Below are 72,089 nucleotides of genomic sequence, written 5' to 3'. Positions count from 1 at the left end.
ATTCCTTCCAAACCTCAAGCTTGATCTCAATTTCCTTCTCACTCACTCTCTCTCCCATGGTTGTTTGTGTAAGAGGAAGTTCAAAGTATGCTGACAATTTAAGAAAAAGATGAGTGGAACATGTAGGGAGTGTTTAAGAGCTCACTTGGTGTCAATTAATCAAAATAAATTAAATGTGCATTAAATAAATCTAATTTAATCGTTCCAAATCGAATTTTGATTAACCCTACCATAAAATTCTATAAATCCCGCATAACACATATATCAAATCAATTTCAGAATTAGATGCCGATAAGGCCTTCAATTCACAAATCGAAACTAAAATATGAACAAATCTTTCCATACTAAACAGATATAAACACTATAATGCAAGGTACACATGCAAATTAATTCAGAATTCCCCCTTAATTACTGATTAGGTACAATTAATCATGGATTGATATTAATCATGGGTCGGGGTTGTTACAGGCTCGTAATCCAAACCGGCTAAAACCGGCTTGTGATCATCTCTAATCACAATGCTTCTCAGACTCACTTGGCCATGTCCCAAAACTACTGAGGCCTTTGTTGAGAGCATATTTTTTTAGCTAAAAAAATCACTACAAATTATTAAATTACTATCTCTATTTTTTTTGGTACATCTTTTGTAAAAAATTTAAAAAATTACTAAAATAGTCCATTTTAAATAAAGGTTTTTTTTTTTTAAGGTCCCTAATATTACAATTTTAGGAGATAAATGACATCCCAACTCTCATACTACCTCAAGTCCCTTAAAAACACGCGCATCTTCTCTTCAAAATTATTGAACCAAAATATCCTTGCGTTTTACATTCAGTCTAACGTCTTTCACTTTTTGAAATTTTTGAAAGCTTAAAAATTCAATAACTTTTGATTTAGATGCCCATTTTCAACAAAAATTATATTTTGGAACTCTTGTCGAGATCTATCAAATAAGATTCTTGATGAATATGAAATTTGGGGAAAAAAATTGACAAAATTTCACTGAGTTAGAAATTAACATGAAAGTAAATTTCTCTGACTACATGTGCAAATAAATTTTAGAGATAGCCAAATGTGTTAGAGAAAATCAACATGTAAGTAAATTATCTGACTACATTTGCAAAGAAATTTAACAAAAAATCAAATGTGTTTGAGAAAATCAACATGCAAATAAATTTCTTTGACTACATTTATAGAGAAATTTCAGAGAAAATCATATGTTAAAGAAAATCAATATGCAAGCAAATTGCTCTTATTACATTTGCAAAGAAATTTCAGAGAAAGTTAAATGTGTTAGAAAAAATCAACATGCAAGTAAATTTCTTTCGCTACATTTGCAAAGAAATTTTATATGCAAGTCAGATTGCAAGTGTATGATGGCCAAAGATGTGATGACCCCAAAATGTTAATCGTAATTATAAGTGATTAATTATGTATTGAATTTTAATTATGACATGTGCCAAGTGATTAATTCTGAATTATTTAATTTGGTTCGTTGTAAATATCTGTTTAAATTGAGAAACTATTTGTTGTGAGATGAGCTTTGAAACTGAAATTGATGACATAAATGGGTTCATAAATCAAAAATGAGTATAAGGATATGTTAATTAGAATTTTAGAGCCATTTGGGAAGTTTAATTGAAAATTAATTCAGTTTACTAAAATTGTCTATGATTAAATTGAGCGAACTATAAATTATGTTCCTATATGTTAATTATGTAATTAAGTATTATTGATTGTTATGAGATTTATTGACTTGTATTGTTTGAACAGATAGATTAGAATAAAAATTAAACCTGTTTGATTCGCTAATTTTAACAAATTAGAATTAAATAATTGAATAGGAATTAGAGCTTAATACACATTAGTATAATTTAATTTAATATAATTGAGATTTTATTGTGATGAGGATTAATTTAATTTAATTTAATTAGAAATAATTTATTAATTTTGGATGAATTAAGTTTAATATTAAATGGTAATTATATGAAACTTCTACTCATCTTTTTATTTCCCTAATAAATAATGAACGAGAGAGAGAGAGTACTTGGTTTGGTGGAGTTATTACACAATCCATGCCTAGAGAAAGGGAAGAAAAGAGCGAGTTCTTGGGTAGTTTTTGGGTTGAACTCAAAGAAGGAGAATTGAAGAAGAACTTAGGAAGAATTAGAAGATAGCTCATTAATCATCAAATTAAGGTGAGTTTTCATTCCAAATTCTTGAAATTAAGGTAAATCTACTCCTCATCTTCTAAAATATAGGTTGAATTGAGATGACTTCATGCATAAGATAGAAGTTTTGGCTATAAGATTTAGAGTTTAACATGAATATGTCTCAAATTGCAGGAATAAGATAAATTAGTCTTTAAACTTGTCATGCATGGATGATTTCATGAAGATTTATTTATATACTTTGAAATTCATGTATGGGTTTTCAAGATTGAAGGAAAATGTCATGGATTTTGAGGATTTACATTTTAATCAAGAAGAAATTTTGCATGTTTAGAGTTGTTGTTGAGTAATTAAGGAAGAAATTGTAGACTTTGAGCTTATCTCTCCACATGCATGGCATTGATTCATGAAAATATGTTCATAAAATTGTTTTTCTTGCATGGTTCTTGAAATTGGAAGAATAAACTCTATGAATTTCAAAGATTGGAACTCTAAGGTGCATGGATTATGCTTTTGCCTTGAAATTCAAGGGTTTGATCTTTTTCCATGGAATTAAGCTTCAATTTGAAGTTATGATTTTATTTTAAGTTAGACATGTATCGTGTTATGTGCATTATAATTGTAGGTCACAAGTCGAAAACCGCATAATCGTTACTGAAAGCCCATTATGAGTAACATTTCTGTAAAGATCTATTTGTATGGTATATGTTTAAACTGTTATCTGATAAGCTATGGTTTCTTAAATGTTATTTTGATATGTGAACGAATGTCCTATTTTGCTCTATTATGGCATCTATAGATAGTCCCAAGTCATGGGAGACGGCATGTAAATGCGGGTCCATAACATATAGGTGCTACGATATCTCGTTAGCCACATCATTGTGGTGATATGTGTTTAATCAGTATCCGGAACTGATTACTCTAGTCGGAAGACGATATGTGATATGTTCTATTGGATGTACCGTTATTATGTTTTGATCTAAGACTGATATGATTGATATGTATGGTATGGTTTTCTGTATACGTTATGATGTGGAATTCGTTCACTTTCCTCTTTACTTTAATGTTATTCACTAGGTTTTAACTCATAGTTTATATATATATGTATAAGTGAGCGTTCTGGAGGACAAGTCTAGAAAGAGTCTTTAGCCGAGCCACCATTTTGAATTCTACCAGGTGGTTTTGAGTGCCTCAGAGTTGAGGCTAAGCCTAGAAGGCTGTTGTCAAGCTTTTGATCATGAAGTACACTTTTGTTATGTGCATATGTTATATATAAGATGTTAAGTTATAAGTTATGTATTGAATGTAAGTAAATTAACGTTTTTATATGTAAATATTTGTTCATATAGATGCACAACTCATTGGACTATTAGTGTTTTTTAATATTTTTTGATTTGTACAGGAAGGCCTTTGGTAATCACAGATTACTAGCCGATTACGACGCTCAACCATAGGGGCTGGTTTGGGTCCTAACAAAAGAAGATTAATATGGTAGAGAAATTTCAAAGCAAATCAAATGTGCTAGAGAAATAAATATGCAAGTGTGTAATGTGTCCATTGAAAATCAAATGCACAAGAGAGTAAATTTCTCTGACTATATTTGTAGAGAAATTTTATATGCAAGTCAGAGAAATTTCATATACATAAGAAAGTATCAAGTGTGTAAAGCGTAAAGTGGCTAGAGAAACATCTCAAAGAAAGTCCACACACAACTAGAGAAATAGTAAGTATGTGTGTGATGGCTAGAGAAAATCAACATACTAGAGAAATAGTAAGTGTGTGATAATTAGAGAAATTCCACACATAACATACACACACACATGAATACACAAATACACTCAGATAAATTTCAAGGAATATAGAAAAACAAAGACACAAAGAAATTTCGCTCAGACGCAAAGACACATAAATTTTTATGTGTCAAATCACACACACACACACAAAACCAAAGTCAGAGAAATTTCTCTCAGAAACACAAAGAGAAACAAAAACACGGAGAAATTTCGCTCAGTACATAGAGACATATAAAATTTTATGCTTCAAAAAACACACACACACACACACACACACAAAAAAAAAAAAAGACAATGAAATTTTGATTTTCAACATAGAGACATGAAGAAAATAATAGAAAGAGAGAGAAAAAAAAAAGAGATAAGATGAGAGAAAAGAGATATAAAACTCTTATATTAGATTTTTGACAATTTCTTACTATTCTTCATCATCTTTGCTTACTCTGCTTTCTCTTGCTAGATCGTTGTTCTTCGGTGACCATAAATTCAGCTTTTGGTTATTGTTTTCTTCAATTATTTTTAGAGCCGCATTCTAGTGTCAGAAAATAAGGAGATGGTGGATTTGGATTCTCGGGTTTAGGGAGAGAGAGAGAGAGAAGAGAGACCCAAATCTAAATAAAACTGAAGCAAAGGATGTGAGAAACCGTATCTAATATAATTTTTTTTGTAAATCTCTCATGCTGCCCAAAGTTAGAGATGGATGTTAAACTAGTTTTCTGCTAAATAAACTCTAAGGCCACGTTTGTTTGGCTTATTATGTTGGATGAGATTGTTAGTGAGAGGATTGTTAGTTAAGAGATTATTAGTGAGAGGATTATTAGTTAAAAGATTGTTAATGTGGGGATTGTTAATGAGAAAATTAAGTAAAAGTGTGTTTGTTCATATGTAATATATTATGGTATGAGATTAATATATAAAATTACATAAATGTCCCCAAACTAACAAATGTTAAAACAATTACAATATATATAATAAAAAAAATGAAAATGGGGAGACAACTCACGTGGGTGTGTCTTGCCCCTTACATTAATGCCCCCAAACTATTTATTTTTTATTTGTTATTTTTTGCCATTTCTTGTTGGAAATGGTTTGGCATAATGTTGAAGTGGAAGGGCAAAACAATAATAGCACCAACAACCCCTGGACTAAAATTTGAATCCCACACTCTCTCCAGCTTTACTAATCTGACTATGTGGTGGGATTGACAATTAGATTGGACAAATAATTCAGCCACAAGCTACTTAAACCAAACATGTTCTAAGAGATCCCATCTTCTCACTCCAATCTGTTGGCCTTACAGAAAATTAATTGCCAACCAATTATCAGACGACTGTGTTTTAGTTCTTTCAGCCTCAATGAAGAGGACTTTTACTGGTGGCTTGACTTTGGAGAATTAAACAGATAACAATGAATTGAAGAACAGTCAAAGTATTTCATTAAGATGAAAAGACTTACAATGATCCAAACTCAGCCTCGTAGAGGTTTACAACAACTCTATTTGAAACTACTCCTATGAAACGAAGTGCAGTGCAAGAATTTTAAAGTACAGCAATGTAAAGAACTGTAAATGTAAAAAACTGTAAATGTAAAGCTGAAAAGAAAAATAAGTAATAAAGACTGGTTTTTTGGATCTGAGTCCGGGGTTTTTCTGGGGCCTTCTCTACTATTTATATTGCTCCAGGATGACCATCGAATTACATTTCCAACCGTCGAACTGCTCCTTCATGATCATCGATCATTTTGCCCTAATATTAGCTCCACTACGCCATTACTTGCAATTAAGCTTCCCTTATAAATTTGAATCTGAAATGCAAGTAACTGTTGAGGCCACGTCACTTTGTATCTCCTTGTTGATCCGTTGCTACTCAGATTTCTTAATAACCAATACTAACTGCCACATGTACGATCAGGATCGAGGACCTGAATAGTCTTCCTATATTACCCTTATTTCGTCACGCGTCGAATTGTAATTGGCTTGTCCAAAATATGTAGCCAACATTACCCCCCGCACTAATATACCCAATACTTGGTGATATTAGTGGATCAAAGTTTTTTTCCACGTCTTAGAACGTGCATGGTTTCCAGAAATGCAACTGTCATTTGTCATCTGCATTAAACTCCCCTTCAATCTTTTGAACACCTCCACCACTTTAGTATTCGAACAGACTGGTACACTTTTTATGGCCGAATCAATTACCTCCTTCATTGATCGAGCACATGAAGAGTCATATGATGATGTTGTTTCTCCTCGAAAGAACCTTCACGCATTAATTGGCCACCTTTACCCACCCTTCTATATTCAAGTCATGGATGCCTTTGCAGATTACCAACCCTTGGACTTCGAACATATTGCCCTTAATCCTTCGATTCAGAAACTTACAAATATGGACATGGGAAGGTCCTTTTCTGACTCATCCTCAGACTATGAACAAACTGCTCTCAATCCTTTGATTCAGAAAGTTGCAAATATGGACATGGGAAGTTTTCCTTCACAGCCCTCTGCATGGAATAAGGCTGCAACTTCTTCCTCTTCTGGGGCTTCTGGCTAGACAAACTGGTCAAAACCCGAGGCCTGTGATTTAAGGGAGCGAATCAACCATTACTTTGTTGAGTTTACTGATCCTTTAGAATTCCCTTCCTATACGCAAAGCTCGGTGGTCTATCCTTACGTGCCCATTGACCACCGACGCAGTTTGGAGGAGAATTTGCTTGTGGTATGGTATACATCTTCCATGCCTACAAAGACAGTGCATGTCGCCCGATGCCTAGAAGAGGCACAAGGGTACAATCCATTATTCTTAGCCCAGAAGGCAAAGATTTGTTCTTCTGACTGGCTCGATTATATCAATGCCTTTATTCCTTCTGCCCTTGCTTCACCTCCTGAGATAGAAGCATCCACACCTTCTCTTCCGCCAAGTCCTTGCTGGATAGAGAAACTGAGGCTTGCCCTCTCCTCGGATAAGGTCTTTCCACCTTACAAACCTCCACCTTCCCCTATTCCGGCTGAGCGGAAGCAAGCTCAATTTTTGCTCGCGGCTTTCTCCCACTTGCCCTTCAATGTTCTTGAGGACGAAGTCCCTCTTAAGAACCTTCGATGGGCTTGTGATATTCTGACTCGGGGTCATGTCCTCAACCCCCTCGCCCAAGCAGAGCTTCACATGTTTTTGGACCAACTTCCATTGTTTCTCCACTGGCATCGGACCTCTATGACCACCACACAATCTTTAGACCAACTTTCGTCCCTTCAATTCATGCCTTGTACGAAGCAGAAAACTTTATTGAAGAATTCGATGATTTTAAGAATAAAGATTCTGCATACTAGGATGACTTGGATATGGACGAATTGAAACAAGGATTGAGAGAAACAACTTTTGAAATAAAGGCTGAAGAGCTCTTTTAATGAAGTGAGAGCACATCAACTCATGCAGCTAATGTTAGAAGAAATAGAGGACAGAATAAAGAAAGAACAGAAATTCATTGATCATAGTTGGACTAAATTTCATGATCTTGTTATTTATTCCATTCCCTATTTTTATGAGCTCGAGTTTGTACCCAAGTAGGGCCATTCGATGTAACTGCTTTTGCTTTAATACTACTGAGACTTCTCTTTGTTTGATATGTTTGATCTTGTCTCTATTTGTCTTTAAAAGCAATTTCAGAGCTTCGAACTAAACAATCTTTTCCTTCGAACCTGGATTCAATCGTTTTAAATGAATATTAATAAAACGACTATGAACTTTTCCAATTTATGGAATGTAGTAGATAGTTTTTTTTTTTTGTTGTTGTTTTTCCATTTGGGATCCATGCTTCGAATCTAACAATCTTACTCTTCAAAACTTGTTTCAATCACAACCAGCATATGATCAATGATTTAGTATGATCAATCAGTTTTAAATTGATCTTTTTGTCCTGAACCACAGTCCATACTTTCAAAAATATGGAAGCTCCTTTTGAGGGCTGCACTTTTTTTGTTTAAAAAAAAAAAAGACAACTTTTCTGACTATATATAAATTAACTATTGGTTTCGATGTTTTGAATGCCAATTTCCATTCCTAAAGGATTCCCAGTTTTACTTCGAAGAACATCACTTTCATTGAGAAACCTAAAACAGGCCTTTAATTCCCTTCGAAGTAAATGAATACTTGAATATTCTTACACCCTTAAGCATGGAATGTGCTTCGAAGCTGGCTTCTTAGTTTCGAAGCCGTTGTTATTTGACTTTTGGCGCCAAAGTCTGGCTTTGAAGCCAACATTACTTCGAAGCTGGTATCAATATCTGGGATGTATTTTTCCCTCCAAGAGTATCAATATTGAAGGAAATTCTTCGTATTCGTACTTTTAGTACTTAACGAATTTACGCGATGTGCCTTTCAGATACAAAGGCTTTTGAAACCCTTTTAATCCGCATTCTGAAATCACTTGCTCGCTCAACATACAAACCCTTTACCTCTATTCGTCTCCCACTTCTTTCTACTCCCTTTTCCAGCTTCGTCCTTTGAGAAAGTGTTCTATCAATGGCCTTCTCCTCATTGAAAGTGCCAGAGCGTGTGAGCCCATCTGTAGCCCTGAAAAGGCTCATTGATGCAGAATGTGAAAAATACAAAGCTGGGGAGAAAAGTGCCATTGACGGACGCATCTTCATTCCTCGTCGTCATGTGCAACAAGAGTATGTGCTTGGCCCTATATTCAAGGAGATTCCTATTGAGCTTCCAGCTCTATACCCTTGTCTGGAAGACCATTGTCTCCTTTACGAAGGTGGCCTAGATTGGAGGAACTGGAAGACGAACCGCCCCCACAGATGCTGGCCCACGGTGAGACCGAAGTGGCAAGAATGGTATGATCGAGTTGTCCCTAGTAAGACCTTGGACCTTCAAGAACTCTGCCTCCTCGACGCCCTCCGATTATCCAGGTTAACCATTTCAGAAGACCCTTTTTTAGTTCCTGCTGCTCTGTGCTTTTGGAATTTTGTTTTTAATTTCTTCCAATTCAGATGTGGAATAATGGCCCCTACTGTTCTTGACATTTGCCATCTTTTAGGATTATCTCCCATCGAAACTCCCATTGGACCAGATTATCCTGACCTAGCAGTCCCCTTTTCCCTCCCCTCTCTTAACTCATTCTATAGTGATTTTGTCAAGGCTGAGAATAGAAGGGAAGGTCTTGTAACCGATAGGGAATTCTTCTCTTTCTTATTATATTGGCTTTGCAAGTTCCTTTTCTGCACCTTCTCTCAAAGAATTATGCCTGAATTTGCCCCTCTTACCAAAGCGCTTGTTTTACAGAAGAGGGTGGCTTTAGCTCCATACGTTCTAGGTCACGTATATAGAGCCTGCTCTCTTTTCTGTGAGAAACCCTTAGATGTCAATCAAGGCGGGCCGATTTGGATTCTTCAGCTTTGGCTTTTTGCTTATTTCCCTGAGTTACAATCCAAATGCCTTAAATTTTTTGAACCAGACCCTCCTACTCATGGCATGAGGCTAGCCAATGCTTCTCTTTATCCTTCTACTTTTGCTTTTTACTTCTCTTTCTTCTACCAACTTCCAGGTTCTCCTCTTTCCTACTACTTTTGTCCCTTCGAACCCACTACTATTGGCCCACTTTGGTTGAAGAATTTTCTAAGTGATAGGCTCTGTGCTTCACCTGCTCACAAAGATATATGGGCCTCCATTTTAATCCCCAGAGAATTATTCATTGAAACTATGAACCCCAGAGCTTACAAATGCATTGTTAAAGCCCTATTGTCCTGCACAATTTGCTAGACAATTTGGCTTCACTCAGGGGGTCCCAATACCTCTCTGTAGTAACACCAATCTAAGTCTTACCACAAGGGATGTGAAAGTTCGAAGGTCCAGACTGGAAGAGGTAACTTCCAAATTTATACAGGACTTGGTCGATTTTGAGTATATCCCCTTCCTTCCCCAAGGTAACTTTTTGAAGAGATACCAAAATTAGTGGGTGACCAATATGGAAGTGCACCTGGCCATTTCCCCTCAAGACCTACTGACGGTGTTGGATGTGCCTAAGCCTAAAGGAGCTGGAGTTGCTACTTTTCCCACTGTTCTGACCACCCCAGCTCCTGTGCCTACTTCCACACAATCTGCTCCTGCTGCTTTAACTCCTCCTAGAGTTACTCGGGTCACCTCGAAGAAAGGTATATACCCTCATCTTTTCTCTTTTTACCTTCTTTATAATGCTTTCAGTTTTATCTTTAGTTCTTCTTTTTGTAAAGGTGGTGTAGGTGCCTCACAGGAGGACTCTCCTCAAAAGATTCAAGCTCTAAATCTCCTCAAAAGCAAATGGCGACAAAAGAAAAGGAGACTTTTACTTGAGCCTGAAAAGGAAGTTTTTGAGGTGCAAGCAGAAGAAGAAGAAGAAGAGTTTACTCAAGAGCAAGAGTCTCCCCTGAAAAGAAGGAAAATAGTGACCATCCCTTCTTCTAACTTGGTTCAAGATCCCACACATGAGACAATTGTCAGAGTGGAAGAACTCACTTCTGAAGAATCTGAATCCCAAATTGGAGAGAAAGAAATTGAGGAAGAACATTCAATGCCTGTACAAAGAACAAAGAGAATGAAGATGATTGTCTCTCCTTCTGATTTTGTTGTAGACCCTATACATGAGGCAGCTGCTAAGGTAGTGGAATAAGAGCACTCCAAGGCCATAATCGTCTTTGAGAGAGCTGAGAAGAGACGGCAGCAACAATTCTTAAGAGATGAAGCTACTGCTGCTGATGCATTTCAAAGGGATGCTGCAAGAAGACAACACATTGCTGAGCACTACTCTCTTCGAAGCTCTCCTACTACTACTGTCAGTTCTGAAACAAGTAACTTCTTTAAAGTCTCTACTGTTTTTCCTTGTTAATCTTTTGGGTATTGAGCCTTGATATTACTTTGTCCTTCTCTTCTTTTGCAGCAACAACTCCTGAGCTTATTCTCCCAATGAGAACTCTCTTAGTTTCAATTGAGGTTGATCAGATGCAAAATGTGAAGACCATTCAGATAATACTCCCACTTCCTAGGCCTATATTTCATGTACCCCCTTTGAGGCCAAACATTCCTGCATCTTTTCCCTTTGGATTGAATCCATATCTCCCTTTCTTATCTTTCGATCTACCTCTATTCGATTATTTTCCGAGCCTTGCTCTTTCCTCTCCCCCTAAGGAAATTCCAACTGTTACTCTATCTCAGATGATAGTTGATTCCCCAGAAGAGGGTGCTGATGGCTCTCCAACCCATAGTTTATTACCTTTATCTACTTCTAGCCCTTCTTCCCTTGACATATTGGTGGCTAGGACCATAGAGATTGCCGAGGATGTTCCATCCATTTCTCTTATCCCTATGCAGTCCTTTGTGTCTTCTACCACTACTCTTTCTGCACCCTTCATGTCCATGGACAAAGTAGATGTCTTCGAAGCAAGACTAGCTAGTCTCTTCGACATATCCCCTACCTCTCCAATAACTAATGATGAGGCCGAGCCGTTGGTTCTAGCTGACTCCTTGTTAGAAATTCTTGAGAGCTCCTCATCCTCCAGTAGGAAGCCTTCTGCACCTTTGATGGATTTAGACAGCTGTCTGGAATTACTGATATCTTTTTCAAGGATTCCTTTCGAGGCTTTACAAAGGCCTAAAATAAGAAATGGCTTCCCGCAGTGCTGCAAAGTTGTTGAGCAATCCAGCATGACTGTCTCAAGTCATCTATCTCAGGCAGCAACTACTATCGACTTCTATATCAATATATGTCATACTGCCAAGGCTACAGAGGAGAAAGTAGCGAGGGATCAAAGCTTTGTTTCCACAGTACATTCTAAAGTCTCAGTGCTGAAGGAACAACATTCCTCTGTCTCCCATTTTCAAACTCAACTACTGGAGAAGAAAGCTCAACTTGAGGAGGAGCTGTCTGTAGTGAATCAAGCCTTAATTCGAACTGACACCAAACTGCAGATCACCAACCAAGGATTGGCCGATCGAAAGCAAGAAATGACCACAGCCATTCAGTTGGTTTTCTCATTTAAGAATAGGAAGTCTGTTGTAAAAGAACAATTAAAGCATTGTAATGATTTCTGGGCCAATTTGTGGCAGAACATATTTAACTCTTTATGAAGAAAAACAAATTCTGATTTATCATTTGAGTACTCTTGTGTTCTTTTGCTTGACATTTATTCTACTCCTTGTGATTCCCAAATAGTTGGAAAATAAGGCTTCAAATATCTGCCATTGATCTTTTTGGGATGTATGTATCCATTCAAATTTCTCAAATGGTATGCCCCAAAAGGCAAGACTCTATGAATTTGATATGGTCCTTCCCAGTTAGGTGACCATTTACCAAACTTATGGCTTTTAATTCCTATTGAGAGTATTGTCTTCCATACCAAATCACCTTCATCAAAGCTAATGTATTTGACTTTCTTATTGTAATTTTTAGCTGCTTTCTTCTTTTGCAAGAGAATACTGTTTAATGCCAGAATTCTGGCTTCATCTATGCCTTCTAATTCCAAACACATACTCTGATGGTATTGCTCAGGATTTAGCTGGTCTTGGCAACTTACCCTCAAAGATTTAACATTAATTTCCACAGGTAACACTGCATCATGCCCATACACCAAGGCATAAGGAGTAACTCCTGTGCTTGACCTTGGGGAAGTTCTACAAGCCCACAATACATCCAACAATAAGTTATGCCAATCCCTAGGATTGTCTTCACAATCTTTTGTATTCCTTTCTTCAAGGACTTATTGGATGACTCAGCTTGACCATTGGCTTGTGCATAATAGGGGGTAGAGTTAACAAGGCTAATTCCAAACTCTGCTACAAAGGACTTCACCATTTTCCCATCGAACACAGTCCCATTATCAACAGTTATAGTTTGTGGGATGCCAAATCTATGGATTAAATCCTTGATGAATCCAATGACCTCAGTCTGGTCTACAGCCTTGTATGGCTTAGCTTCGACCCACTTAGTAAAATAATCAGTGGCTGCTAAAAAGAAACAATGATGCTTCGAAGAGGGTAGGTATATTTTTCCCATCATATCCATGGCTCATCCTCTGAATGGCCAAGGCTTCACCACTGCATGTAAGTCAGTTATGGGCACATGCCTTATTATGCATGCTTTTGACATGCCTAGCAACCTTATGCAATCTTTAAGGATAGTTGGCCAATAGTAGGAATGCCTTCGAAGCAACCACCTCATCTTCACACCAGGCTGATGAACACCACAGATGCCTTCGTGAACCTCAACCATAGCTGTTAATGCTTCTTTTTGGGCCAAAACATTCCAACAATAAACCATCTCCCCCCCTTTTGTAGAGAGCATTGCCGTATATGATGTATTACATGGATCGCAATTTAATTTTCTTGCTGGCCTTTGAAGATGGACCGGCCAAGTACTACATTATTGGATGCCTCCAATCTTGTTCCTGTAAGTCATTATGATTGACTTCCAGGACCACATTCCTTTTATTTAAGGGTGGTATAGATTTCTGGTATGTTGTTTGGTTTATGTCCCTTCAAGTATTATCCCTCTTCTTGAAATTCGATGCTTTATGAGCCTCATCATTAGCTCTATTATTCAAGAATCTTGGGACATAAGTTACATTTGCTATTTGAAATTGAGAAAGCAGATGTAATGCAACAACATAGTATGGCAACATGCTTATACTTTGACATTTGAAAATCCCTTTCACTTGATTAACCACCAATTGAGAATCTCCAAATATGTCAACTGCATGTACTTGTAATCCAATAAGAATTTCTAATCCCACTATCAAGGCTTCATATTCAGCTTGATTATTAGAACAAGTAGTTTCATCCACTCTGAAACCATGGGTGGTTTCTATTCCTTGTGGTGACTTAATCACTATACCAATTCCAGTTAGGCCATTGGCTTTCGATCCATCGAACCACATTTGCCATGGCTCAACACTAGCCATACCAAGTTCCATTATCTCTTGGCTCTCTATTTGAGATGGATGGTCTGCCAAAAAATTGGCTAAAACTTGTCTTTTCACTGCCTTTTAGGGAACATATTCTAAATGAAATTCTGACAAGGCTAATACCCATTTGCCAATTCTTCCTCTCAACATAGGTCTAGATAACATATATTTAACCAAATCTGTGGTTGCAATTACCAAGACAGTTGTAGGCAAAAGATAATATCTTAATTTCATCGTAGCAAAATACAGTGCAAGGCAAAGCTTTTCTACAGCTGAATATTTACATTCACAAGAATTTAAAACCTACTAAGGTAATAAACAGCTTGCTCCTTGCCTTCTTCATTGCCTTGGGCTAAGAAAGCTCCCAACGAATCTTCTGCTGCAGCTATGTACAACTTCAAGGGCTTGTCACCCTTTGGTGGCATCAGCACTGGAGGGTTGGCTAAGTAGGCTTTGATATCTTCGAAAGCAGTTTGATGCTCTGCTGTCCACACAAATTCCTCTTCATCTTTCAGCCTTAATAAGGAAGAAAATACTTTAGTTTTCCCTGCAGTGTTAGAAATGAATCTTCGAAGAAAATTAACCTGTCCAAGGAACTTTTGTAATTCTTTCTTCTTGATGGAGGTCTGGCTTCAATGATGGCTTTGGCTTTATTCTGGTCAATCTGTATTCCTTTCTTGTGTACTACATAGCCTAAGAAGTTTCCAGATGATACGCCAAAAGCACACTTAAGAGGATTGAGCTTCAATTTGAACTTTCTCATTCTTTCAAAGGCTGCTTCTAAGTGAAACAGATGTTCCTTCATGGATTGGGATTTAACTACAATGTCATCAATATAACACTCTAAATACCCTCCAATAAGGTCATGAAAGATAGTGTTCATAGCCCTCTGATATGTGGCCTCAGCATTTTTTAGGCCAAATGGTATTTTAACCCATTCGAAGGTCCCAATATTCCCAGGATATCTGAATGTTGTCTTGTGAACATCTTCCTCTGCAATGCATATTTGGTTATAACTAGAGTGCCCATCCATCGTTGATAAAATTTGATGCCCTGCTGAACTGTCCACCAGCAAATCTACTATAGGCATAGGATATTCATCTTTCGGAGTTGCTAGATTTAGGTTTCTAAAATCAATGCATACCCTCATTTTGTCATTCTTCTTAACTACAGGCACAATATTAGATAGCCATTCAACATACCTGGCTGTCCTAATAAAGCTTGCCTTAAGTAGTCTAAGAATTTTTTTCTTAACTTTCTGAATCACTTATGGACCCATTCTTCTTGGTTTTTGTTTGTATGGCTTGAAGTTAGGCTTCATAGGGAGCCTATGTTCCACTAATGACCTATCCAATCCTGGTAGTTCATTATAAGACCATGCGAAAAAATCTTTATATCTCCTCAGAATAGCCAACAACTGGTTCCTGTCAAGTGTATTCAACCAAGCACTTATATAAATGGGTTGTTGTACAGAATCTTCCTCTAAATTTATTTCTTCTAAGGGGTCTTGTATTTGAGCACTTACTGGAGCTCCTTCTTTGACTCCTTCAGGCTTCGAAGCAATCTCATTGCCGTGTTCTATTTCCAGACTCTTTGATTCAACCTCTTTACCCTCCTCCTCATAGACGAAGTCTATCCACAAGGCTTCTTCTTCCTGTATTTCTTGGACTTTTGTTTCTATGTCCAATGCACAGTATTTATCAAGGGCCAAAACTCTGGCTTGTTGCTGCTCCTGCTTGTAGCCAATTATCATGGCTTCTTTCTCTTGCTCCTGCACTTTCTGGATTATTGACTTTATATCCAATATTGAAAACTTAACTAAAGCCAAAGACTTGGCTTCTGGTGCTTTTTCTTGCTGCCTACAACCAGGCATCATTGTCATCTTTAACGACCACCTCATCATCAGCACTCTCCTGGACTAATTGCTTCAGGTGTGTCACTTCCTCATCAGCCGTTACTTCGGCTGAGCCATCATATTTCATCAGTATACTGAGTGGTGTCACTCCCTCAATATACAACTTAGCTTCTGCGAAGGCTATGAAAGGTTTGCATCAATTTCCTCTGTCTCCCCATTACCTAGAGCCATCATTATTTTCTGATGCAAAGAGGAAGGCACACATTTGTTAGTGTGGATCTAATCTCTACCAAGTAAAGCATTGTACTTAACATTACTGTCGATGACGAAGAACGCTGTCATGCAGTCCTTAGTTTCCACACTCTGGTTGATGGGTAGAATTCCCTGGGCCATCTATTTGTCCCCAGCAAAATCAGCAATGGTTGTACTGGTTGGGATTAACCTGGGATTCCCCTTTCCTAGTTTCTTCAAGGAAGATTTCGGTAGTAAGTTCACTGCTGCCCTATTGTCCACTAAGACTCGGTTCAACTGTATCCCACCAAAGAAGGCCTTAATATACAAAGGCTTAACATGTTGTGTCATAGAATCTGAGGGATACTCAAAAGGATACGAGAGGTTAATACTTACCACTTCCTCACTCTCATATTCGGTTTCCATTGGGGTGACCATTCCGAAATTATCTTGTACCACACTCACTTGTGAGTCTTCATTAGAGATTGGAATTGGGTCAATTTCTTGCCCCTCTTGATTTTCATCTTCAGCTTGGAATTCATGCGGTAGTATGTGTACCATGTTCACTGGCACTGAGCCAAATTGGATAACTGGCTGTGTCTGCTTCTCCTTTTGGCCACCTTGTTCAGTCACTCCAGAAGCATCCTCCATGCTGTTCTCTGGTACTTTATCCTTTGAATAGTCTGTCACGACTGGTTTTTCAACCAGAAATGTTTGTTCAACCATGAAGGCTTCGAACATTTCTTCCTCAACCATTTCTTTCTTTTGGCCTAAGCCGACTTCCGTCTCTGCCTCGCTGTTACTTTCCATCAATGCCTTCTCCAATCCCGCTAAACTAGACTTCTCTCCGGCTTTTAGTTCAAAGTGAACTTTGGCCAACTGTTCTCTGCTGCGACCCATTTTGCCTTGTAGTGTGGTTTTGGAGTAAGGTCTGACTTTGGATTCTTCTTTCCTTCTGTCTGTACCAATGAAGAACTCTCACCATTGTCTTTCAGGTCTCGCTGGTACTGAGTGTACCTACGCTGAATTTTTCTCCTTTGTGATCTGGAAATCACGGGAACTATATCTGGTTCCTTTGGTTTTTGGTGCTTAAGCAAGACCCAATTGTTTGGAGCTACCACAGGAGGTTTGACCATCTTACCTTGGTTTCCAGCAACCTCTCTCTGAGTAAACACCTCCCTAGGTTTGTTACTGACCCAACTGTTGAACTGCTTCTTTCCTCCTTCGAAGCTACCTTCGAAGCTGTCTGTGAAGGCCACTTCTTAGCCTTAAGTTCGTGCTTTGGGCCTAACTCAGGCCTTCAATGAAGGTATTCACTTTCTGTCCTGCGTGAAATTGATCTATGGGGCCAATCCCTAGCTTTGATCCCATAAACTGAGCCCTTCTCCAGTCTCTTTTCAGAATGACTGCTCTCCATCCTGTAATAATTAGGTGATCTGGATTCATACAAAGGCCTCTTGCCTTTAAAATGCATTTTATCGGCCGTTGGTTCAACCATTAATGGCTGCTGCCTAACACTAGATGGATATGCCCTTTTATTGTAAGCATTGGTTGGTTTAGGACGTCATTGCACATCATTGTAGTACTGTTTCTCATCAACTGGAAGCCCCTTCAACCACTTGTAACTTAGTCTGCACCTAGGACACATCCTCTGCATTACAGCTGCTTCTAAGGAATCGTCATCCAGTGCTTCTTCCTCAGAGTCTTCCCTCTGGTGTGAGAAACCTTGTCCAATGGCTGGCAAATTTCCAGTGTCTTTCTTGATAGCTGTCTGGTTGGCCACATGCATCTGCACATTGACTTCTTCCAATTCTTTCAAAGACAGGTTCTGAAAATCTGGCATAATGACATTGGCTGCCACCTCTCCAATTTCTGAAAATGGATTACTGTCGATTCCCATGGCCTTTTCAGCTTTGGCTGGGAATTTCAAACTCCCTTTCCGAATTTTTCTTGGATCATGTCTCGAAAAATAACACAGTTTTTAGTCGAATGAGACCAAGAATTATGCCATTTACAATATACTTTCCCTTCAAGTTCATCAAGAGATGGAATTTTAACCCCTTTTGGTAACTTAAGGAAATTGGCCACAAGCAAATGATCAAAGATGTCATCTGCCTTAGTTAAATCGAAAGAGTATTTCCTGTAAAGGTCTTTCTTTTTAAACTGCTGGTCAATTGTTGTATCTTTATGAATCAATGTTTCACAGATCACAGGTTCTTTCCCCACAATCTCTGCTGCATCAATCTTATAGTTAGGATCTTTGTAGTATGTCTTGTATGATGCATTATTTCGATCTTGCTTCTCCTCTAGTAATGCTTTATATCTAGATACTTTGTAAGTCAGTTCCATTAAGTCCCTGAACTCTGTTCAGTCAAACTTCTTTCGAAGCTTAAACTCTAAACCATTTTGAGCCAATCTTACGAATTCTGGCTCTGGTAAAATGACCCTACATTTATTTCGAGCCCTTTTAAATCTGGCAATAAACTGAGTAGCCTTCTCTTCAGGCTTTTGACTCAACCTTGCCAGGTCTGCCATGGAAACCTCTGGCTCCGATTGGAAGAATTGGGCATGAAATGCCTCTTCCATTTGTTGCCAAGTTTGGATTGAGCCAAGTGTAAGGTTAATGTACCATACAAATGCTCCCCCAGTTAGAGAGTTTGGGAACAGTTTTAGCTTCATATAATCATTATTAGTGAATTCACCGCATTGAGCAGCGAACCTAGCGATGTGCTCTACCGTTGACTGGTTTCCGTTCCCATAAAAAAGGGCAAAATCTGGTATCCTAAAACCTCTTGGGTATTCATGTATCCTATCTACCCATTTTGGGTATGGTTTTCTATATACGGGAGTCTGAACCCCCCGAGCCATTGGTCCACACATCTCCCTAACGATGTCAACAATTTGGTCCCTAGGAACCATATTTTGTGCCTGCTGAACCACCGCCAGAGGAACAAACACAGGATTTGGTGGACAAACTTGTGCTTGTAGTCCTCTTGGTCCATAAGGTGGCATGTTTGGGACTGGTTGTCCCTGTGGTGCAGGTTGCTGTTAGGGGTGTGGGTAACCCTTTTGAATTTGTCCTACGAAAGGACCTGCGAAAGGTGCTAGAACTGGTGTTGTGTCTCTTCCATTTGTAGGAAAAACTTCCAACCCCCTCGGGTATAAATTCGAATAAGGGATTAGTAAATCCCCTTGTGCCAGGTATGGCTTCGAACATGGGATTTGGAACTATTCTTATGCCATTTTCTTGTGCTAGACCAGTTCCACCAAATTGCATGGCTTCACTGTTAAGTACTGAGACATTTTGACCTACTACAGGCCTTGGCACAGGTTCGTACCAAGACTGAGGCGATGGTCTTTCATGGTTCTGATTACTAGTTTGACCATTAGAATGTCCATTAACTTGCATAGGCTGTTTATCTCTAGCCAATCTTTGTTGAGGGACATTCGAAATTTCCTCTATGTGTCTTACGTTTGTTAGTTGATGGTTATTCATTCGATCCAAAAAGGATGTTGCCCACCTTTCCATTGTATTCATTAATTGCTGTCCTATTGCATCTATTAAGCCTCCACATGGATTCATAGACTGAGTAGATGGGACAGTGGATGGTCCAATTCCTTGGTCTCGTCCAATATTACAAACATGTGGTATTCGTTCTGAAGTACTCCTCTGTTCGACCATAGGTTCTGATAAAATGAGAGTTTCTACAGGATGTGTTATCACATTATCTTCTGGATTAGGTATCTCTACCTATCCTTCCACGCCTTCTTCCAAGCGTTCATTTTCTCCTTATCTCCTACGTCTAGCCATGTTAAATGATGTCCCACCGGACATGCCAAAAATATGTGTTGGCCTTTTGGCTTTCGAAGGTTGTTGTGGTAATTGCGAGCGTACCAGCAAAGATCAATTAATCCTTACAAAAAATTAATTGCCAACCAATTATCAGACGACTGTGTTTTAGTTCTTTCAACCTCAATAAAGAGGACTTTTACTGGTGGCTTGACTTTGGAGAATTAAACAGATAACAATGAATTGAAGAACAGTCAAAGTATTTCATTAAGATGAAAAGACTTACAATGATCCAAACTCAGCCTCGTAGAGGTTTACAGCAACTCTACTTGAAACTACTCCTATGAAATGAAGTGCAGTGCAAGAATTTTAAAGTACAGTAATGTAAAGAACTGTAAATGTAAAAAACTGTAAATGTAAAGCTGAAAAGAAAAATAAGTAATAAAGACTGGTTTTTTAGATTTGAGTCCGGGATTTTTTCTGGGGCCTTCTCTACTATTTATATTGCTCCAGGATGACCATCGAATTACATTTCCAACCGTCGAACTACTCCTCCATGATCATCGATCATTTTGCCTCAATATTAGCTCCACTACGCCATTACTTGCAATTAAGTTTCCCTCCTAAATTTGAATCTAAAATGCAAGTAACTGTTGAGGCCATGTCACTTTGTATCTCCTTGTTGATCCGCTGCTACTCAAATTTCTTAATAACTAATACTAACTGTCACGTGTACAATCAGGATCGAGGACCTGAATAGTCTTCTTATATTACCCTTATTTCGCCATGCGTCGAATTGTAATTGACTTGTACAAAATATGTAGTTAATACAATCCCACTATTCATGCGAGATAACAAACGTGCCCTATATAACTTCCCAATAAAAAAAGTTTATAATAATAAAAAAATATACTAATATAAATAGATGTTTCCAATATTAAAGGAAAATGACTCGTAGCTCAAATTTTGTGGCTCAAAAGTGGCTCAAATGGCCAAAACGACGTCGTTTAAAACGACGTCGTTTTGGCCATTTGAGCCACTTTTGAGCCACAAAATTTGAGTTAAAACGACGTCATTTTGGCCATTTGAGCCACTTTTGAGCCACAAAATTTGAGCTACGTAGCATTGTCGAATATTAAAATAGCAAATTTGATGATAAATATTAGTTTGTCAATTTTGAAAAAAATTTTAAAAAAAAGTTTATGAAAGTGAATCAACCAGATGCCCTATTGATGGACACTAGACCGAACAGGTGTGGCCCGCAATAAAATCTCGTTGATTTACTATACTAACTAACGTACGCATGCGTGACAACGACACCCGACAACCACACCTTCTTCACCCCAAACGACGACGTCCCACGCTGACCCTAAACGTCCCCACCACCGCCGCGTACATTAGCCCACTCCCCACCTGTCTGCTCCTTTATAAACTAATTTAGCTTTCGTTTGGCAGGTTAAAATAAAGTTTTTTATTAAAATAATCAAAATTAAATAAATAAAATTAAAATTTTAATATTATATTTAAATTATAATTATAATTATTTTATTTTTTATTTCACAAAAATTAAAAAATTCAAAAAAATCTATCCCAAACAAAACTTTTTAACCCCAAACTAAAATAGATAAAAAGCTAAAAAATTAACCCACGTCCCAAAACCCTTAGCTAAAATTTGATGATGAAAGAGGAAGTATAAAAAAAAAGCAAATTACAAATATACTTTTAAAATTTATTTAAAGTACAATTTATATTTTATAATTTTAAAAATTAAATCTCATTAAAATTTATAATTTTATAATAAATGAATTATTTTATTAATAAATTATTAAATTAATTAATAATTTTTAATAATGTCAAAATTTTATTTCAATTAATAATTTAAATGATTTTATAGAGAACAATTACGAATTTTATTTTATAAATTAATACTGTTGAATAAAAAATTCTGATAAACGATATTTATAATTTTTAAAACTATAAAAGATAATTTATATTTTAAATAAATCTTAGAAAAAATAGAAAAATTTACCCATAAATCATATATGGGGGGCATATTGATCTATTTAATTCTAAGAATTTTTTTATGAACCAATTAGTTTTTTTTTTTTTTTGTTTTAAAAAGTTGTATTTATTTAATTTGGTGTCATTTGAGTTTAACTGAATGTCCTTGGATTCATTTTTCTAATTTTCTGATTTGTTTTTGGGATGGAAATGGAAAGGTGAGGTGTGGAAGAGTCTAGGTGAGGTGTGGAAGATTTTTTATGAGGAGATTGATGGCTGAAGTGTTAGTTGTTGAGCATGAAAATCTATATTTCTGTTAATGTGATTTTCTGGTGTTACATTGGAGAGTTACATTAGAGTTCTATGTTTGAAAAAAGTATACTAAGAAAATTTTGCATATTATATTGATTAGAGTATTAAGTTTGGACACAAAAAATTAAGAATTTTTTTTTAAATGTTATATTGTTATGTTTGAAAAAAGAATATGAAGGAATTTTCTAATTACGTTAGAGCATTACGTTTAAGAAAAGTACACGAAGAAGTTTTTTTATGTTACATTGAGTTTTTGTTTGGGAATGAGGTTAACTTTTTGACTTTTTAGTTTAGGTTAAAAAGCCTATTTTGTGATGGACTTTTTAGTTTTTTTAACTTTTGTAAGAGAAAAAATGAAATAACTATTATTTGAATGTAACATTTTGTTTTATTAGTTTTTTAGTTTATTTTATCTTTTTGTAATTAAAATAGGCCTAACTAGTTTGATTGGAGTGTTACATTTGGAAAAAAAAAATACACTAAGAAGTTTTTTCAATATGTTATGTTAATCATATTATTTAATTTTGATGATGTCTAAAATATATTAGTTAATATACATATTATTTGACACAAATTATTATCTTTTTAAAATATATATATTTGTTAAATATTATTTAAATAAAATAATATTATCTTTTTAAAATATATATGTTAAATATTATTTTAAATATTTTCAAAAACTTTACTATTCACTTTTTGAAAAATAGGGTTAATTACTATTCATCTTTTGACAAATCGATTAATTATATTATTTTGACAAAAATGATTATTTTAAATATTTTCAAAAACTATATTATTCACTTTTTGAAAAATAGGGTTAATTACTATTCATCTTTTGACAAATCGATTAATTATATTATTTTGACAAAAATGATTGATTGGTTGTATTATTTTGACAAATTTGATATTTATGGGTTGTCTTATTTTGACAAAATTAATATGGAGTGGTAAAATATATTTTAGTTTAAAATCTCTACAACATATACAATATTTTAAAGAGGACATATATTTTCAGATCCATCATAAATATTATTTATAGAGATTTTTCTGTATGCAAAATTTTGATCAGAACTTATATAACATTATATGCAGAATACATCACGTGCGCTATTAAATTTTTTACATTACATTGATTATATCATATTATAATTAAACAAAGAAGAAAAAGATGGAGTTATATATATATATGTGTATATATATATATATATATATATATTATAAGCTAGATGGAGAAAATTATTTGTTTGTTTGAAAGTTGTGAACTTTGTATTAAAATTGTCTACAAAAATGGTGGCTCCATGTTTGAAATAACAAAAAGAAAAAATCAGTTTTATTTTTTATCTTTTGCTGACTATTCAAAATCAAGGAAGTGTGCTTATGTAAGCGATGACATCAAGAGCGTGCTTATGTAAGCGATGACGTCAGGAGCGTGCTTATGTAAGCGATGACGTCAGGAGCGTGCTTATGTAAGCGATGACGTCAGGAGCGTGCTTATGTAAGCCATGACGTCAGCAAGGAGTGTCCAACGGGTATATTTTTGTGTATAAATAGAGGTGTTGGATGTGGAGAAGAAATCAAGAACTTGAAGAGAAAATATTTCTGTGAGCTCCAAAATTCTGAGTATTCTGCTCTTTCACTTTCAGATCTAAGTCTAGTTTTTGTTCTTACACTTTCATATCTACTCTTTGTGAGAGAATTATTGTAAAAGTGGGTTCAATTACCACTTATTCTTATTCCTTATTTTTGTGAGAGATTTTGTAAGGGTAAGGCATTTATTGTTGAGTGAGGCTCAATAGATAAGAGTAAGCCATGTGCCAAATCCACAAGCTTGGTGGTGTATTTATTCAATTGATAGTAAAGAAATTCTCAAGGAGGTTCCTTGGGGAGTGGACGTAGGCCTGGCGTGCCGAACCACTATAAATCGCAGTGTTTGATTTTCTCTCTCTATCTCTTCTACTTTTATATTGATAATTATTATTCTGTTTGTTTTAATTTATTCAAATTCTGAATATTGTGTTATATTTAATATTGTGAAATTTTTAATAACCCAATTCACCCCCCCTCTTGGGTTGCCTAACTGGGATAACAATTGGTATCAGAGCCTAGACTCTAGTTTTTTTGTGACTTAACCGTCTCAGAGTAGATCATGGCAACCCCTAGTTATTCCTTACCCGAGGGACAAGCATCTAATAGGCCACCTCTATTTAGCGGCACAAATTTCAGTTATTGGAAAACTAGGATGACCATACATATTCAATCTAATGATTATGAATGTTGGAAAATTATTTGTAATGGTCCAAAAATTCCTACCAAAACTATAGATGGACTTAGGGTACCAAAACCTGAAGATGAGTGGGATGAATCAGATACTAGAATGGCCCAAATTAATGTCAAAGCTACAAACATGTTGTACTGTGCTTTAGATGCCAACGAGTTCAATAGAATTTCCACATGTAAAACCGCTAAAGAAATTTGGGACAAGCTTATAGTGACTCATGAGGGAACCGAACAAGTTAAAGAATCTAGAGTCAGTTTGCTAGTCCATAATTATGAACTTTTTAAAATGAAGCCTGAAGAAACTATTCCTCAAATGTTTACTCGTTTTACTGATATTATTAATGGTTTAACTTCTCTTGGCAAAATATATACTAATGCTGAAATTGTAAGAAAAGTGCTTAGGTCATTGCCAAAAAGTTGGGAGACAAAAGTTATTGCCATTACCGAAGCCAAGGATTTATCAAAGCTAAGTCTAGATGAGTTAATGGGATCTCTCTTAACTCATGAGCTCATAATGCAAGAAGGAAAGGAAGAGGAGGACAACAACAAGAAGAAAGGAATAGCTTTCAAATCCACCTCGAAACATCAAGAGGATAAGGAAGATGATTCAGATGAGGATGAGGAAATGGCATTCATCACTAGAAAGTTCCAAAGGTTTGTGAGAAAGAAACAAGGTGTACGAAATTTTTTCAGAAAAGACTTCAACAACAGGGATTTTCAAAGAGGAGAAAATCACAAAAAATCAGAAGTAACCTGCTATGAATGCAACAAACCTGGACACTACAAATCAGAATGTCCAGAACTTAAGAAAAAATTCAAGAAAGACAAAAAGAAAGCTATGATTGCAGCATGGGGAGAAGATAGTGATGAAAGCGACACAGAAACCGAAGTTTGCAAAAACGAGGTTGCTAACCTATGTTTAATGGCACTTGGAAATGAAAATGAGGTAAATGACGAATCCTTTACATTTGATGAATTACAATTAGCTTTTGATGAATTACATGCAGAATTTAAGAAACTTAGTTTGAAAAATAATTGTCAAAAGAAAGTAATTTCAAGTTTATCAAAAGAAAATGAATCATTGACTTCCAAGATAAATGCTTTAGAAAATGAAGCCATGAAAATGAAAAAGGAAAATGAGATTTTAACTCAAAAAGAGTCTTCAATTTCTGAAAAACATTTAGTTGTATTGCAAAAAGAAAACGAGTCTTTAAAAAATGAGCAAATTATTTTAAAAGAAAATATTGAAGACTTGAAAACTACTCTTTCAAAGTTCACTCAAGGTAGAGAGACTTTAGATAAAATTCTTAAAAATCAAAACCGTACTTTTGGTAGAGCCGGAATTGGATATAAACCTTTTTCAAAAGTAAAAACTGCCAAAAATGGTTTTGTATATGCATCTTCTAATCACTCTCATCTCACATGTCATTTTTGTGGAACAAAAGGTCATATTTCACCTTCATGTCCTATTAAAAGAAATCCTTTTGCTAAAATAAAAAAGATGTGGGTTCCTAAGGATATCTCAAGGGTATCAAATTCTAACTTTTATGGACCCAAGAAAAAATGGGTACCAATAGAGAAATCGAATTTTTGTAGGTATGTTTCAAGACAAAATCCAGTAACGATAGATGGTATCTCGACAGTGCATGTTCGAGGCACATGACTGGAAATAAAGCTATGTTCGCCACACTCCAACCAAAGGATGGCGGATATGTGACTTTTGGCGACAATAGCAAGGGTAAAATCATTGGTGTAGGAAGTATTGGTAAAAATCCCTCTCCTATTATTGAAAATGTTTTATTTGTTGAAGGTTTAAAACATAACTTGCTTAGTATTAGTCAATTATGTGATAAAGGTTATAGAGTTATTTTTGAGAAAACTCATTGCACTATTGAAAATACCTTAGAAAACAAAACTTTATTTGTAGGTTATAGACATGAGAATGTATATGTGTTTGATTTACATGATTTATCTTCTCATTTTAACATTAAATGTTTATCTGCTATAAATGATAATGGTTGGCTTTGGCATAGAAGATTAGGACATGCTCATTTTGATTTAATTTCCAAGCTTTCAAAAAATGAGTTAGTCATAGGTTTACCAAAAATTGTTTTTGAAAAAGATAAACTTTGTGATGCATGTCAATTTGGAAAACAAACTAGAATTTCTTTTAAATCCAAAAATATCGTTTCAACTACTAGACCGCTTCAACTCTTGCATATTGATCTATTCGGACCATCTAGAACATTAAGTTTAGGAGGAAAATCTTATGCCCTTGTTTGTGTTGATGATTACACTAGATATACATGGGTATTATTTTTAGCACACAAAAATGAAGCTTTTTATAATTTCTCAAAACTTTGTAAAAGAATTCAAAATGAGAAAAATCTTAATATTTGTAGTATTAGAAGTGACCATGGTAGAGAATTTGAAAATGATGATTTTATTAAGTTTTGTGATGACTTAGGAATAGATCATAATTTCTCAGCCCCTAGGACTCCTCAACAAAACGGTGTGGTTGAAAGAAAAAATAGAACTCTTGAAGAAATGGCTCGTACTATGCTTTGTGAAAATAATTTGCCTAAATATTTTTGGGCGGAAGCTGTAAACACTGCATGCTATGTTATAAACCGTGCCATGATTAGACCTATTCTTAAAAAAACTCCTTACGAACTTTGGAAAGGTAGAAAACCTAATATTAGTCACTTGCGTGCTTTTGGTTGTAAATGCTTTGTATTAAATAACAATAAAGATAACTTAGGAAAATTTGATGCTAAATCGGATGAAGCTATATTTCTTGGTTATTCTATGTCTAGTAAAGCTTATAGAGTATTCAATAAAAGAACTCTACTTGTTGAAGAATCTGTGCATGTTGTTTTTGATGAATCTAACGATATTATTTCCAAGAATCTTGTAAGTAATGATATTGTAGAAAATCAACCAAGCATGGAAAGCATTTACAAAAAGGAAAATGAAGAAAATCCATTACGCAAACATGACGAAGAAATGACAATGGAGAAACTTCAAGAAATATATGCTCTTCCAGAAAATGACTCAAATCTACCTAAAGAATGGAAGTATGCTCATGGCCACCCTAAAGACCTCATCATAGGTGATGCGGCGGAAGGTATAAAAACTCGTTCCTCTGTTAGAAATATTTGTGGTAACTTAGCATTTGTTTCACAAATTGAACCAAAATCATTTTTAGAAGCTGAAAATGATGAAAACTGGATTTTAGCAATGCAAGAAGAATTAAATCAATTTGAAAGAAATGAAGTTTGGTTTTTGACCCCTCGACCTAAGGATCATCCCGTTATTGGTACAAAATGGGTTTTTCGAAATAAAATGGACGAATCTGGAGTTGTTACTAGAAATAAAGCTAGATTAGTAGCTCAAGGCTATAATCAAGAAGAGGGAATTGATTTTGATGAAACTTTTGCACCAGTTGCTAGACTTGAAGCTATTAGAATGTTACTTGCTTTTGCGTGTTTTAAAGATTTTAAATTATATCAAATGGATGTTAAAAGTGCTTTTTTAAATGGGTACATTTCGGAGGAAGTCTATGTTGAACAACCTCCCGGTTTTGAAAATCATAAATACCCGGATCATGTTTTCAAACTTTCAAAAGCCTTATATGGCTTGAAACAAGCTCCTAGAGCATGGTATGAAAGATTGAGTAATTTTCTACTTGACAAAGGTTTTTGTAGAGGAAAAATTGATACAACACTTTTTATAAAAATCAAAAAGGAAGATATGCTAATCGTTCAAATTTATGTTGATGATATCATTTTTGGTGCTACTAATGAAAATTTGTGCAAAGAGTTTGCTAAAGACATGCAGGGTGAGTTTGAAATGAGTATGATGGGGGAATTAAATTACTTCCTTGGTCTACAAATTAAACAAACTAATGATGGAATCCATTTAAATCAAACGAAATATATCAAAGATCTACTCAAAAGGTTTGAAATGGAATCATCAAAGCCTGCAGCAACTCCAATGAGCACATCGATAAAAATCGACAAAGATGAGCAAGGTAAACCCGTAGATGAGAAGAAATATCGAGGTATGATTGGTTCTTTACTTTATCTTACTGCAAGTAGGCCCGACATAATGTTTAGTGTTTGTATGTGTGCACGTTTTCAATCCGCACCGAAAGAGTCACACATCACCGCAGTCAAACGCATTTTTAGATATCTTGTCGGCACTCAAAATTTGGGATTATGGTATCCTAAGGGAACCACCTTTGAACTTTTTGGTTACTCAGATGCCGACTTTGCGGGATGTAGACTTGACCGAAAAAGCACTAGTGGCACTTGTCATTTTCTTGGACACTCACTCACCTCTTGGTTTTGCAAAAAACAAAACTCAGTGGCTTTGTCAACTGCTGAAGCAGAATACATTGCCGCCGCTGGGTGTTGTGCACAATTGCTTTGGATGAAACAACAACTTCAAGATTTTGGACTTCACTATGATCATATTCCTATAAAATGTGACAACACAAGTGCTATTAGCCTTTCAAAAAATCCTATTCAGCACTCACGCACTAAACACATTGAAATAAGGCATCATTTTCTGAGAGATCATGTACTCAAAGGTGACATTGAACTCGAATTTGTGCCTACAAATTGTCAATTAGCTGACATATTTACCAAGCCTCTAAATGAAGAACAATTTTGTTATATTAGAACAGAACTTGGTATGATGAATACTCCAATATAATGTTTGTATTAAAAAATAATTTTTTAATAATTAAATAAAATAAATATTGTAATAATAATTATTATTATAAAAAATAATAACCATAATAATAATATACATATATTTATATATATAATTTTTCTCTCTCTCTCTTCCGTTCCGTCTCTATCTCTCACCCACTCTCTCCCTTAGTCTCTCTTTTTCTCCTTCTCTTGCTGTCTCGCTCTCCCCTTCTTCCTCTACCCTTAGCCGACTCCATCTCCACCCTCACCATAGCCTACAACCAACTCCACCATCCACAAAATCATCGATCACTTTCATCACTATCACCATCCATCCAAATCCCTCACTAATCTTCCAAACTCCATCACTTCTCCACCCGAAATCTGCATCACCATCTTCACCGATTCATCAAGTTCCATCACCGATCCATCAAGATCCGTGACTGATCCATCAAGATCCATTGCCGATCTACAAAAATTCGTCACCGATCTACCCAATCTTCTCAATTTCTTCCGTTCATCAAGGTTATCACCGATCAACATGTTAAAATTTTTGTTGCACTGTGTTGTATTTTTTTACTTGTTATATGTGCTCCAAATTTTCTTGGATTTAATATTGGTTGCTTCTACCTTGATTGAAGTATTTGTTTTTATTTTTATTTTCTCCTTTTTTGCTAGTGCACTTGGTGTAGTTGTCTATGGCCAGATCTTAAGGGCCTTTGGTGTCATAGATTGGTAATTTATTTCTTCAATTTTATGAAATTTCTAGTGCATTAACTCAGGGGGAGACTCATATTTTGAGATTAACAATCCTTATACAAATATATATATATATATATAAAGGGCATGTGTATATTCTGTGCATAATTTTAGGGGGAGTATATATACATTTTTTTTTATCTGCCATACTCTTTATCTGCACCAACAAACAATTTTTTTGTGCAAAGTCAAAATTTAAAAAAATATATATATATATAATAATAATAAATAAATAAAGGAAGAAATGCTCACAATTTTATTTCAGAAAAAGAAAATATTACTCGATTCCAGGTACATTTTCAGAAGGTTTCACAGATTTTTTCTTTTTCACTTCTCTCAACAATTTTTCATGAGCCTCTGTTACATGCCTCTCTCTATTTTCGATTTCTGTGAGTCTTGGCATTATCACCGTTGCATAATACTGCACTGCATTCTCCAACTGTGCATTTTTTCTTTTTAGCTCTTTCTTCTCCTTACCCATTTTCACTACTTGTTGTTTTAACAAGCACATCTCATCTCTCCATTGCTGATTTTCTTGTACTCTTGCTTGTAATCGTCGCGCCATATTGGAAACTGCAGTCATGGCCTGTGTACTAAGAGCCATAGTGTGATTAATAGCATCGAAATCATTTCGATTGCCAATACCACTAGAACCCTCATTTACAGGCATAGCATGTGCCTGCGTCACTGGTATTCTCTCATTTGCCTGCATTACAGGCACCTCATGCAGGTCCGACTCATTGATAGCCAAGGTAAGGAATGACATGATTACAAAAGAAGCTAAAACAAATTTTTCTCTCAAAACACTTGATGATTTTGTATCTTTGCCTCTGATCTGTGTCACTTTTTATACACTCCATTGCTCCATTCCTCGATGCATATCTGCTATCTCTGCTCAAATCTTTTGTTTGTCCATACTTCCTGCGCTCGAGATGCTCCAAAATCCCCACAATGATTCCGACAAGACAGCCGGCCCCTTATTTTATTTTTGGCCACCCAGATTATTGTATCCACTGTGTTTGTTTCTTATCTTCATCTTTATTTTGATGATGTCAAAGGGGGAGAAAAAATATGATTTTGAAAATTATATGTTGCAGGGTTACCATTATCAAAATTATATGTCGCAGGGTTGTCAAATATTTTGTCAAATTTATTTTGTGTCAAATCCATACAAATATTGCCATCATCAAAAAGGGGGAGATTGTTAATCATATTATTTAATTTTGATGATGTCTAAAATATATTAGTTAATATACATATTATTTGACACAAATTATTATCTTTTTAAAATATATATATTTGTTAAATATTATTTAAATAAAATAATATTATCTTTTTAAAATATATATGTTAAATATTATTTTAAATATTTTCAAAAACTTTACTATTCACTTTTTGAAAAATAGGGTTAATTACTATTCATCTTTTGACAAATCGATTAATTATATTATTTTGACAAAAATGATTATTTTAAATATTTTCAAAAACTATATTATTCACTTTTTGAAAAATAGGGTTAATTACTATTCATCTTTTGACAAATCGATTAATTATATTATTTTGACAAAAATGATTGATTGGTTGTATTATTTTGACAAATTTGATATTTATGGGTTGTCTTATTTTGACAAAATTAATATGGAGTGGTAAAATATATTTTAGTTTAAAATCTCTACAACATATACAATATTTTAAAGAGGACATATATTTTCAGATCCATCATAAATATTATTTATAGAGATTTTTCTGTATGCAAAATTTTGATCAGAACTTATATAACATTATATGCAGAATACATCACGTGCGCTATTAAATTTTTTACATTACATTGATTATATCATATTATAATTAAACAAAGAAGAAAAAGATGGAGTTATATATATATATGTGTATATATATATATATATATATATTATAAGCTAGATGGAGAAAATTATTTGTTTGTTTGAAAGTTGTGAACTTTGTATTAAAATTGTCTACAAAAATGGTGGCTCCATGTTTGAAATAACAAAAAGAAAAAATCAGTTTTATTTTTTATCTTTTGCTGACTATTCAAAATCAAGGAAGTGTGCTTATGTAAGCGATGACATCAAGAGCGTGCTTATGTAAGCGATGACGTCAGGAGCGTGCTTATGTAAGCGATGACGTCAGGAGCGTGCTTATGTAAGCGATGACGTCAGGAGCGTGCTTATGTAAGCCATGACGTCAGCAAGGAGTGTCCAACGGGTATATTTTTGTGTATAAATAGAGGTGTTGGATGTGGAGAAGAAATCAAGAACTTGAAGAGAAAATATTTCTGTGAGCTCCAAAATTCTGAGTATTCTGCTCTTTCACTTTCAGATCTAAGTCTAGTTTTTGTTCTTACACTTTCATATCTACTCTTTGTGAGAGAATTATTGTAAAAGTGGGTTCAATTACCACTTATTCTTATTCCTTATTTTTGTGAGAGATTTTGTAAGGGTAAGGCATTTATTGTTGAGTGAGGCTCAATAGATAAGAGTAAGCCCTGTGCCAAATCCACAAGCTTGGTGGTGTATTTATTCAATTGATAGTAAAGAAATTCTCAAGGAGGTTCCTTGGGGAGTGGACGTAGGCCTGGCGTGCCGAACCACTATAAATCGCAGTGTTTGATTTTCTCTCTCTATCTCTTCTACTTTTATATTGATAATTATTATTCTGTTTGTTTTAATTTATTCAAATTCTGAATATTGTGTTATATTTAATATTGTGAAATTTTTAATAACCCAATTCACCCCCCCTCTTGGGTTGCCTAACTGGGATAACATGTTACATTAGAGTGTAACATTTGAAAAAAGTACACTAAGGAGTTTTTTTGAAGTGTTATGTTTAATAATTTTGACATTATAAGAAAATCCACATTTATTCTTCAATACATAACACACGCGAGTTTATGTTTGGCTCTTTACGTCATTTACAATGGAATGAGACTTTTAAGTACATAAAAAAAAAAAGAAGGACCAAACAAGTTATAAAATCATTATTTAAGATTTATTGGTGTTTCAATAAAAATATATATATATATATATATTCATAATTAAAAATTAAAAAAAAAAAAGAAAGAAGAAAAAGCATCAAGTATACTAGTAGGAGTAGTGTTGAGCATTGTTTTCAAACCCGGACCGGACCGGCCGGTCGGACCGGTTGGACCAGGCCTTGTTTCGGTCCGGTCAATCCCCTAAACCCGAAGTGGGGCCAATATCGGGAAAATCCAGCGACCTAGTGGTCGAACTGGTAAAACCGATGACCCGAACCGGGTCGAGATGGTTAGATCGGTTTTTCCAGTTTTTTTTTTTTTTTCTTTCTTATATATTTATATATATATATATATAAATATATTTCAAAATTTTGACTAAAAATTCTTATTTCAAGAGTTTCCTCTCATAAAGAAGAGTTTCATTGAAAGCTTGAGAAGATTATGAAAGTATATTCCTATTTATAGGAAAAGATTTTTCAAAGAGAACCTACAAAATTCTATATGGGATTCAATCAAATTATTTGAAACATATTGATTGGAGAGAGAGTTGAAAATTTCATTTCCCTCCAAAATTAAATCTAGCATTCAATGATTCATCAATTTATTTGGAAGGAATATTTAAAAACATTTCTTTAAAATAAGTGACTTTTTTTTTATCAATTATGACTTTATTAAATATTATTAATAAATACTATGCAACAATTTTTATTTTTATTTGATTATTTATATATATTTTTATTTATTTATAATTTATAATTATATAATATTAATTATGACGTCACGGTTCGGTCGTTTTCACAAACTGGTGACCCGTTCACCTGCTCTCTTTTCCGATTCGCTCACCGATCCGATTTTAAAAACATTCACTTTGCTTGATTCCTATTTTTTAAAAACAGTTTTCAAAAAATTCTACACTCTTATTTTCCGTGTTTTTTTGTTTTTATTGAATTTTTTTAATATTTTATGCAAATTTTTTACTTTTTAGACACACCTAACATAAATATACCTAAAAAGTAAAAAAAATTCTTTTAAAAATTCACTAAATACCAAAAATACAAAAAAAAAAAATATAAGAATTTAGTACATTTTTTTGTATTTTTATGCATTTCTTAATTTTTAAAAATATTTTTTCACAATTTTTTTACTTTTTAGACATATCTAAGTAAGGTGCATCTTAAAAAATTAAAAAAAAAATGTTTAAAATTTTAAAAATATTCACTAAAAACAAAAAAATACAAAAATAAAAAAACTCAATTTTTAAAAGGGAAAATTGGTCTAGGGTTGCTCTCCCACTTTTCATAATGGAAGAGATCCACAAAATTATTTTTTGATGTCTAAGGTCCCTAAACATATATCAGAGAAATTTGACTCTTTGTCTCTACTCTACTCTCTCTCTTTCTCTCTTCTCCTCTCACTCACTGTCTTCCAGATCCAAGGCAACAAACTCTGCTCCTCCACCCTCATCTACGACTTCTTCCTCAACACCTTCTCCTCCGACTCCTTCCTCCGCTTCACCACCGTCGCAGACCTCCGCGCCGCCGGGATCCGCGACCCGGCCTCATAACAGGTCGCTACTATTCTCTAAACCTGAGATTCATGCATATACATATATATATATATATATATACGCATCTAGTTGAGTCTTGAGATTGTAAAATTGAAGCGATAAAATATGCAGATCTGGTATTCTTCTTGGCTTCCAAGTTATTGAAGACAATTCCTCAAGTAGTGTTTATTAATCACTCGCTCAAATTTTTGATGATATACACTTAATTTATATATCTTATTGTAAGTATTTATAGTATGTGCAAGTGTGTTAATGTATTTGAATTTTTGTTCAGGCCGCTGCGACAACTTGCTACGTTGTTACGCATCCAAGGCTTTAAAACGTTTCTGGAAAGTACTTGGCAGACTGCAACGAAACTTCAACATGCAAATTGGGATCCAACTCTACCGAAGTTGCAAGGTAGTGGTCTGTCTTGGAGCTTATACTTCAAGAATTTCTCAAATTTCTCTGGATTCAACCTAGAGAAATTTGAATTTTCTCTGGATTCAACCCCGAGAAAATTCAAAGGATCAGGCCAACATTCATGTTTATCCTGATTGGGCAGCCATACAAGTTTTTCATTTGATGCATGTTCTTATGGAACACAAAAAATCAAGTTATCATGTTCCAATGAATTTTATGTTTAAGTAGTGATTCAAGATAGTTTGTTGCATCTTTAGGCATACTTTGGCGGCAGAGTGACTATATCACCGTATTTCAACTCAGCTATTACATCTGGTCATGCCCAAAGAAATTCTTTGGGTTGAGAGAATTTCTCTGGCTGGGAATTTTCTCTGGGTTGTGGAGTCCAGAGAAATTTTCTGGGTGGGAGAATCTCTAGAAATGTTTGTCTAAGAATTTCTTTGGGTTTGGGGAGTCCAGAGAAATTTTGAAATTTCTCTGGTTCAACCTTTGGACAGCAAAACATGGCTCTATTTCTCCGAAGCCAAGTTTTTTCCATGAGAATTACTGCAAAAAGCACAAAATCTGACTTGCTTGGAGGAGAAACTCCAAATATCAAGAATGAAGTAAGAATATGGTTGATCCAATCTGATAATGATAGGCGGGAGAAATCATCTGTCCTAATACCTAACTTGGCAAACCAAATCATCTTGATGGGTTTGCATAAGAAGAACAGATGGACTGCAGATTCAGGTTCCGCTCCGTAGAAGGGACATTCAGAGGAGTCTATTTGGATTTTTGCTGAGACTAACCTCCACATGAAGATTTTCTGTCTCTCATGAATTGTGGTTTCTAGAACTATACACCTCATTTTGGCTAGAATGAGAGGTAAATTTTAGACAAAATTAAATTTCTCTGAATTGAATTTTCTCTAGATCGAATTTTCTCTGGACTGAAATTTCTCTAGATTGATGTTGAGGGACCTTAGACATCATGAAAATAGTTGATGTCCTTTATACTATAAAATCATAATATCAAGGACCTTAAAAAAAAAAAACCTTTCTAAAAAATTTAAATCAAAAAATTCAAACCAAACACAGTAATAGTGTTAAGCATGAAAGAGCAATAAAAAAATCGAAATTGCATTTTTGAATTCGAATCCGATCTTCGAAATTCCAAGCCCTCTCGAATTGGTCGACCAAAAGATGTTGCACAGATGTTAGACTCAGATTTGACCTTTTTCCTTTACTGATTGATAAAATAGATTGATTGATTTGATACACACTCTCTCACTCATCAAAAGGTACTCTCACTTCTCCTTTTCTCATTTTCCTGATTCCCTTGTCTTCTTCTGCTTCTTCTTCTTCTTCTTCTTTTCTCTCTCTCTCTCTCTCTTCTCAGAATGAAGAAGGTGAGAATTCAGCTCTCTACTACACTCTTTTAACTATGTGAGTGTGTTCTTGTTTTGTCGATCTACATCGTTTATGCACTGAATAGTGATTTTTCGTTGCTGAATTTGTCTTATTTGGTGGTTTAATCGAGTTTAGTTTTTTGGGTTTTTGCCGACATTTGTTTTTCAATCCACATCTTTTTTTCTTTTTTTTTTTGGATACATTGCGGTATACAAGGTTCTGGGTTGACTCCGATGATTTATATTCACATTTCGAGGAACCCATCATTGGCTTGTTTGTAGTTTCCTCGATTGTTTGAATTGAATTGAGTTGGTTGAGCTCATGTCGTACTAGGTTTGAAATCTTGGTGAAGATTACCAGGCAATGTAAGATCATCTCCAGCCCTTACATATATATATATATATATATATACTTTATAAATCTTTGAGTAAAAGCTTCATTTGATATGTACTCCAAATGGCCAAACTCAAATTTGAGTAAAAGTGGCACATTTGTAAATTTAGAAGCTGTTATATCACCACAAAATTTCTTTAGAAATTTGAGTAAAATAAAGGGTCTCCCTTGATTTGGGTCAAAATTTGAGCAAAACTCATTTTGGTATGTATGAATTTGAGTAAAGGAGTGGAGAAAGGTTTTTAACATTTTTACTCAAATTTGAATTTGATATGAGTAAAGAGAGAATTGGAGATGCCCTAAGTGGTTTGAACTTTTAGGATAACTACTGTTAGTAAATGTGTTCACAAATTAGGATTTTTAAGCCATAAATATGCTGGAAGTTTTGAATTTCAAGATCTGTATCTCATGGACCTCATTACATAAGGAAATGTTACTATTGGTTGTATCAAAATTTGTGTCACATACCTGTTTTAGATAAGTTTGTCTCTCATAAATGGTTGGTTAGGAATTGAAACACCTAATCAGGATCGGTGAGACACGAAAACAAATAGGAATAATACAAGAAATGATAAATCAAATGCAGATGAAGAACACAAAGAATTACGGTTCCCCCCAAAACTAGGGTTACATCTATGGCTGCTATGGTTACTATGATAAAAAAAATAAAAATAAATACAAAATACAAGGATAGCTGCCCCTCCCCGCTCAACTATAAATCATAGAAATTAATGCAACAGGACACAAGTGTTGAAATATCAAAATGCTCTCGCTCCAAAATTCAGGGTATTTATCACGATCCACACCACCCCAATAGTGTCCATGGTACCACCTGCCCACATGTTGATTTGTAGGGTCCATGTGGAGTTCTTGACATAGCTTTCTGTCTTCAAGGTCGTTGAAGGGCCATGAGGACTGTAAATACAACAGTTGCAATTTCTTGCCTTTTAACACTTACAAGTTATGTTTGCAGTTCCATGTAGTATGTGCATTTGTGCTGCTTTGTATGCTTTTGCTTCAACCTTTTACCTTCTTGATGAAACCAGATTTAAATTAGGATTTTACAATGTTTGTGACACAGTCTATTTGTTTTAGGGTGAAATTGGAGCGCGAGTATGTAAATATGCAGGTTCTTTGGCAGCTGACTTAACCTAATTCAATCAAGTGCCAACTCTGAAGTGGAGAAAATGTCTTACATCTGAAGCTTATTAATCAGAGGTTAGTGATAGTAATGCCTATATCTATATGGTTTATCACTAGGGTTTCTGTAAGAGCACTGCCAAGTTAAATTCATTGTACCATTGGACTGTTATTAGGCGTTTGATGCTTGATGTTTCCAGTTCATTATTGTATTTGGATTGTGAATTTTTCTTTGGTACATATTGCTTTTCAGTTAATAAACTAATTTTTGTGTAGTTGAGGCCTCGTTTGGCAAGAGGCTGTTTTAGTCAATTAGCCAAAAAGTTATTAAATTAGCCAAAAAGCCAACAACTCATACCAAAAAGTCAAAGATTCTCTTTTCTCTCTACTTTTTGCACATCTTTTCGTAATTAGCCAAAAAGTCATCCCAAACATACAAATTTTTTTTACTTACCTTTTTAGCCAAATAGCCAAAAAGTTACTAAATTAGCCTGTTCCCAAACGAGGCCTGAGTCTCATTTTAGCAACTTAGTTTTCTCAATAGTGCTCTTTTTTTTCTTTTTTTTTTCTTCTTCTCCAAGAGTTGTGCAAATGAGACTATGTCTAGATATGGCAATCGGAACCCGACCCGACGGGGACCCGATTCCCCAACCCCGAATTGAGTGGTTTTTTTTCCGAAAAATACCCCCGACGGGCCGGGGGTGGTATTAAAAATTAAATCCCCGATGGTATTCGGGCCGGGGACGGGGATACATGTTTCAGTCCCGGAGCCGGCCCGACCCCGGCCCCGATCCCCGCCCCGGTTGCCCCCCGATATAAAATTACTATTTTACCCCTGTTTATATATATAATATATGATGCCTGACCCCAGTTTTTGAACATAGTCTCATTCACACACAAACACAAATTTCTCTCATTCTCTCATTTTCTTTCTCTCATTTCTTATCATCATCCAAAATAGATCTGAACAAATCCGTCGAATCGATCCTCCACCACCACCGCCATGGCTTCCTCTTCGACACCCGAACGCCTCCGCCTCCGCCTCCCCAACACCGATCCTCCACCACCACCGCAGCAGATCCGCAGCAGATCACTTCCTCTTCGACATCACTCATCGCCTCCTCCGTCGCAGATCTGCTGATCCTCCACCACCACCGTCCTCTGCCGCAGATCTCGACAATTTTAGATCTCCTTTTTTTTTTTTTGTAAGTTGTTGATGATGATGATGATAGATACATATATATATATATATATATGTGCGTGTGTGTGTTGTAGAACAATTTCAGATCTGTTCTTTTTTTTTTTTTGTTTAAGTTGTTGATGATGATGCGTGTGTGTTGTTGAACAATTTCAGATCTTTTTTTTTTTTTTTTTTTTTTAGTTGTTGATGATGATGATGATAGATACACACACACATACATATATATATATATATATGTGTGTATATGTATGTGTGTATTGAACAATTTCAGATTATTATTATTATTATTTTTAAGTTGATTGTTGTTGATAATGACGATGAAACATTGAAAACAGATTTTTCTTTTTCTTTTTTTTTTCTTTTTTGTGTTTAACAAAATTATATATATATAAAAATTGAGAATTTTTCGGGGTCGAGGAAACCCAATCCCCGTCGGGAATCGGGGGCGGGGGGAGTGATGGTGTCCTCGTCGGGGATCGGGGGCGGGGACGGGGATTTTTTTGCCTTCGGGGATTGGGGACGGGGAGTGTAATCCCCGGCCCCGGCCCGGCCCGGCCCGTTGCCATTCCTAACTATGTCAGAGAAGGACTCTTTAGTTTCTTGTGATGTTGTCTTTGGAGTACCAAGTGACGCTCTTAATGTTGTGCCCAGGGCCCAGAAACAAACACAAACAAGCAACCAAATAATAAACACACAAGATTTATGTGGTTCGGCAAATCGCCTGTCTCCCTGGGCAGCGAAATTTCACTAAAATTGAAGAAATTACAAAGCTAATTTCTCGCTCACTCTCATTCTCACTCTCACTCTCAACCTCACCTCACTCACTCTCTTTCTATCACTCTTGGCTAAGACTTGATGCTCTTCACTTGCTTGCTTTTTGCTCCCTCCTTGCACCCTTATTTACACGCATATTTTTGGGGACAATTTAGGAATTTGGCCAAGCATCCACTAGCCAACTTGCTTGCAAGTTGATGTTGTAGGTTCAGCTTCCAGAATTGCAACTTGCCAACTTGCTCTTCTAGAAGGTGAGCCAACCCAAATGAGTCAATTCAATGAGCTAACACAATTGAGTTAACTAATACAACACGTAATAAATTTATATCAAAGCAATACCATATTTTTGGCTTTAGTTTTCTGAAAGGGATAATGAACATTGTTGTTCTTGTGATAAGTTATTGTAGATGGGAAATACGGTGTTCATCCTTTCAATAATTCAGGTTGTGCGCACGCTAATAAATGTGTGCTAATAGCCGGCTTTTGCATTTACAAAATTACCAATTTGTGCTTTATATTCAGTTATTCTGATAGCCAACCAATATGTGTTGAGGAAGTTGTTTATACTGAACTTTTTCTTGGGTCTTGGCTGGTTTTCCTAGTTAGCTTTGGATATCCATGACTGGCCCAGCCAGAGGTTAGACTAAATACTGCCAGGCCTAAGCACATATTAGATCATATAAGAAAGCTGGATTAGATATGAGTTGATTGTCATCTAGTTGCAAGTCTGTTTTACCTTTTTCTTTCTGATTCATTACTGCTCAGCATTTGGTCATTACCTACTACATGACCAGCACCCTTTGTTGCCTTCGATTGTGCATAAAATTTTGAATGAAGATTGTAACACAAGTAGAATGAATTTGATAGAAAGTGATCTAGGTTAAGATTATGAATGGAAATAGTAGCACACGTTTAGAATATCAAGAAAAATAGAGAAAAAAATGATCTAGTTTGAAGTGAGTTCAATTTAGTGATGCATTTTTACTAAGAGGATAAAAATTTCACTGGTAATTAATGAGAGCTTTGCTTGATATGAAAAGAGAGCAGTACATATCAGCTAATAAGCATGGATACTTATAAGAAGGTGGCGTGTCTGTGTTGCGTATGTGTCGGACACCAATACTCATCAGGCACACATCAAAATGTGTCATTATTTATTTATTTATTTTAATTTTTTTTTAAGCTTTGGACATTTAGGGAGCACACATATCCATCGTTTTGACTTGCGTGAAACACATTACAAGTTTGAACAAAATAACTTGGGATTTAATGATAAAAGAAGGACATTGTAAACTTATGCCTATTAATCCCTCTTGCTTTAAAATTTTAAAAATTAGTGTTATGTTGTATTTTTATTATCTTTGAATGAAATATTCGTATATTGACATATAATAAATATATAAAACTATATAGTTTGTGCATGTCCCTTATGTGTTGTGTCTTGCATTTTCTAACATTACCATGTCGGTGTGTTTGTATTGTGTCCTTGTCATGTTGTATAGTTGTGTCCGTCCTTGGCATGTCATGGATGAGTATATGTTGTGAAAATGGTATTGGAAATTTGGACAAAATAAGGAGGTTATGAAGAACAATGTGATATACATTGACATATTGCAAACGGTTCTTTATCCCAAAGTTGTGTTATTTTCCTTGCATTTCTTCAATAAAACGAACCAATGTCTTGGTAGCCAGTTTGGGTCCTCTGGTTGAAGTGGTCAACTTGGAGCATACCTCTTTGGTAAGCTGGTGTAACCCAAAAAGGGCATGCATTATAACTCAGGTGATCTGGATAGTTAAATGCTACTTCATTATCTAAACTTTTCTTCCTCTCCTCTAGGCTCTAAGAAGCCTGTTCACCACAATTATTCAATGCTATCATGAGCTTAATGATATCTTGTGCTGATCATGTTTGTAAGTTATTTTCTTTGGCTGCTAACTGCTAAGTGGGTTTATGTATGAGCAGCACACATTATGTACTCAGTTTTTGAAGGCTTTGATGTGACAGGTCTGAAGTGGTAGAGCTGAAGGGATATCAATCATGGGTGTCTCTGGGAAGTGGATTAAAGCATTGGTTGGCTTAAAGAAATCAGAAAAATCACAATCATCAAATAAGGATGAATATGTGCGCATCTATTTTTACTATTTTTCTATTTTTCCCATGTTAGACATTGTTAACTCAAGTGTGTTCCATTTCTGAAGTTGGGTTTTGCTGTTACAAGTTCTAAAAAATGGGTTACAATAATTGGATTATATCTGATAGCATCTGCACTAAGATCTCATTATGAGTGAGATATACTCTCCCCTCTCCTGCCGTGCAGGACACCTGCTTGGAAATCTGCTTGCATCTGTCTTCTTTTACTTTATTTGTTTGCTCTATCAGTATGAGGAATTGTACTTAGGCTGTCTTATAACTTTGTTCAGAGGTGCTGCTATTTGAATTTTGAAGGGTATTTTTGTGTTGCTTATGTGCGTTTATCCAAATACAACGTGTCGTGACAAGTATTGTCCCTTTTCCATGGACACTTTCAAGCGTGGACAAAAGGGAGGGGTTACTTTGCTACACAATCAATGTAGAACAATTAGTTCAATATTTATGAACATAAATCCTGGAAATTTGTTGTAGGACTCATGTACCCAACCTCCGGTTATTGGGTGCTTTGTTGAGTTGAGCTGTATGCATTTGCCAACAAACAATTAAGTGGGATTTCTTATGAACATTAGAAAACAGGAGCTATCTACCTATATTTAGTGTAAAATTAAACATTTGATTATGGGAAGCATGGCGTGAAAGAAAAAGAAATTTCACCTCTTTCTACATGGGATACCACCACGGATAGTGGCAGTATATTTGGATGTTGGAAAGTGGAAAATCCATTGTGGGGACAAAAATGTTTTTAAGAATGCTTCCAGTGCTGAGGGCTTAGCCTTTGCCCTATAGGCAACTTTTTAGATGCAAATTTAGTTCCTGATATTGTTGAATGTGAAACATTTTGGTTCAGCATAGACATTTCATCCCATATTTTCTGGATATTGCAGAGAACTCGAAAATTCCAGCACCAGAGAAAGCATTCAGTTGAGATTGATGCTGACGTAATTCAAGATGACTTCAATCACAATGCTGCTCCACCAATTGTAGATGCAAACATCCTTTCAATCCCAGATGCTGCTGGTTCTCCATCAAGCTTGCTGCAAGTGCAGGATGCAGTTCAAGATCAACAGAATATGAGAGAAGAATGGGCGGCCACATGCATCCAAACAACTTTTCGAGGATTTTTGGTACTTAATTTCTTCCCTCCATTTTTTAGCTGCCTCAATTGGCCCTGAATGCCATCAAAAAAAAAAAAAAAAAAAAAAAAAGGGCCCTGAATATATGTTTTGATTTTGTTTTTGAATGGGTTAGTCTTTTTCCTATTTTATATTACGGATATTATCAGTTGATAGGTGCTCGAGAGCTGAGCATCTCTTTAAAACTTTACCCTTTTCTTTAAAACTTTACACTTTTCTAGAGCTGAGATTAGCTATTTACATTCATGGTTTCCCACTCCCTGTGTGTGTGAGGTTGTTTCTTCAGATATTTTGTTAAATTTTTTGGAAGAGTGGAATATGGTGTAGCTTTTCCTCTTTTTGGTTTCACTTCAGTTACTTTGTTTATACGGGTTTTGCTCCCCTTGGGTGCTTTATTGGATTCATTTCCTAACAGATAAGAAAACTTCATTGCTGATGTTATTATTAGGCTTCCTTCTGTTTCTTTATCTTCACCTTTGTCATTCTTTTGTCCATGTTAAGAATAGTGACTTACTACTTATAGATATAGGTGCATGGATTCCTATAATAATCCAACCTGCTATTGTGCAACATGTTGAAATGGAAAACTATTAGATATTCGTGGAGTATTATGTTGCATCGTCTACGTGGTACTCTTGGCTAATACGAAACTGAAACATAAACTAAGTGGGTCATCCTCCTTTGTCTCCTAGCTATCTAACAAAGGTGAGTCAACATGTTTCATCCGTAAAATTTTCCGCTGCGTGATTGGTTTGGAGCACCACGTAAGAAATGCCACATGATGTTCCGAGACTACTGAATAAAATCAAGAACATCCAATTTACTTACCTGAAGAGATTTAAAAAATTTCATATTTCTTTTCACTTTTATTTGAATGCATTTCTGCCCACTTTTTAGTAGCCTGAATTCCTAAACAACATTTTCTCAAGGGCTTGGTACATTATACTACTTAAATGGAGAGACGCTTGGAGTATTGTCCATTTTGATTTGAAGGTTTGGTAAGGGTAAAATTTTATACTATTTATCAAATGCAGAGATGCTGGCAAAGAAATGGAAATATGTGATCTCTGGGACATGTATGTTGTGGAGCACCTGTTTCAATTTTTCTAGTTCTCTCCTCTCTCCAGTTACTTCTTAGCAATGAAATGGGGCATTTTTTGTTTTATGGAATTACACAAGGAGGTTAGACAAATTTTAGGACAGAAAAGAGAAGCAAGCTAGGAAAGAAATTTGTTAGAATTTCCCATCTTTACCTTCACCTACTCCACTACACACTCCACTTCACCTACCTCCACTTCACCACACACTCCACTTCACCTAACCCACTATCACCTCCACTACACCTACTACCACATTTTCTTCTATATATAGATTGTATAGGAATTGTAATTTATCAATCTTGTAATACATCAATCAATAATATACATCAATTTATTTTACAAATATACATCAATTTATTTTACATGGTATCAGAGCTATAAGATTTAGGCCTATATTCCTTTCTTTCCGGCGGGCAGCCGGCCGGCAACCATGCCTTCGCTGCCCGCTGGAGTTTTTCAACACCTCCACAGAGTATGGCTCAATCCCAAGCTTACTTCCATCAAACAGTCTCAAACTTAGAATACCCACAAAAAAAAAAAAAAAAATCTCTCCTTTTTCCTCCTTCAAGATCCTTTATTTTCATTTTATTTGGATATGGATCCATACACACCCAAAAACATCCTCAAGATCCTTTATTTTCATTTTATTTGGATATGGATCCATACACACCCAAAAACATCCTCATACCTGGAGCTGCTGGCTTCATTGCATCCAAAAACATCCTGACTACGCGCACCTTGCCAATCAAGTCCTCCTAGCCCACCGCTGTTCTCTCTGTTCTGCATACCCGATAAATCAACCTGAGCAGTCTGATCCAGAAACCCAAACCCTCTGTTATATAATGCCACTCTGATTTGTAATACAATACATCAATATATTTTACATGGTATCAGAGCAGGTTTAGAACCTGATATTTTCACTTCCCCGGCGGGCGGCAACCTCACCTTAGCTGCCCGCCGGACCTCAACCTAGTCCGCTAAGATTTTTCTTACACATACCTCGCCAAAGCAACCTCCTCCGTTCTCCTCCTACGCCGATTCAGTTTTCCGATCCATCTCCGGCGGCGGTGCCTTCGTCTAGGCGACGACCGGAGACGCCGCTGATATCGCCGGCGGGGTTTGCATCGTTGTTGTTGGGGATTTCGTTGGCTCTGATGCTGTGTGGATCGGTTACTTTTTTCATTGGATTCCTGTTGATGCCTTGGGTTCTTGGATTGGTGATGGTTTTCTATGTGGTTGGGATTGTCTCGAGTCTGTCGATGATTGGACGAGCAATTCTTTGTCACACCACATCACCGGCTTCGCCGAGGAAGGAGGTTCCAGCGTGGACACTCTTGTGAAGGTGGTTCAGCAGTTAAGACTATACATGATGGAGGATTCAGCAGCGCTAACGTACTTCTTGATGGGGCCTCTAGCAATGTACAAGAAAAAAAAATGTACCAGTCTTCTTGCAGAAGTGCTGCAGAATTTGTGGATACAAGTGTTATTAAGAATTACCCAAAAACATCCTCATACCTGGAGCTGCTGGCTTCATTGCATCCAAAAACATCCTGACTACGCGCACCTTGCCAATCAAGTCCTCCTAGCCCACCGCTGTTCTCTCTGTTCTGCATACCCGATAAATCAACCTGAGCAGTCTGATCCAGAAACCCAAACCCTCTCTTATATAATGCCACTCTGATTTGTAATACAATACATCAATATATTTTACATGGTATCAGAGCAGGTTTAGAACCTGATATTTTCACTTCCCCGGCGGGCGGCAACCTCACCTTAGCTGCCCGCCGGACCTCAACCTAGTCCGCTAAGATTTTTCTTACACATACCTCGCCAAAGCAACCTCCTCCGTTCTCCTCCTACGCCGATTCAGTTTTCCGATCCATCTCCGGCGGCGGTGCCTTCGTCTAGGCGACGACCGGAGACGCCGCTGATATCGCCGGCGGGGTTTGCATCGTTGTTGTTGGGGATTTCGTTGGCTCTGATGCTGTGTGGATCGGTTACTTTTTTCATTGGATTCCTGTTGATGCCTTGGGTTCTTGGATTGGTGATGGTTTTCTATGTGGTTGGGATTGTCTCGAGTCTGTCGATGATTGGACGAGCAATTCTTTGTCACACCACATCACCGGCTTCGCCGAGGAAGGAGGTTCCAGCGTGGACACTCTTGTGAAGGTGGTTCAGCAGTTAAGACTATACATGATGGAGGATTCAGCAGCGCTAACGTACTTCTTGATGGGGCCTCTAGCAATGTACAAGAAAAAAAAATGTACCAGTCTTCTTGCAGAAGTGCTGCAGAATTTGTGGATACAAGTGTTATTAAGAATTACTAAAAACATGTGGATACATCTTCTACTGACAGTGAAACGACCAGATACACATGCCCACTCCTTCTCTCTGTGGTCCCTTTTTCTCTCCCCCATGCTTCCTTTAATCATCTCCATCCTTTTTCTTAATTTATTCCAACCCCACACAGCAAAAGCAACAACTTCCCCACATGCACTTTATGATAACATTATTTTTATTTTTTTTTCTTTTTTAATTCCACCCACTTTCATCATTTCTCTGATTCCATTACTTTAACCCCACACCTCTCTCTACTCAGCACCCACGAGAGCCCATGCTTTCCTCCTTAATCTATTCTTCTTATTATTATTATTATTATTATTATTATTATTACACCAAAAAAAAAAAAACAAAAAAAACAAAAAAAAAAAACAAAAAAAAACAAAAAAAAACCACAAACAAAAAAAACCGAAATATCTATATCTATATATATATATCTAATTTTTGCAGAGCACTATCCCCGACCTGCCTTCTCCTTCCCTGACATTTCATCATCATTTTCTTTTATTTTATTTTCTTTTATTTCAACCCCTCTTTATCTCTTTTATATGCTTTCTCCATTAATTTATTCTTTTTATTATTATTATTCAAAAAAAAAAAACAGCAAACACCAAACCATCTTTTATTCATCTCAGGGATCAACCCCGATCACAATTTTACACACAACAAAAAAAACAAAAAAAAAAAAAAAAAAAAAAAACCAAATCACAACAACAACCCAAACACATAGCTTTGTTTTCTTTCCTGCAGGCGGCCACACACCGACATCCCTTCTCTACTCTGCCGCCGGTCTCTTCTTTTTGCCTCCGTCCTGGGCGGTCCTTGACGGTGTTGCCTCCGTGCTTCCTCGACCACCAAACAAGTTGCCTCCTCCCTGCTCCTCCACTGCAGCATATGACGGCCCTCCAAATCGGAACATCACGGTGGCCTTCCGCTTCAGCTCTTTGTTCTCTGCCTTTAGCACGCTTATCTCTGCTCGCGCATCCTTATACATGCGTTGGAGCAGAGCCAGCTGGGAGTTTAAATGCTGCACCTCATTTGTCCTACTCTGCAGCCGGTTCGACAAATTTGTGACCGCCGTCATGCTTTCCACACATGCCTTCAAAGTATACTGATTGGCCTCCACATCCGACTGCACTGCCATTCTTTGCTCCACAGACCGCATCGGAAAGTTCAACGGAGTAAACTCCGGGGCGCTTGGTTGAGTTTCCAGTGCCACCGCACCAGTTCTCTCTCTCGTTGACTCGTTAAGGTCTGGAAAGAGAGTGAGCAGACCACGGGAAGACGAAGCCATTTTCTGGACAACAGAGTGTTACAGAGTGTCTATCTCAGAAATCTCTCTCAGAAAACAGAGTGTTACAGAGTATCTCTCTCAGAAATCTCTCTCAGAAAACAGAGACAACAGAGTATTACAAAGTCTCTCTCAGAAACGAAAGAGTTTTTCAAAGGATTTTCGCAGGATTTTTGTCTCTGCCTCGGCCTCAGCCTCCGTCTTGGTTAAATAGCCGAGGCAACCACGCGCATCGCGCGCCTCTTGCCACTAGCCGACAAAACGGGCACGCAAGCCAAGGCGCCCACGTGCCTCGCCATCATGTCCGGCACACCTTTTGATGAATTGGGCACGCCTTTTGATGGCACGCCTTTTGACAAAATTGGGCACACCTTTTGAGGGTGCAACTTTTACAAGGGTCCGACAAGACTCTGTAAACTGTCCCGACATTGATTCCGGTTAGTTTCTACAAGGGTCCAGCAAGACTCCGTAAACTGTCACCACAACTGTCACAACATTGTCTGCTACAACGGTCCGACATGACCCCATAAACTGTCTTCTACAACGGTCCGACATGACCCCATAAACTGTCTTCTACAACGGTCCGACATGACCCCATAAACTGTCTTCTACATCGGTCTGACACCACCATACAGTGTCCTCTACAACGTTATGACACCCCATACAGTGTCTTCACCAACGGTCTGACACGACCATACAGTGTCTCCTATCCTTTTTATTTTTATGTATTTTCTTGTTTTGTTACTCTCTCCAAACTCAAGTTGGTTAGTTTCTCTCCTCCTTGAGTTTGCGGGGGGCTGTTAGAATTTCCCATCTTTACCTTCACCTACTCCACTACACACTCCACTTCACCTACCTCCACTTCACCACACACTCCACTTCACCTAACCCACTATCACCTCCACTACACCTACTACCACATTTTCTTCTATATATAGATTGTATAGGAATTGTAATTTATCAATCTTGTAATACATCAATCAATAATATACATCAATTTATTTTACAAATATACATCAATTTATTTTACAAAATTTATAAGATATATTTATGAACCAGCTAATGGGATTCGACCATGTTTATCTTATGTTATTTGAAACTTATTGCCTTCTTATAGATTGATATCTAGGCTCTGTTGATAAAAAAAATAATAATAATAATTTTAGACTACATAGGCTGACTACTATACTTGTATAATGCTCTAGTCAATTACTAAAATTTGACTTAGACTTGTTTTTAAGGAAGTATATATTCAAATTTTCTGGAAACATCATGCATTTGATACAAATTGAACACTGGGAATAGAGTGTCATGTAGGCTTTGACTCAGACGACTAGTTACCTACAGTTGTCTTTGTTAAATCACCTACTCCCAAAACCAGACTAGGACCCTACCAAGCTAAATGTGTTTGATAGCCAGTGCCATTATCACTTGACCTCCACCTCAAAAGGGTCTTTATTTTACAAGACTTAGGCCTCGTTTGGGAAGTTGACTTTTTTGCTTTTTTGCTATTTTAGTCTAGCTAAAAAATTTGTGTTTGGGAAGATAGTTGGTTTTTTTTGTGGTTGATTTGATGGTTGTGAGAGAAAGGATGAAATGATTATGGGTTGGATGTGACATTTTGTCTTATTAGCTATTTTAACCTATTTTGTTTTTATTGGCTATTTTAGCCTAGATAGCCCTTCCCAAACAGGGTCTTACTGTTGAATGTTATAGATGCTTAGTGGAAGGTGCTTTTAAATTTTAATCTTAAATGGAAAAATTATCTGAGTTTTCAATGTTAAAAATCCAGTACTTCAATATTGTACCTAATTTCAATTTTATCAGCCAGCAACTCTTAGAAAAATCTTTGTATTTCCTTGAAGACAATGATATGAAAAGAAATGCATTGAAGATGACAGAGTAATGAAATTGTTATGCCTGTTGAATGATCTTACAAATAAAATAAACGTGTTTGTACACAAGGGTAAGTAAATGGCACTTCATGAACCGTTCTATAAAAGTTTGTTATGTAGTAAAATGGAGCTTCATGAGGCATTTGTAAAAGAGTTTCACCAGATGGTGTGATTCTACAGAAATTATCTAGTAGGTCTGGAACACCACGTGTCCGTGTGCCTGCCCAATGATATTCTATAGTTTGTCCACTATTTCCTTGTTTTTAAGGCCATGTATTCATTTATCCTCATGTTATTTGTTGGGCACACAGTCCACGTGAAATTCCAGGTAGATAGGATAATTCCTTGTGATTCTGGGTTGATGACATCACCGTTATGCTGACATCAGCATGATGCCATCACTTCGATGTTGACATCAGCTGCATAAAACTCTTCGGCTCCTTCCTCTTGCAATCTTCATTTGAATTTTCATAAGTTTTAGTGTGTAGGACGTTTGATTGGATTCAATTGAAAGCTCTGCTACCAAGTTAAATGAAGAAGAGATAAATAAATAATTACACATACACTGACCTCCCTCGAGGTTTAGAGAAAATACTGTAAGCCCCATAGTTTTGGCATAATTGCATTGAGTTCCTTTGAGATTTTAATTTGTATAACACATAGTCCCCTTTTCATCAATAATTTGTTGGTTATATGGATGAAAAATTGATGTTGCCATCTCTTTTACACGAAAATATATACTTTATGTTGTTTATTTTTGAGTTTTCGCATTATTTGGATTAGTTTCATTCCATTTAACTTTACTAAAAAGGAAGTTAGTGTAATTATGTCAAAACTGGAGGGTTTACTATATATTTTCCAAACCTCAAGGGAGGTTAGTGTAATTTACCCTAAAAATAAAGAGATGGAGATGAAGTGAAAGAAAAAGAAGAAATAAAACATAATAAAAAATGTAGAAATTTAATGTATAAAGAGAAATAGAGAATTGTATTATTGATTGATATATATTCATTGATTGATATATTGAATGTTACAATGATTCCTATATATAGAAGAGTAGGTGGTAGTAGGTGGTAGGTGGAGTAGGTGAAGTGGAGGTGGTAGTGGTGTAGTGGGTTAGGTTTAGTGGAGTAGGTGAGGTGGTAGTGGTGTAGTGGGTTAGGTTTAGTGGAGTAGGTGAAGTGGAGGTGGTAGTGGTGTAGTGGGTTGATTTTAACAGCCCCCCGCAAACTCAAGGGGGATAGGAACTAGCCAACTTGAGTTTGGAGAGAGTAACAAAACAAGAAAATACATAAAAATAAAAGAGGATAGGAGACACTGTATGGTCGTGTCAGACCATTGGTGAAGACACTGGATGGTGGTGTCATAACGTTGTAGAGGACACTGTATGGGGGTGTCATAACGTTGTAGAGGACACTGTATAGTGGTGTCATAACGGTGTAGAGGACACTGGATGGCGGTGTCAGACCGATGTAGAAGACAGTTTATGGGGTCATGTCGGACCGTTGTAGCAGACAATGTTCTGACAGTTGTTGTGACAGTTTACAGAGTCTTGTTGGACTCATAAAGGAGCTAACCGGAATCAATGTCGGGACAATTTACAGAGTCTTGTCAGACCCATGAAGGAGCTAACCGGAATCAATGTCGGGACAGTTTACAGAGTCTTGTCGGACCCCTGAAAGAGCTAACCGGAATAAATGTCGGGACAGTTTACAGAGTCTTGTCGGACCCATAAAAAGTCGCACCCTCAAAAGGTGTGCCCAATCTTTCAAAAAGGCGTGCCATCAAAAGGCGTGCCAAATCCATAAAAAGGCGTGCCATCAAAAGGCGTGCCCATTCCATAAAAAGGTGTGCCGGACATGATGGCGAGACACGTGAGCGCCTTGGCTTGCGCGCCCGTGTTGTCGTCTGTCGGCAAGTGGCGCGCGATGCGCGGATCGGCCCTGGCTATTTAAACCAAGGGTGAGGCGGAGGCTGTGCATACCAGTCTGAAACCGCTGAAACCAACCCGTCTCTGAAAAACTCTGCCTCTTCGGAGAGAGAAACTTTGGAACACTTTGTAACCCAGAAAATGGCTTCGTCTTCCCGCGGTCTGCTCACCCTCTTTCCCGACCTCAACGAGTCAACAAGAGAGATAACTGGTGCGGTGGCACTGGAACCTCAACCAAGCGCCCCGGAGTTTGCTCCGTTGAACTTTCCGATGCGGTCGGTGGAGCAAAGAATGGCAGTGCAGTCGGATGTGGAGGCCAATCAGTATACATTGAAGTCATGTGTGGAAACCATGACTGCGGTTACAAACTTGTCGAACCGGCTGCAGAGTAGGGCAAATGAGGTGCAGCAGTTAAACTCCCAGCTGGCTCTGCTCCAACGCATGTATAAGGATGCGCGAGCAGAGATAAGTGTGCTAAAGGCGGAAAATAAGGAGCTGAAGCGGAAGGCCACCGTGATGTTCCGTTTTGGAGGTCCGCCATATGCTGCAGTGGAGGAGCAGGGAGTAGTGATCATGCCCAGTGGAGTGGGAAACACGGAGGCAGCACCGTCAAGGGCCGCCCAGGACGGAGGCAAAAAGAAAAGACCGGCGGCAGAGTAGAGAAGAAGTGAGGTCGATGTGTGGCCGCTGCAGAAAAGAAAACAAAGTTGTTGTTGTTGTTGTTGTTTTTTTTTTTTTTTTTTTTTTGTAGAAATGTGATGGGGGTTAATTCCCTGTCATGAATAAAACGATGTGCAGTGTGTTTTGGTTTATGATTTTTTTTTTTTTTTTTTTTTTTTTTAAATAGATATGTGATAAAATAAATGAAATTATAAAATCAATGGGGAACAGGTTGGCAGAAGAAAAGTTTAAATGATGGGAAATATTAAAAGAAATGTGGGAGAAATGATGAGTGTAATGTGATGATGATAAAAGAAAATAAAAAACATGAAGAGACATGCCACGTGAGTTGAAGAATAAAAAATAAATAAAAAAAGAAAAGGTTGAAAGATTAAAAAACCAGAGGTGCATGTGTGAGTGTGTGGGTCTCTTGTTTATATTAAAAAACCAGTGTATGGGAATTTGCCTTCAGCATCAGGTTGCATCTTCTGTATCTGGGTTTTCACATAATCAAATGGTAAACTGCAGGCTGCAGCAAAGAATCCTGAAACACTACTCACCCCTAATATTGTAGCAGCCTCACCAAAACCCACAGAATCCTTGAAGAACTCCACACTCTGGTCATATGAGGCAAGCATTCCCATATTCAGTGCCATTGCTCTCACTACAGTAGGGCCTGCACCTTTCCAGAGTGCCAAAACTCCTTCATCTGCAACAATACGATAAAGGGCATGGAATGCATTCGTGTAGTTCCGGCGCTGTGCGAGAGGTAAGGTAGCATGTGCCTGCATACGAATGAGTGCTAAATCAGTTGGACTACCAACTGATGCTCCAATTGCTCCAGCAGTTAAGCCACACAAAGCCTTCTGATATAAAGATAGGGGCTTCCCATCATTGGCCTCAATTGCTTTATTTGTCAGAATCCTAAATGATCCAAGTCGGGCAGTTGTATATGTAGCTTGTCTAAGCAGCCCAGCAGTCAGCCCCTTGTTAAAGGCACCAATACCCTCATTTTTGAACATGTTCTTTGTCACATCAGTGGCTGATCCCTGACCTAATTGAATTCTGACCTTGATCATGTCGATAGGTTGGATGACACAGGTAGCGAGCATTCCAGAGGCTCCGCCATTGACGAAAGGCTTCACGGTGGGCCAAACACCACTGGCTTTTGGCTTCGTCTCTCCCATTTCTTCTTTCTTTTTGCTAATAGTTAGCCCCCAAAATTGAACAAACAAAAAAGCAGACAGAGAGAAGAGAAAGAGCCTTCGTCAAAAACAAGAGAGAATTTTTGCAGACTAGGTGAAGGTCCGGCGGACGGCTAAGGTGAGGTTGCCGCCCGCCGGTGAAGCGAAAAAATATTAGGTTCTAAACCTGCTCTGATACCATGTAGAAATTTAATGTATAAAGAGAAATAGAGAATTGTATTATTGATTGATATATATTCATTGATTGATATATTGAATGTTACAATGATTCCTATATATAGAAGAGTAGGTGGTAGTAGGTGGTAGGTGGAGTAGGTGAAGTGGAGGTGGTAGTGGTGTAGTGGGTTAGGTTTAGTGGAGTAGGTGAGGTGGTAGTGGTGTAATGGGTTAGGTTTAGTGGAGTAGGTGAAGTGGAGGTGGTAGTGGTGTAGTGGGTTGATTTTAACACTACTAAAAAAAAAAAAGGTTTTTGGTATCACTTGCAAAAAAGAAAATATCATTTGATTTGTCGATCCCTAAAAAAAGAAATAAGCAAAGTTCATTCATTGATTGACAAACTGGGAATTCATGCAAAGTTACAATCCCTCCACAAAACTCTATGTATTGATTGCAATTACAAAGCTACTTCAATCCGTGATGCCAAGTTTACAATGAAACTCTACGTGTTGCTGCATTTGATTTATCTCTATAATGTTACTATATATAATATATGTATATTTTAAAACATACTTGGGACTTCAGTTATACAATTTTGGTCATATGGAATGTGTTGGCAATAATTGTCAGGCTAGGCGAGCTTTACGAGCTTTGAAAGGTTTGGTAAGACTTCAAGCCCTGGTTAGGGGCCATGCTGTGAGGAAGCAAGCAGCAATTACTCTTCGTTGTATGCAAGCGCTAGTGAGAGTTCAGGCTCGTGTTCGAGCTCGGCGTGTTTGTTTGTCTTTGGAAAGTCAAACAGCACAAGAAACACTTCAGCAACAACTTGAACATGAGGCTCGTGTTCGAGAAATTGAGGTAAGCACAGGGTTCACTCTTAGATAGTTTTTCTTTCCCCCTTTAAATAATGCAGCAATATTTCATGTTCATATGGTGCCAACATGTTCCTGAATTTTGAAAATGGTATTAATATAATTCAATATTGTTTTTATTGTTATTGCTTTTTTTTTTTTGGTGAATTGCACCAGCAGAGATTAATCAAAGGTTTAGTTGGTTTCAATTGTATTATAACCAGTAAAACAGATTTTGACTCGAGCAATGAATTGAACTGCTATGGCCATCTAGAGTCAAGATTGACACCATCGTGCTTTATGGTTTACTTACTATATCCCCCACACGAAGACACTTGAGATCCGTGATCCGTTTTTTCTTCTTTTTCTGTTTCTTTTAAAGTTTTGTCCCCATTCCTTTACTCCAATTTGTCATAAGATTTTTCTGTGTTCTTTTACTTTGTGAACCTATCATTTTGGGCCTTATGGTAATCATCTTCAACATGTGAGGCAGCCTTATTTATTCTTGAATGGTGGAATAGTCTAGGCTTAAAAATATGGATCAGTCTCGGTTGAACATGAAAATTTTAAGATAATACTGTTTGTTTCTATAAGAAGCTTGATTGTTTGCTTAAATGGCCCTGGAAGAGAATAAGGAATCATTGTTTCAGCTTTTATATATGAGGAATCTCTTGTGATGTAGTAAAACAGTGTCTATTTGAGGACGAGGCACTTATATGGGACACTAAAGCTGGGAGTTGGGTAAGTTTCATTTGATGTGATTATTAAAAAAAAAAAAAATGCCAAAATGAACCAAGTTCGTGTCGGATGTCATTGATGGTTGGAATAAGGCTAAACTGAACGTAGCTGAAACAGAAGGTTTAGGGTCAGGAAGTACAAATGCTATTTGAAGTGTATGAAGTAACCCAACTATCTGAAGTGTATGAGGTAATGTAGTCCTGTGGACCGGTGCTTGTATAGAAATCCTATTTGTGTTCTGTGGATTGAGCAGGCAACTGAAGTGCTACTATGCAAACAAATATGAGAAGCCTTATGTGCATGAGCTTGGATGTTTTTTTAAATATTTACGTATCACTTTCTTCTTAAAGTCGGCAACTTCCATATTTTGCTTCTGATTTTGGTGCAGGAGGGATGGTGTGACAGTGTAGGATCTGTCAAAGAAATTCAAGCCAAATTGTTAAAGAGACAGGAGGCGGCGGCCAAGCGTGAGAGAGCAATGGCGTATGCTTTGGCTCACCAGGTAAGAAACTGATACCCTCCTGCCAACAACATCAAGTAGAAAATGGGGTCCAGACCAGAACAGAGAGGAAAAATTACAGTTATTAATGCATTGTATATTTCAACTTTATGTATAGCTTTGACTTTTTATAAAATAGGGTATTTTTAAGATATCATGTCATGTTGTGCATGCTATGTTTCTGAATGTTTCACACTTAGTGAATTGTACAATTTTTTATTGTGTGTGTTCTATGTATGCTTAAAGCTTGAAGTGGTATCTCTACATTTGAAATGGATGTGTCCGACATTGCATTATTATTCGAACACAGACATTGTTCATCCACATTGAAAATTTGTTGTTCTAGTCTTCTTGACAATTGATTATTGCTTCTTGATAATGGATTTGGGATTGGTGCTGAATGTAGTCCTGGAGATCCTGAGGATAGCTTGTGTACAAGTTAGTTTTATTAAGGGCCAGGTGATGGGGATCGAGAAGGCATTGGACGACTATAAATTGAAGAAATATGAATAATTAAGAGTATGATTTAGCAGGATTTTATTTCTTTATTAATAGTTTCCAATTCCTTAATTTCCTTTTATTGGATTTCCTAATTAGATGGTGCTTATGTCTATATCTATGGTTTCTTGTAATGGTTTTTAGTTACCTTTGATTGAATGAATATTTGATTGAGAGAATTTTCAGAAGCCCTAGAGTGGTATTTGAGCCGTGTGTCGTCTTTTGGTTCTACACCATCAGGTATTATTAGATTGTGGTCAGGCTGAAGTCATGGTAGCACAATGATTATGTAGTGCCATGGTATTCAGGAGAGGGGTGGATTTTGGCATATCTAAAATTGTTATAGCCAGTCATTAGAGTACATTAATGGTACAGATGTATCAAGTGTAATAGTGGATGGGATATTTGGTTATTCTCCTTGTTGAACCTTTTAACTTGACAAAGGAAGTGTTGGGCCTCAAGGACTAGGATTTCACTCTGACATTTTAGATAATTTCAGTAAAATGAAGTATATAATAATTCACCCTAACCTTCGCAATGATGTGTGGAAAATTTGACTGGATTTGTAGCAAATCAAACTTTTGAGAAGACTTTGGGAGATGTCCTGGCTGTCTTTGGCCAAGAATGATGATGGACAGCAGTAATATGTATCTTTATCACTTATATTTAATCCAAAAACAATTTTGCAATATTGCAAAATATATAATATGAAATCTAGTATGCAATATCATTAATTTGTAGAAGTGTTGGGTTTATAGAACTAATAAATACGTACTGCCCAAATCATACTACTGTAATATTTGTATGATATCTATAGATTAGATAAGCTTATGTTTTTTCGATCAATAGGGGATATATTGCATGAGTTGTTATAAATGCTGATTTTTAAATATATATTTTGTTATGTGATACTATATACTTTAAAGTCTCCAGGACAATTTGCTTCTATAACCTCCTAAGAAGATCGAATGCTTGCCATTGGGATATCTTTATATATCCTTTCAGTGAAAAGTTTACTAAAATAATGTAATTTATGGATTAATGGAGCATTTCTTATTAGTCATTCTTATATTTGTCAAATATTTTTGGCGTTTCTATCTTTTAGCATTATAAGTTGTTAGGACTGATGTCTATTCCTGGAGTTACTCCCATAACACCCCAAAAATCCCGCTCCCAATTTTCTCATTATTCATATCTTAAATGTTATGGATTGACAAAATTGATCACTAAATTTGTGGGGTAGCACTGTTCAATACATGCTTTGTTGGCGTTTTGTTTATTTGTTTATCTACAGCTGACTCAAAAAATATGATCCATGTGCTGTAGTGGCAGGCAGGATCAAGGCAACATCAAGCTCTCTCTGGGTTTGAAGCAGATGAAAGCAACTGGGGCTGGAACTGGTTGGAGAGATGGATGGCTGTTCGTCCATGGGAAAACCGATTTCTCGACATCAATCTCAAGGATGGAGTGAGAGAGAATGGATCAGCTGAAGGAAAGAATGGTATCAGCACCTTGTTAAAATCTGCTGGTAAGAAACCCATTCCTTCAAACCTTCATTCCAACCTGTCAAATCACAAAATGGGTCCCTCTCAATTGGACGGTTGTAACTCTTCACCCAACAAGTCCACAAGCATGCAAGAAGCAACGACCACACTGTTTACCAAGCCAAAGTCTAAGTCACCTCTTGAAGATTTGGTTGAAGAAGCTGGTTCAAGAACTGGTATTGGGTTGAGATCCCACAGCAATCCTAAAGAGAGATCTGTGCTTTTAGATCAGCAAGCAAAGAAGCGATTATCTCTGCCTAATAGCGGTGACTCCCTCTCTCTTTTTCTCTCTTGCATGGTTTATGCTCACTGACATGGACGGACCCAGGATTGTAATATCCTAGTATAGGGGGGAGCAAACATATAAACCAACAAATTTTTTTTTAAAAAAAAAGTTTGAAACTCTTAAAAAAGCTCTCACAGCCCACAATATTGAGGTATGATAGGTGTCAATTTTTGATTTGTCACACACTTATTCATTAGGGTTCCACTACTTTGCCCCTATCATTGTTTGTGGGTGAATTTAAGAGTTTAAATTATGGGTCTCTAGCATTTTTCATTTAAAAAAAATATATAAACTACAACATCAATTTCTACCAACATAAAAGGTGAAAAGTAGCATTAAAAACATATATAAATAAACATGTTTTCTTATATTCATGTTGAGTCATAAAAAATAACAATTGTAAGACAATCTATCGACACTAGTTAGCTGTGAGAAACTATTATTATTATTAGTATATTTTGTCAAAATTAATTTTTTTTTTTTTCACTTTTTAAACTCCATGTCTCAGAGATATAGAAGTGTGGGTTGTGCAACCACTTGAATTTTTTTTTCCTTTTTTTTTTTAATAATTTAAAAAAAAAAAACCTGGGGTGTTCGAATTCGTATAATTTGAAAATAATTAATAGTTGATACTAGTAGATACAGGAGTTTTTGAAAGCATAGCGGAGGTGCTCACTGATATTATTCATTTGAAACCATTGTCAGTGATGGTGACTATTTTGGGTTGGCTTAGGGTTCAATTTTTGGTTGTTATAGTCATGGTACACCTAGTTCATCCCTGGTTGTGCTTGTTAAATGTTGTGGATGTTGATGCTTGATGTTGAGAAGATCCTTTTTGATAATCCAATAGGTTATTCAGGGGTAAATTACACTTTCAGCCCTTTAGTTTGACCCAAATTTCACTTTAGACCCTAGTGTTTCAATTTGAACAATATTAACCCTAGTTTTTAAGTCCACTTTCAATTTGTTATTTCCATTCAAATTGGACTTTTAAATTCATGATTTTTTAATGCGTGTCAGTCGCATTAAGAGAGCACAGACAAAATTGAAATTTAGGTCAAACTATAAGGGTGAAAAGTGTAATTTATCCGCTCTTTCGGTTTCACTCATTGAAGGGAAAACATTTGCAGCCAAGCAACTAAATAGCCAAGTCCTTTTTCTCAGTTGTTTATGTGGAGACTTAATCGTAACTTGGCTACTCAAACTTGGCACATAGCTTAAACCCATTTGTATTTATGATTTCTTTGGCTTTTTCTAACAACGGTCTTTGTTTTGCAACTCTTTTGAGTGTTTGTTGTTTTGTTTGACCAGTACGAAGGCTTGGATCTCAAAGCACCAGGCAACCTAGTAGAACTGCTTTAAAAAGGACACCCCCACCAAAGCCTGTGATGCATAAGCCGAAGTTAAATGGAATTGACAAACCCAATGAAATTTGTTCCACAGGCACTTGATCTTTAGCTTCAAGACTCTCATCAAAGATCTTTCTTCACGAATTTGCTGCCTTTTCAGTTTGTACATATTGGTTGGCAGAGTTGAGGCAGGCTTGTCGGAGAAATAAGATAAGCGGGATTCAATTAGGGCTGTTGTAATCAGTTGTTATTGTCATTATTTTAATCAGGAAGTACTAAAAGTTGAATGTCGGAGTTTCTGACCTGCTGTTGTCCTGTCAAGGCATGTGTTGTCGTGTTGTCTTATCTCATTCTTTGATTGTTGAAAGTTGAAGTATAATCTTGATCGAACCTACCCATGAATGGAGATCAGAGAATGCAATACGCCTGAAAGAGAGAGAATGTTGTAAGTAGGTGTGTATTCCATGAAGGAGGTGTGTAACTAGCATTCATTTGTTGTTTCTTATGAGATGGATGCCTATTGAAAATGTTTTTAGTTTCCACTAATGCTTCATTTGTTTGTTTAGATGGAAAACATTTTGTAATGGCGAACATTTTTTACGGAAATCTTTTTTCAGAAAATGTTGTGGAGAAAATATTTTTTTTATGTTTGGTGGTTGTGGTTGCGGAATGAAAGTGGAAGTGGAGGCGGTGGCATGGTGATGGGGTGACGGCAGCAGTGATAGTGACAATGATGGTGGCGGTGGATGTGGTGATGGTTGTGTAGTGTTAGAGGTGAGAATGGTGATAGTAGCCTGGTGACATTGATAAAATTTTAGTTCAGAAAATATGTTTTGCCTTTCAAAAATGATAAATATTTTGTGCTTATATAAATTTATTTTCTATTGACTATGAAAAATATTTTTCGTTGATTTTTGTTTTTTATTGTACCAAAGAGTAGACTCAGTTTTTATTTTTTTTTTATTTTTTATTGTATTGTTTTTCTTCTCTGCTTTTAGTTTTCAAAAATATAAGAAAATGGATATTAATATGGAAAACTTATTTTATGAAACTACCTTGTCTTTTTTGTGTAGATACCTATTGAACTTTTGATAATTGTTTAATGATGGGTGTTTCAGTTGGTAATACTGTGCATTTAGTGTGAAAGTATTATAAAAAGATGGACAAAAAAAGTAGAGAGAGATTGGTTTTTTTGGCTAAAATTTTCCCATGTTTGGTCTGTGTTTGAGAAAAAAAATTAAAACTTTTTTAAAAAAAAAATAGAAACTAATTTGATAAAAATTATTTTTAACGTCTGAAAAAATAAGATTATGTATAAATGATAAATGTTTTTATTTTTTTTATTTCTTTCATCAAATTAATTTTAATTTTTAATTTTGTAATTTTATTTTTCTAAAATAAGTATCTGAAAATTAAACTAAGGCTGCATCTTTGAAGCACTTTGATGTCAAGTGCCGCATCCAATAGTAGTAAACTTCTTTTCAGCAACACTTTCTCTACAAAACTCTTAAAAACACTTCATTGGAATACATTGGACTACCAAATGAGGCCTTAATATTTCAAGTATGAGGTTGGATCTCCAATGTAATTGTTTTTGGAGCTGAGGTGACTTCGCAATATGGTAGAAAGCTATTTTTTCCTTTGTGGGTGAAAGAAAGTTATTCAGCTTGTTTGGTTTCGTTTTTTTGAAAACAATTTTTAGAAAATTTTACTTTTTTATTTTTCATATTTTTTTGTTTTTCATGAATTTTTTTAATATTTTAAGCAAATTTTTTAATTTTTAGATATACCTAACATAAATATACCTAAAAAGTAAAAAAATTGTGAAAAAAACCTTTTAAAAATTCACTAAATACCAAAAATACAAAAAAAATATGAGAATTCAGTACATTTTTTGTATTTTTATGTATTTAATAATTTTTAAAAATATTTTTTCACAATTTTTTTACTTTTTAGATACATCTAAGTAAGGTGCATCTAAAAAACTAAAAAAAATGTTTAAAATTTTAAAAATATTCACTAAAAACAAAAAAACACGAAAAATAAAAAATTCAGTTTTCAAAAAACTTAATCCAGAAAACTCAAACCAAACACACTGATTGTTAGTCGGGTTTAGCAATTGTTTTTTGAGAAAATTAGTTTAAAGTTTCTATCTCATTTTTAGTATTGAAAAAGATTCATAATATTATTTTGTAATTTCTAAAGCCCCTCAACCTCAATACCTATATATCACAAATAAATTTTGATTTACATAATGCAAGTAACTGACTATGAATTGATCCCTGGTGGACGAACATTCGAGTTATTGAGGAAAATAAGCTTGAATATGTTGAATGTTGATTTAGTTGCTGAGCATCGTTTGACTACTGCTATTCATCCTCAAATAACTGCATTTTTGGAAGGTTTTAATGAACTAATACCTTGTGATTTGATATCTATTTTTAATGATAAGGAACTGAAACTATTAATTAGTGGACTTCCAGATATAGACTGTGAATTTGCTTTTATTAAATTGGTTATTTTTACTTTTCGTTTCTCAATCCGAGGAAAGTTAAGGGATACTTTTTTCTAATAATAGCCTTCGCTATGTTTGGTTTTAATTTTTTGAAAATATTTTTTAAAAAATTATACTTTCTTATTTTTCTTTTTTCTTTTTTTTTTTTGTTTTTGTTTTCACTAATTTTTTTTAATATTTTAAGAAATTTTTTTTAATTTTTAGACATACCTAACATAAATACATTTTAAAAGTATAATTTTTGTGAAAAATATCTTTAAAAAATTTACTAAATACCATAAATACAAAAAAAATAAAATAAAATGAAAATTTAGTATATTTTTCATATTTTTTGTGCATTTATTAATTTTTAAAATATTTTTTCACAAATATTTTACTTTTTAGATGCATCTCTAAGTAAGATGCATATAAAAAAGTAAACAATTGCTTAAAATTTTAAAAATATTCACTAAAAACAAAAAAATAAAAAACTCAATTTTCAAAAAATTTAATTTAAAAAACTGAAGCCAAACACACTGATTATTTTTCAGTGGACGACATGAGGGTGAATACGGAATAGTCTAGGCATATGTTGAGCTCCAATTTGGATTTTTGGTACTAAAGATATGCTTTAATTGAAGTTAGAGAAGTTGGTGAATTTTATTATTTTTTGTTTGAAAGTCTTTAAATTTGACTATGGCGTACCGGTGGTATTCGTATTCTCTTCAATCTTAACCGTCCGTCTACGAATGGCTCGAGTATTCGTCCTCTCTTCTTTTATTAATTATTTGAACATCATATTTCATATATATATATATATATATGCATGTATAATCTGTGTGTTACTGATGTGTGTGGTTTATATATGTATCATCTGTGTATGTCAATTTCCGACCACACTGCCAATCAAGCACTCAGCTGCAGAACACTGCCAAAATAGATTAAGCCCGAACGATCTATCACAGAAAAGAAGAGATTCTGGCGGTGGTTCGTCCACTCGAGGCACTCCGACGATCAAGTCAGTTATCTCTCAAAGATAGCAAAAGAGCTTAACTCAATATTCAGAATATAAAAAGCATACCTTAGACCCATGAGGGTGCCTCACTTTTATAGCCAACACAATCCTAGTCCCAATAGAAGCCTAGTTCTAATGGATTTAGGATTACTGCTAATCTTGGACTCCCAGTAGGATTGGGATAAACTCTCGAAGAGTTTTATCTTTACCCAAACTGAAGTCATCTCTTATTCTAGGACTCTTGCCCCTTATCCGCTTATTCCGGATTCTGGTATCTTCGCAGATAACCTCGGCTTAGCCGAGATGATCTCGACGTCATGACCAGGACACGTGGCACCTCAACTGGCACTTCGGTGACACCTCGGCTACATGTTGTCATTTAAAAATTATGTCCCCACAACTACCCCCTAGGTTCTATTACCTCGGCATCCTGAGATGATGCAACCTATATCATTTCTTCCATTTAGCACGTCGGCTAAGCTCGTTTCATCATCTATTACCGAAGTAAGAACTCATCGACTCAATATGACTGTAGACACCCCATTTTTGACCAACCTTAAGACTCGGACGTCACCAATTGAGTGCTCGGTGATTGTGCATGTTGTGCTCGTTTCAAGGTTTCGGAGTTCTTGGCTGAGAGCCTCACCTCCGGACCTCGGGACTCTTTGTACTTTGACTCGGTCTGCGGACTAAGTCTTGTTTTCTCTTCCCAGAATGAGGGAGAGATCTTGTAGACCATCTCTCAGTGGTCGTAGACTACTTTCGTGGTCGTAGGCCACTGTTCCTGTTTTGAGACTAGTTTTCGATTTTCGAAGCCATTGGTCGTGCGCCCCGGCTCGGGGCCGCTTAACATTCTCCGTTTGGCACGATTTTTAGAACACACCTTGTTTCCTCCATCTAGAGGGACACTGTGGTCTGGGAGACCACTTTTGTGGTCATACGCCACTTTTTGTGCTCAACAGCCAGTTTTCGGGGCCCCCGGCCGCGCGTTTTGCCTCCCAAACTCTCGTTTTGCATCCGTGTTGGTTCGTTCTTGGCACGAACCTTACTTTTCATGTTTGGGAAGTGGTACATGGGTAAGAGACCACTTTTTCCCCCTTGGAAACCAGTTTTTCTCCTTGGAAACCACTTTTCTTCCCGCCAGCCGGTTTTCTGGTCGGAAAACTGGTTTTCTTGGTCTTTTGGGTCACATTTGCTGGTCTCCCACCACACCACTGGTTTACTTTTAGTGTGAAGACCACCAATTACCCCTGGAAACCAGTTTTTCTCCTTAGAGACCACTTTTCTTCCCACCAGCCGATTTTTTGGTAGGGAAACTAGTTTTCTTGGTCTTTGGACCACATTTGCTAGTCTCCTACCACACCACTAGCTTGCTTTTAGTGTGGAGACCACCAACCCTTGGAAACCAACTTTTATCCTTGGAGACCACTTTTCTCCCCGCCAGCCGATTTTCTGATCAGGAAACTGGCCTCTTTGGTCTTTGGGCCACATTTGCTGGTCTCCCACCACACCACTAGCTTTCTTTCAGTGTGGAGACCACCAATTACCCTTGGAGATCACTTTTTTTTCCGGCCGACCAGAAAAAGTAGCTGGCCGACCACTTTCTCATGAAAAGTGGTCGGCCGACCACTTTAACTGGTCAGCGGTCTTCCTGCATATTCTACAGGTGTTGTGGATGCCAGCTGTGCTAGCTGGAGTGCACAGATTGCATCTGTATGGAGGATCTTGAGCCTTGTTTTTTAGCTTCCTGAATAAGCTTTGGCCTTGTTTGTCTATAAGAGAGGCCCTCCCCCTCCTTGAACCAGGTTTAGATTTTGGTCTAAGGCAAAAAACATATCTCTCTCTATATTTTTACATTTTGGTCCTAAAGAGTGTGTTATTCTTAGCCCTTTGCACCACACCTTATAGCCTAGCACCTCCACCATTGTTACTGAGTTCTTGGAGGGTCTTGAGAGGTCTCAAAGGTTGAGTTTTTTGGTCCAGAAACTTGCTGGTTTAGCTGAGCTTCAAGGGTAATCACTTTTTCATCTTTTAAGCATTATTTTGATCATTCTCTTAGCCTCATTTGCATGCTTATTTGAGATTTATTGTCAACTGAAAAAAGGTTCATATTTAAGTCATTTTCATGTTTTTTTGAGGCTCTTTTGGTGTTGGGGGTCATCTACCCTCTTGCATGCTCTATTTAGCCTTGTTTTGTGCCATGCCATAAGGCATTCGAGCTAGTCTTTGCTTGGCCTTCCTACCACTGAAATCCAATGGATTTTCAATGGTGAGAATGTGGCTTTGAGGGCCTAAATCAGAGAGGGGTGACCCTCTCTCTTGTTGTCTTGTTTACTAGCATTTTTGGCCTACCAAAGGAGCATATGTTTACACCATTTGGAGGCCTAGTTCAGGCACTTTTTGGTGACTTCTAGGACCTGCCTAGGCTCTGAGCATGGCTGGTTTGGTCCCCTTTTGCTTGTTTCTTGCATGTGTAGAGTAATCCCTTTTCATGACTTATCAAAGGAGCATGTCATTCTTGCATGTATTGGTCTTGTTTCAGTGGGTTTTTGGCTATCATTTGGCATGCCATGACTCTGTTTTTGCTTGGTTTGGTAGTCCTTTACATGCTTCATATGCTTGTCGTGTAACTCATGTTCACTAGCTCACAATGCATGTTGTTTTGGCCCTCTATTCTAGCATATTTTGGCCATGATCCAAACTGATTTTGTTCATATTTTGGGCTGCCTTAGCTCTGTTTTGAGGCCTCTTATTCGAATGATGCTTGCCATGCACACTTGTAGTGTAAATCTCTTAAACTAGCTTTATATGCTTCATGCCTTAACATGTCATTCTAGCTTGTTTTCTTCTCATTTCAGCATGTTTTTGGTGACTTTTTACCATGTCATGACTCTTTTTTGGTTTGGTTTGGTTGGCCTTTGCATGCTCCATGCACTTGCCATTCAATCTCATAAAATAGCTTAACATGCATCATGTAGGCACATATCTTTTTAGCATGTTTTTGGCTTGACTTCAAGAAGACTTTGTTCATGTTTTTCCATGTTTAAGGTCTGATTTTGGTTGTCTTGGTCATCCATGACTTGCTTTGTATAGCTTTGGCTCAACCTAGTTTGTTTGCTTTGTGCATCGGGTCCACTAGCATGCATTACTTGGCTCATTTCAATGATGTGAAATCTTTAGTTATACTATTTCAGTCCATGTTTCATGGCCGTGCACTTGCATTTGTCACTCAATCAATGCGTTGGAGGGTTCTCCTTTTATGCCTTAACATGAGCCATTGTGTATGCATTCATGCCTTTGCTTGAGAGCCATCATTTTAGTGCTTATTGGGGTTATTTTTCCATTATATAACTCTAATTTTTGTTGGTAGAGTTATCCCATGCTTGGTCCTAATAGGTGTAGTGTAATCTATCTTATTTGCCTTGTATGCATTATGCCCCCCATGCTAGCACATTTTGGCTTCCATCTATGCATGTTTTAGTCTCATATTAACACGTACTAGGACTGTTTTTGATTGCCTTAATCACATGCTTCATGTTTTGTATACCTGTAGTGTAAATGCTCTTGCTTGCCTCAAGCTTTGAGCACCATTGCATGCTTTATTCATGTTGTGTACTTGATTTGACATCATTTAACATCACATTTCAAAACATATAGACTTTCCATGTTCTCACTTCATTCATGTTTTGAATGCCTTTGATGGTTATGCATTGTTGCCTAGTTCATGCCTTAGTGTGTATGTTTGCACGCCTAGGACTTTGGGCCCTCATCTTAGCACATTTTGGTCTTTGGTAAGACCTATTCCAACTCTGTCCATGCTTAGTTCATGCATATTTGCCATGCATTGCATGCCTCATGTGTAGTCCTCTTTGATAGCTCTTATGCCTTAGGACCCTTGCATGCTCTACTTGCTTTGTTTAAATGATTTGGCATCATTTCTTACTTAATTTCCGTGCACTTAGTGTCTTTACACTTGCACATTTGTCACTCTTTGAGCACTCTTGAGAGTTGTGCTCTTGGGCCTCTTGTATTGGCCAATGCATTGTGCATGCATGCTTTGTATTTTGTGCCTTCATTTCATCCCATTGGCCACTGATTTTGGTGTGGCTGAGGCCCATCCATTTTGGTTTAAGTCCATTTTGCATTAAGTATGCCATTGTAGTTCATAGCATTGAGTATGCCATATTGTCACATGATTGATCATCGCATTGTGCATGCCTTGTTCATGTCATTGTGTATGTTAGTTTCCATGTGCATTGCGTATGCTAATGTCATGAGCATTGTGCATGCCATGTAGTTTTAGCATTGTGTATGCTAAGTGCATGTTTGCATGTTCATCCTTTGAATGTTTGCATGGCTAAGTGGCATTGTATTAGGATTGCCTGCTAGAGTTGCATCGGTGCATGCCATGTTTGTTGCATTGTGTTTGGGATAGGAGTTAGCCCAAACACGGGAAACGAGGGATGTTTCATACTCGAAGTGATGGAACGAGCCTCGATTCCCGGTCACCGACACTCTTGACTACACATGATGGAGTTTAGGCATTTATGTGTTCATATGTGCATTCATTCTATATTAAGTTATGCAATTCGGTTCCTCGGCCATCATGCATCGAGATGCGTGATTGGTGGCCCGAGGATTGAGACCTACACTCCCTTGAGCTTGTACAATGACGGGGAGAGTGGTCGTGCACACATATGTTGAAAATACCTTGCCATGCCTCTCTCTTGCTCCTTGTTGCAGAAAACCAGAAACCAGAGGCAGAAACTGGTTGGCCAACCAGCTTTTCTGACAGGCCGACCACCCCTTTTGGTTTCTCCCACAAAAGGTGGTCGGCAGGTGGCCTCTAAGGCTAATAGTTGGTCGGCAGCCTTCCTACAGATTCCCAGGGTGGAGTTTTAGCCTTCTGGAGCCTTGTGTAGTGTTCTAATAAAGGCAAGTCGGGGCGTCGCGAGGGATTTCCGAACAAGGCAATTCAAGCATGCATGCATCCTTCATCATCCAAGGCAGAGTCGAGGCAGTCCACATTCATGTAGCTTGCATGCTAGTTTAATTGCTTATTTAGTTAGTTTGTTAATTAATTAGAGTTATGTAATAATTAGCTGTAATTTATTATTTATTTTGGTTGTGTAATAACTAGCTTAATTAGATTAGCTTGGATTAGCTAGTTGGTTCTATATTATTCATTTGGACCCTCCGTCGAGAGGGCGAATTTTGTAATAAGTGTGCGTGTGTGTGATGCATGTCTTCCAACCCCACGTCTTTCTTCCTTTTATTTACCTGCTTTCGATGGTTAGTTTTAGGGCATGTTTCAATTAGCATCCTTATGCTTCGCATATTTGCATTCATTCACCGGGCTCGGCACATCATACTAACTGCATTGTATTTCAATTCCAAGTTGAATACATGTTATCTGTAGCATCTCATATGCCATCTTAGAATAGCCGAGCCTATCTTAGTTGCATTTTGCATGTGTTGCATTAGCCATCTCAACATGAATTAGGATCATGCATTGATTACTAACTAGCTTCTATTTTGGCTTGGGGTACTCGGTGAGTGTTTATGCTTTAGCATCCTTGCATGTGTGTGAGTGACTGCCATGATAACATGTTTGCCATGAGGCTAACTGTTTATGTGATATACCTGCCTGAATGCCTGTGGGTGAAGGTTGGATTATTTAAATTGGAACAATTCATCGATTACGAGTTTCAAAGCCCACTTGAGAGTGGCAAATCACCATGTTTTCAAAGCCAACTTGAGGGTGGCAAAATCCGCATTTTAGCCTACTTGCGAGTAGCAAACCGCTTTCAAAAACAAACATGAGATGTTTTGTTCCAACTTAGACGATCTAGTCTATACTTGTATGTTGTGTGCATCACGTAGCAATTTTAGGCTAATAAACTGGAATAAGAGCATATATGTTTTCAAAAACAAGATATCATATTTAGTAGTGGCCGATCTTTGATCAGGCGAGCGGGGGTGCTCATTGCATGACCTTCCCCAATCGTACCTAAGTTCCCGAGCCGATGTAACTTTGGTGATGGCGGACACGTGACTTTAGGCACGAGTCCGGGTTTCCTAAATTTTTCCAAAATAAAATATTTAGGTGGCGACTCTGTATCTAGCAAAGCAGTCCATGTTTGACATTTCTTTCTAAAAAATCAGTTTTTCAAAACGATTTGTCGGATTTAAACTCTTTGGTGATTTATCAATCTTGTATTACACTTTGCGAGATCAGATTAAGAACCGTGACATTTGAGTCTGAACTGTAGTAAGCCCAATGGACAAAACGGGATTTTTCCGGGACGTTCGGGCGCGTCTACAATGACCAAGACCTATAATCTGCTTTCATCAATGCCTTAGAACCAACGACCAAGTTCGTTCAAGTTTCTCAGCCGAAACCGTCCTCCTAGCCGAGGTATTTGCTTCATCAAATCAAGAACTCCAAGAGTTCCAGCACGTGTATGAGCTGGCATGCACAGTATTTCAACCGTTTTTATCGCCATTTCATGCTTTTGATCAAAATCAACTCTCTCTCCGTCTTTTCATTTCTGCATCTTTGTTCTTGTTCAAACTTTCTCTCTCAAATCCTCCATTGCTACTTTTGCGAAGCTTTCTGCAACCAGTTTCACTCTCTCCCTCCGGTGAGGCTTTTGTTGCACTTCTTTGCTTACTACCACCGTTTGACACCGGCGTACTTCACACCGGCCTTTTTGTAATCTAAACAATTATTCTTCAATATTAGGCCGAAGTGCCTTCTTTCATTTTCTGAATGCATTCTTTAATTTCTTCTTTCAACGTGGTTGTATGTGTCCTCTTTTTACTCTTGTATGATTCTATACTTAAAAATAATTTGCATGTCTTCAAAATACACCTTAACTGTGCAATCTCCTCGGGGTGTAACACCTCGATTGCACCCACTAATCGATTTCTCTCAGCCTCGGCTTAACACTTGAAAATATTTTTTACAATATTTTTCATAAGTGTTATTTACAACTCAATACTTCACTCTTAGCAAGACTTCTGTCTTCAAATTTCTTCCAAGTCTCGGCAACATGGTAATCTCAGCAAGTATGTAGATATTTCTTTCAACATAACCTTGGCTTAACTTGTAAATTTTTTTCAAAATTTCAACAAGTGTTAAACCATTCTTTCTAACATAACCTCGGTTAACTTCAACTTGTAAACTTAAATTTCAACAAGCGTTAAACATGACCTCGGTTTAACTTCAACTTGTAAACTTAAATTTCAACAAGCGTTAAACGTGGCCTTAGTTTAACTTCAATTTCAACAAATGTTAAACATGACATCGGTTTAACTTCAACTTGTAAATTTCAATTTCAACAAGTGTTAAACACGTCCTCGGTTTAACTTTAACTTGTAAATTTAAATTTCAACAAGCGTTAAACATGGCCTTGGTTTAACTTCAATTTCAACAAGTGTTAAACATGACCTCGGTTTAACTTCAACTTGTAAATTTAAATTTCAACAAGCGTTAAATATGGCCTCGGTTTAACTTCAACTTGTAAACTTCAATTTCAACAAGTGTTAAACACGTCATCGGTTTAACATCAACTTGTAAATTTCAATTTCAACAAGTGTTAAACACGTCCTCGATTTAACTTCAACTTGTAAACTTCAATTTCAACAAGTGTTAAACACGTCCTCAGTTTAACTTCAACTTGTTAACTTAAATTTCAACAAGCGTTAAACATGGCCTTGGTTTAACTTCAACTTGTAAACTTCAATTTCAACAAGTATTAAACATGACCTCGGTTTAACTTCAACTTGTAAATTTCAATTTCAACAAGCGTTAAACACGTTCTCGGTTTAACTTCAACTTGTAAATTTAAATTTCAACAAGCGTTAAACATGGCATTGGTCTAACTTCAACTTGTAAACTTCAATTTCAACAAGTGTTAAACACGTCCTCGGTTTAACTTCAACTTGTAAATTTCAATTTCAACAAGTGTTAAACACGTTCTCGGTTTAACTTCAACTTGTAAATTTAAATTTCAACAAGCGTTAAACACGTCCTCGGTTTAACTTCAACTTGTAAACTTCAATTTCAACAAGTGTTAAACACGTCCTCGGTTTAACTTCAACTTGTAAATTTCAATTTCAACAAGTGTTAAACACGTCCTCGGTTTAACTTCAACTTGTAAACTTCAATTTCAACAAGTGTTAAACACGTCCTCGGTTTAACTTCAACTTGTAAATTTCAATTTCAACAAGTGTCTAAACCAATCTTAGCTTGTGAAATTCCAACTCCTAAGCATCATTCTTCAGCCCTTTGCCCCCTAATGTGAACTTAAGTTCCACTTGGGTTCTCATTAGGCACGTGGCTTTGACCTCATCGTCGATGTAAGATTCAAACAAAGACTGGCCGAGGTTATTAACCTTGGTCTCTTTACTAAGGCACTTAGCTCCAATCTGTGTCTGATTTTGCCGATATGACAAGTCCAGGTTAACCCAACTTAGTTCAACTTTATTATATGCAAGTAAAGTTTTTACTCTGCCATATAATAAGTCTAAGTTATTCGCCATGTTTCAATTAGAAACATCATCATAGGACTGGTCGATCGTATCGCACAGATTTCAAAAATCAAACTAGCACTTTATTATTGCTTCAGCCATTATGCCCCATTGCCGGCAACCTTTCTCAGGCTGAGGTCCCTAACTTTGAACTCTCCTGGGCTGACCTTCTTGTTGTAAGCCCTAGCAAGTTGTTGCTGGTATACCCCCAGCCGAATTGCTGTTCTATCGCACGTTGCAGGTGGATTTCAAAGCATTTTTATGCTTTTTTTACAAAGGCTTCAGCTTCTTTTTGCATGTAAGGCCAAAAGAATCCCTACGATATTGCTCTATGGGCAAGGGATCTGCCCTCTGCATGGCTTCCACATACTTTTTTGTGGTTCTTATATAAAAATTCCTTAACTTAGGCCAAGCTTTTCTCTTCTCGGACTTAGTCATCTAGGCCGAGATCTTGTCTTCTGGGATCTGGGATCCGAGATCTGGAATCCGGGATCTACTCACTTGGGTTGAGCTCTTGTCTTTTCGTATCTAGTGTTATCTCGGCTTCGCTTCGGCGAACCATTTCTCTTCTCTTGTTTAGACCTTTTGTCCCCGATGTGTCCTCCTCGATTCTAGCATACTTTTATATCCTGGCCTTCAGCTCTTCCATGCTTTTCGGCAATGTTTTTGCCAGTGATTTTCGAAGCAGGCAGTCATCCTTCAAGCCATTTTTAAATGACACGACCGCCACCTCTT

General features: G+C 36.7%; 1 protein-coding gene and 1 pseudogene across 15 annotated transcripts; one reads left to right on the top strand and one right to left on the bottom strand.

Moving 5' to 3' along the window:
- Nucleotides 1-35,867: 35,867 nt before the first annotated feature.
- LOC145788607 (protein IQ-DOMAIN 5-like) lies at nt 35,868-59,931 on the top strand. 14 transcript variants are annotated; one of them, XM_082911102.1, is made up of 9 exons: nt 35,900-36,066; nt 37,664-37,786; nt 38,670-38,913; nt 41,689-41,805; nt 42,720-42,959; nt 54,176-54,403; nt 55,523-55,636; nt 57,458-57,941; nt 59,273-59,931. In XM_082911102.1, the coding sequence occupies exons 4-9, from the start codon at nt 41,722-41,724 to the stop codon at nt 59,410-59,412; spliced, it is 1,290 nt and encodes a 429-aa protein (XP_082767228.1). In that variant the 5' UTR covers nt 35,900-36,066; nt 37,664-37,786; nt 38,670-38,913; nt 41,689-41,721; the 3' UTR covers nt 59,413-59,931. The 14 variants fall into 14 exon arrangements, with proteins under 14 accessions (XP_082767225.1, XP_082767232.1, XP_082767228.1 ...); XM_082911108.1 differs by having other exon boundaries at nt 36,057-36,174; XM_082911103.1 differs by lacking the exon at nt 35,900-36,066 and adding an exon at nt 36,168-36,540.
- LOC145814210 (mitochondrial dicarboxylate/tricarboxylate transporter DTC pseudogene) lies at nt 50,602-53,552 on the bottom strand (annotated as a pseudogene). Its single transcript, XR_014357547.1, has one exon. The product of XR_014357547.1 is annotated as a mitochondrial dicarboxylate/tricarboxylate transporter DTC pseudogene (transcript).
- Nucleotides 59,932-72,089: the final 12,158 nt, after the last annotated feature.

This window comes from Camellia sinensis, unplaced genomic scaffold (genome assembly GCF_055761805.1).
Source record: "Camellia sinensis isolate YWXY unplaced genomic scaffold, ASM5576180v1 Unanchor1, whole genome shotgun sequence".
Lineage (NCBI taxonomy): Eukaryota > Viridiplantae > Streptophyta > Magnoliopsida > Ericales > Theaceae > Camellia > Camellia sinensis.
The sequence above is the reverse complement of the archived record's forward strand: the minus strand, read 5'-3'. Positions and strand labels throughout refer to the sequence as shown.

Excerpts from the sequence above, each read along its gene's own strand:
- LOC145788607 (XM_082911099.1), top strand. The coding sequence starts at position 41,722 with ATGGGTGTCTCTGGGAAGTGGATTAAAGCATTGGTTGGCTTAAAGAAA. Across the intron at positions 41,806-42,719 it reads CATCAAATAAGGATGAATAT|AGAACTCGAAAATTCCAGCA; the intron begins GTGCGCATCTAT and ends TGGATATTGCAG. Across the intron at positions 42,960-54,175 it reads CAACTTTTCGAGGATTTTTG|GCTAGGCGAGCTTTACGAGC; the intron begins GTACTTAATTTC and ends AATAATTGTCAG.